The 72,089-nt window shown below is 32.3% G+C and overlaps 1 protein-coding gene across 5 annotated transcripts; it reads right to left on the reverse strand.

Moving 5' to 3' along the window:
* Window positions 1-9,849: 9,849 nt before the first annotated feature.
* On the reverse strand, window positions 9,850-37,396 carry LOC139482044 (aminopeptidase N-like). Of its 5 annotated transcripts, XM_071265687.1 has the most exons (24): window positions 37,304-37,395; window positions 34,328-34,352; window positions 33,714-33,814; window positions 33,155-33,208; window positions 29,980-30,643; window positions 29,510-29,665; window positions 28,475-28,592; window positions 26,909-27,029; window positions 25,623-25,774; window positions 25,010-25,123; window positions 23,150-23,284; window positions 22,220-22,285; window positions 21,635-21,700; window positions 20,651-20,856; window positions 20,207-20,307; window positions 19,241-19,371; window positions 18,475-18,530; window positions 17,575-17,722; window positions 15,474-15,550; window positions 14,639-14,752; window positions 14,330-14,497; window positions 12,567-12,704; window positions 10,605-10,674; window positions 9,850-10,069 (listed from the first exon to the last, which is right to left on the reverse strand). In XM_071265687.1, the coding sequence occupies exons 3-24, from the start codon at window positions 33,763-33,765 to the stop codon at window positions 9,926-9,928; spliced, it is 3,051 nt and encodes a 1,016-aa protein (XP_071121788.1). In that variant the 5' UTR covers window positions 33,766-33,814; window positions 34,328-34,352; window positions 37,304-37,395; the 3' UTR covers window positions 9,850-9,925. The 5 variants fall into 5 exon arrangements, with proteins under 5 accessions (XP_071121788.1, XP_071121791.1, XP_071121790.1 ...); XM_071265690.1 differs by lacking the exon at window positions 33,155-33,208 and having other exon boundaries at window positions 37,304-37,396; XM_071265689.1 differs by lacking the exon at window positions 34,328-34,352 and having other exon boundaries at window positions 37,304-37,389.
* Window positions 37,397-72,089: the final 34,693 nt, after the last annotated feature.

Genomic DNA, 72,089 nt, shown 5'->3' on the forward strand with positions numbered 1-72,089 from the left:
ATCCTTGTAATTTCATATTTGGCAATCTGATGTCTGATAGATATAGGATTATTTCATGCAGTGCTAGAATTTATTTCCCAATAACAAGTTTATAAATGTAGTTATTGGTTAAAACAATTACAATAGGGACCAAATCAAGTACTCCTTTTAAGGTTCGCTCGACTTAGTGACTCAACACGAGGTATTTTGGAATTTACAGGTAACTTTGAACTTTTTGTACAGAATTAACACTAGTACATCATAGTCTTGAAAAGCAAGTGAGTATGGCGTATCTCTATTATTCATTATATCTCTTGTTTTGAGTACAATTGAAGTTTGTACAAAAATGCTACAGAAGGGGTCATAAACCTTTATGGCTTTTAGTTTAAATAAAGGCAACAGTAGTATACCGCTGTTCAAAACTCATAAATCCATGGAGAAAAAACAAAATCGGGGTAACAAACTAAAACCGAGGGAAACGCATTAAATATAAGAGAACAACGACACAACACTAAAATGTAAAACACACAGAAACGGACCCAGCATCAGACAAAATCCCTTCTAAGCTTCTTGATTTTGCAAGTTGAAATTTAAGAATACATTTTACTGGTGGACGTTTCGTCCCCGAGGGTATCACCAGCCCTGTAGTCAACACTTCGGTGTTGACATGAATATCAATAATTTGGTCATTTTTATAAATTTCCTGTTTTAAACTTTGACTTTTTTCGTAAAAATTAAGAATTTCCTGTCCCCGTCAGAGTACTTATGGAAATTATGTGTAAGTTTAAACCGAGGTATAATATTAGTTGTTCTTACGATCTCAAAACCACGATATAGACAACGCTCTGGTTAGCTTATTTATTTTTCATTTTTTGTTATCTATCATACGATTTGTTCTCAACGTTAAGGATAATATACCCGTGTGTTGATTGAAAGCTGTTAACATCTTGAATTATTAATCTTTTTTTATAGAAAATCCAGTCTTTATTAATGTACTCTCATATTTGGCAATTTGATGACTGATAAATATTCAATTCAATTCAATATTTTATTGGAATGAGCACAATAGAAGCGTGATCCAAATACAGACAATTATCAATTATGATATTAACACAACATATAAATGAAATAAAGATGCATGTAACAACAAGTCATAAGACCGTTCTATGTACTGTGGATTCATTTTTATTCGTGGTATACCAATTTTCGTGGGTTTCGTGGGTCAGAGCGAACCACGAATTTAAGAATTCAACGAATAATAATCCCGATAAATGTATATGAATTCGGATGTTTATTTCCGCTTATGTTATGTAGTGCTGGTATAGTGTTGACTAGCGATAAACATTGTAACACATCACGTGTCTTTTATTGAAAGAAAATACAAGTATTTTAATTAAATCAAAAAATAATATATCGAATATCAGTAATAATTTCCCTTTTTAAAATTGATTAAAACTGTTCATGGAAAATAACTGCAAGTTGTTAATTACCGTGTCATAGTTTGGTTTACTAGTGATTAAAAATCAATAGGATTAAGTACAGGGATATTGCCCGTAGGTAATATTGTCTATGACAGGAACATTTATTTTGATACCTTTTACTTATATGACTTTTTATTATATCGTGATTAGGGAAATTAGCTTTAAATCATAAAGATTTGAATGCCTTATAGAATTTCGACAAGAATTTATAAATTGTAAAACAAACAAATAATAAGTTGTCTTTGTCTATTATTGTAATAGAAGTTTACGATGAACACTTTAACCTAGAATGACCAAGGGAGAATTTTGACCTTTCAAAATTTGTTCAGTTAGTTCCTTCTTTTTTGTTTGTTTTATTATTGATCAAACCAAGAAGGTTATATGATCTCCTAAATCAAAAGAAATCCACGAATTACGTATCTGATTTTTTTTTTGTAGTCAACGATCAACGAATTTACGTTTACTACGAAACGCCTTTTTTCTCTATCCACGAAAATTGATACCCATGAAAATAAATGAATCCACAGTATGTCATTACATTATAAACTGATATTGATACCATAAACTTATCCATCAGTATTATTCTAGATTTTCATAAATTTACTTAAAACACACAATATAAGATATATATATGTATATGCACGAACTACTGTAAAAGATTACCTGATGAATCGGTATGGGGGTCTCTCAAATCAAGAGCTTCTTCAATATACATACACATCTAGGATTATTGCATGCAGTGCTAGCATTTATTTCCTTAAAAACAAATTTATTAATGTAGTTATTGGTTAAAAGAATAAAAATATGGACCAAATCGAGTACACCTTAAAGGCTTTTTGGGTGCGCTCGACTTTAGTGACTCAACACGAGGTATTTTGGAATTTACAGGTTGGTTAGAAGTTTTTGTAAGAAATAAATAGTAGCACATCATAGAAAACCAAGTGAGTAATCTATGATTGAAATTTTATAATAAAAATCTCTGTTTTAAAGGCTGTGGATTTTCTATAAACATCTTGGTTTATTTGCCACAAAGTACCCTTTTCTATTAAATTAAATTAAATAGTTAATAATAATGCTCTGCATCAAGTTTCCCCTTGGTATGTACAAAATAGCCATACTTTTGAAAATGAAAAATCTTGCTTCAACAGTACAGATAATAAACAATTTGTCCTCTTAGATTACAAAAAAAAACGATCCAAAGCAAATCATCCTGCCCTCCCCGTCTCCAAGAATATCAAATTGTTGTCCCTTTACCCCTATTTTCGAAATTTGCCATGACTGCCATGTTGGTTGGTAGGCGGGATAATCGGACAAATATTAAACTAGATAGAGACCTTAATGATAATTGTGGCCAAGTTTAAGTGATTTGGCAAATTAGTTTCAGAGGATATATTTTTTGTTAAAGTTAACGACGACGACGGATTACGACACACGCCAAGATACGGACTCCGAGATACGAGAAAAGCTTACTTGATATATCAACAAGCCTTACAAATTTACATAGATAGTAGTACCGTAGAATATGTTCAAAGTTTTCTTCAGTGGCACATATATGAAACATATTCAAAATGACCACATGTAAAAAAAAAATACAGGTCTTATTTTGATATAAAAGAAAGGCTTATTAAATTATGCCAGAAAACTATGGTATTACTAAGGGGTTTAACAATTTTGTAAAGCCATGTCAGGAGTTAACCGTCAATAGATAAAACAAAATGTAGGTAGCGTTGGATTGTTCCTTATAAGATTTATTTCTAACCTTACTACACGTTGCTTCGTGTTTATAAATCCAGCCCAGCTACACGATTTATACTTTATACGGAAGTCTTATTTCTTTATTTTTTTTTAATTTACAACACCTTTACACATACATTTTTTGAAGAGACGGCTTTTTACTAGTCTATGTTTGCTATCTTTATGTTTAAATTTTAATCCAAGGTTAAACTGGTAAATTTTTTAGGGATTTATATCGGTATCCGATATCTTACGTGTCTACTTTAAAATGAAATGGTATGCGATATATTTTATATTTCCAAAGACATACATCTCGATCATTGAAGGTTAGGTTATTAGTTTAAAAGATAAACTTAGCAAGACTTAACCAAGACAGTTTGTGAACGGAAGAAGTAACAATAACTTTTTGAGCGAACAAAAAAAAAAAAAAAACGTTTTGCGAGTTGACTTAAAAGTTGTACATGCCAAAAGTTGTAAAGTTAGCAATAAAGGAAAAGAGCTGTTCCTTTACGATTAGAGCCAAAATTCCAAACACATTATATAAATCAAAATTATTATAGTTATTTTAGTTATTTTGTGTTGATTTTTTTAATTAGAAACATGTGTTTCTTGTGAAACAAGTATATCAATGTGATGTTGTAAACAAAACTCTTAAAAGTGAATTGCTAATGATAGTCTAACAAACCATTTACATTTAAAGTTGGTACATTAAAACTATTTTATCTGTCGTAATCATAGAACGGTAACAAAAAGTATGAAGAAATTACTACAGACATAATATATACTAATCAATCTATATAATAAATAAAGATATAAACACACGACAAATGTGTCATTAAAATATTAACTAATAAAACGGGTAGTAATTAAATTCGATTTAAATTTTTATGTAATTTTAAGGCAGGTGAGCATTAAATATGAACATGTCAAATAAAAAGCAAACATATTTTAACCAACATATAACTTATTAAATATCAACTGGAAAAAAGTATACTTGGCTCATGCATACCCAATTGTCAGATTCTCTGATTCCTGGAGATTTGTTAGGTCTAGGGGTTAACTTGTAATATTTAATAAAACCTGAGAATGATAAAGTTGTAGTTGTTCTTCAGTTGCAGTTCTTTGTCATGCTTAAGTTCGAAACAAAAATGAGAAACGGATTATTTTGCTTCAGTCAAAGATATGGGTTTGTTGTTGAGATCATTCTTTATTTCAATCATTCCGGTTTTATTATTATTTCCTAAGACAATGATATCAGGACTTGAAGTCATAAAATTGTATAATAAGTCCACACTGTTCAATTTTGATAGATATATTTTGCTAACTCATGTAATGAATGTATACCAAAATTGTAACTCTTTCCTGGCCCAGTCAAAAACGTGTTGTTTAATTTCAAGAACATGTACAGTAAAGGAGAGAAGATAATAGTTTGACAACGGGTAATTTTGAAATTCTTTTAACAATTCGGCCAGATTTTGTTGAGTTTAAACGTTTTTTGCGCTGTTCTGACCAATTTGTGGATATGTTTCAGACCATACATGTATGAGTATTTGGACCGTATACGTATACTCGTATGGTCCGACCATACGCGTACGGTCCGACCATACGTGTACGGTCCACTACGAGCTGACCATACATGCTATATGATTATATGGGTTAAATTGAAACAAGCATTTATCACAATCTTTATTTGTAGTTTTACAAATTGTTATTGATAATATATTACAATTAGATAGATACAATGAATAAACTAACAATTGAAATTAAGTAGATAAAATAAACAAACTAACAATTGAAATTAAGTATTTGCTTAATTGTATATCTGAATCCTATTTTAGTACACAACGTGACACCTTAGCCGTATTTGGCACAACTTTTTGTAATTGTGGATCCTCAATGCTCTTCAACTTTGTACTTTTTTGGCTTTATAAATATTTTGATATGAGCGTCACTGATGAGTTTTATGTAGACGAAACGCGCGTCTGGCGTACTAAATTATAATCCTGGTATCTTTGATAACGATTTACACCACTGGGTCGATGCCACTGCTGGTGGACGTTTCGTCCCCGAGGGTATCACCAGCCCAGTAGTCAACACTTCGGTGTTGACATGAAAATCAATAATGAGGTCATTTTTATAAATTTCCTGTTCACAAAATTTTTAATTTTTCGAAAAAACTAAGGATTTTCTTATCCCAGGCATAGATTACTTTACCCGTATTTGGTACAACTTTTTGGAATTTTGGAATCTCAATGCTCTTCAACTTTGTACTTGTTTGGCTTTATAAATATTTTGATATGAGCGTCACTTATAAGTCGTATGTAGACGAAACGAGCGTCTGGCGTACTAAATTGTAATCCTGGTACCTTAAATAACTATTGTAACGTAATATTTTTTACATCTTCATGTATGCAGTTCATGCATGTTCCTTTGCATTTGCATTTTTAGGTAAATATGCTAAATATTCTAAAACAATAGACCACTTTCGAGTTCATCCGTCACCGGCAAAAACTCGTCAATTATGCACGCCTTTATGACGTCATTTACCAGATAGAGGGGGTCGCCTGTATCCCTGCACTATTTACGTTCATCAAGCGTCTTAGTGATCGTCTTTGTGCAGGATAAACTAGAAATAATGGTTGCTCTGTAGGTACTTACTGACAATTCCCTAATGACAGCAGTGTTGATTGTCAATTTTGAAAATTCAATTTGCCGAATAATTCGTATAATATAAAATTATAGTTTTCCAACCACTCGCTCAACATTGGAAGGGAAGTGACGACGCCCCAAAACGCACAAATGACGGTGATAAAAGCGCGTATAATTGACGAGTTTTTTCCGGTGACGGATGAACTCGAAAGTGGTCTATTGACCTTATGTTTACTTCCGATATCTTCAATTTCAGTGATCATAATTCAATTAGTGTATTTATACTGGTCGACATGCTTAATACGAGAGATTAACAGATTTAATAAGCGTGATTTAAAAAAAAAGTTAAAATATAAAGTGTTTGTTTCAATAACAATTGACTTTTTTATATTAATTTGATAGTTAAGTTATGTTGATCTGCTATATGCATTTGTATCGAATAAACTTGATCAACTTTTTAGTATTAGTGTACGCGTACGGTCCGACCGGATGAACTCGAAAGTGGTCTATTGACCTTATGTTTACTTCCGATATCTTCAATTTCAGTGATCATAATTCAATTAGTGTATTTATACTGGTCGACATGCTTAATACGAGAGATTAACAGATTTAATAAGCGTGATTTAAAAAAAAAAGTTAAAATATAAAGTGTTTGTTTCAATAACAATTGACTTTTTTTATATTAATTTGATAGTTAAGTTATGTTGATCTGCTATATGCATTTGTATCGAATAAACTTGATCAACTTTTTAGTATTAGTGTACGCGTACGGTCCGACCGTTTGAGTATTTTGAAAAAGTACGCCGTACGGTCCAAATACTCCTACAGTCTGGAATAGATATACTTTGAGATGTTGTTTAAAAAACTCAAATTTTATGTATTTCATCTATTTCTGTCGTAAAAAATTTCTCCTTGATGGTTTCTAGTTGTTGAGGTCACTCTTTGCCTGAATAAAATTGAGAATGGAAAGGGGGAATGTGTCAAAGAGACAACAACCCGACCATAAGATAGCAAATTTACCTGACCATATCGGGAAATAGGTATTTAGTCGGATCTTAACACGTACTTGTGATTTGTTTAAAACCGGTTTTGATAAAAATAATCGAAGAGAACTCCCCATTGACTTGATAAATGGACCCATCCCCAAAACGAAGAATTTAGTGATCAAACACATGTAGTTAATGAAAACATGATTCAGATAACGCGAAACATGTGGAAAGTACACGAGAAAGCAAGGAAAAATATGGTGAATGCTAGCGAATATCAGAAAAAAACAATATGACATTAAGAGCTATCATACCAGATAGGGAATGTAGTGTGGTTGTATCCCCTACTCGGGTCAATAACATAAGCCAAAAACGTCTATGAAAATGGGATGGCCCATACTTTATAGCAACTGTTCTGTCTGATGTAACTTACACAATTCAGAAAAATTCATTTTCAAGGTCACAGGTTGTTCATTACGACTGTTTAAAGCAATGTTACGGAGAAGTAAAAAATCTGGGTTATATAAAACAAAACGCAAAGTTCTAAAGACGAAAATTTTAATGATCAAAATAATAAATAGCCTTGAAGACACGAGAAGCTCAATTTAATTTCAAATTATTTACAATCTAATAACAAAAAATGCCCTTTTAAGTTCTACTTTAATAACTATTTTTTTATAATTATATCATATTATATTGATAATTATAAAGTATACCAATATTTGTGTACATATAAACTTGGTTTAATGAATACTGATACTTAGATGTGAACTGCACCATATGCTTTGTACAGAAATCTATTTATTTGACAATATGAAGATAACTTTTGAAGTAATCATTGATTGGTATAGAAAAGCTATAAAGGTAAGGAGTTGCGTATGTGCCCTAGTTTTGCCTAACTGGAGTGCAAAGGGGATGTGTAAAAAAATGTCCTATGTGTCTTAACATACAACAGGTTTAATGATTTGATATTTCCTTAACTTTTTCAGGTGTACCTGAAATAAAGATAAAATGATATTAAAATGAAATAACCAAAACGAAACAAGCAAGCAAGATTAGATTCTCCTGGTCAAAAGTTTATATTGTAGGTGTATGGATTTCCTATACTAATTATGTTTACATGCAGGTACTGTGGTGCAGAATATTTATCGAGGGAAAAACTATTGAGGCATGTGAGAAACAAGCACCCCGAAATTATAGTGGAATGGAATTATAGTTCTTAAATAATGAAGAACATTAGAAGATGAGGCATTATGAACAAATAAAAACAGCAGAGAAGAGAAGTAAAGAGAACACTAGTAAATTAAGAACGAATCCAACTTTTATTTGCCTTGTATCGCCGATGAAGAGGCACCAAAATTTGATACAACTCCAGAGAAGTCCACAGTGAAGTGTTCGATGAATAAAATCCACTGTACCAATTATTTTGGGATTTGATGAAGAGATAATTCCCCCGATATCATATGAGATGCTGGCATTGTTTGGATCGCCTGTGAAACCTATTTCCCCTTTGCATATCACCTCTAAAAAAAGGAACATTGAAGTATCAAAAACTAGTCAGAAAACTAAAAGTATGGCAGAAGAAAAAAGTGTTTCGGAGGAAAAGAATCAATCATCAGAGGATGCCGTCAGGGTTTTGTGCACAAGGGAAAAGGCTAAGAGAAGTGATATAATTTCACTGTAGGATATGTGGTGTTAAAAAGGTTTAAAAGGCCATTCTGCTTGATGGCACCATTTATCAGCTTCAACGTGAAGGAAAAGTATCAGACCATCTTCACCAACAATAGAGGAAAAGGAAGAGACAATCTATGTGGCAGAGCCGGTAAAAGGCAATTATGTTAAAACAACAGTGGTGTTAATGGAGGGGAGTGATTCGGAAGAGGACATCACTGTGGAAGAGCAAATTCAAGAGAAGAAAACAGTAGAGAAGGGGGCACAAATTGAGACATCCACAAAAGACATGTTCAACCCAGAGTGGAGAAATTCAGGTTTTATTTGACCTGATGTAACTCGATTATAGACGTTGGAGGAGTGGTGGATTTTAATTAGAGGTGATGAGCAGAGAAAGTCATGTTGTCATGTTATATTTCAGATTATTGAATGGACATTCGAAAATTATTATTGTTGTAATGATATTTTATAATGTACATATGTATCATATTTTTATCATGTTTTTATTATCATGGTTGATCATGTCCTGTCCGGGACAGACAGTCTTTTAGAAAAGGGCGCTGCTCTCTCCTTTTCTATCTGCACTGTTCTTAACAGGTCATGCTTAGTATTAGTCACCAAATTTTCTTTTATTAATAATATTCAAAAACTCATAGTTATATGCACAAAAAATGTTTAAAACGGATAACTTTCAAGTAATTCTGAACGTCAAATGCAAGGTTTAGCTAGCGTTAGAACAAGGTAAAATCCATTATTTTTTACCGCACGTGACTGATGTTACAGAAAGAATTTAGAACACGTTGCTTAGTAAATTACCTTATAGCAGTATATCTTGTTGGTTATGCCCTGCCTCATTGCTAAAAGTTGACTTCATATTTTCTAGCTTTCAAAAGCCTTTTAGGGTAATTCACTTTGAGCAGATTTTACAAAGTAAGGGTTGCAGATACATAAAGACAAGTAAAAAAATTAATTGTAGAGAAAAAAAATACACAAGAACATACAGTGGCTAAGAATAATATCGACAAAATAGAATCAACGGTCTGAAAAAAAAGACCTGCACAGACAACTGAGTACTAAGTGACAACATAAGAATGATTGTTCGTGTTCCAGACCTGTAATGAGATCCTGCTCCAACAGTTGAACCCATAAGGAGAAACTTGAAGTGAGAAATGTTTAGAAAGATTTTTTTTTTTATCTTTTTCAACCGTTTATACTTTAATTTCCAACTGTCAACTTTCCATTTCTCAACAAGAAAATCCCATCCACCTAATAAGTTGATATTTTTTACACCTCTCAATTTCATGTTACAGTCGAACACTTTTGTTTTTCATTTAGGAACAGTATAAAACTTCTTTTTATTTTTATTTTATTCAAACATATTGACAGCGTAATTATTTTGAAAAGACAAGTGTGTGGTTTATCCAACTAAGGTAGATTTTTTAACCAATCCTTTATAACCTGGAAGTTACTATTCATCCACTTGATATTAGCTCGTGTTGTCTCAATTGCTCTATCGAATGCTGCTGTTGAAGCGCCTAAATTTTGCTGACTATCCTTAAAAGCTTGAATCTGTCAAAAGATCAATATGTGAATGTTATTAGAAAACAAGAGGGCTAAATAAATAAGGGGAAGACATAATGACAAAGATATAAAAAATAAAGGTAGAATAGAAAACAGAATTTGAATATCAAAGCCACATTAGTTATATAAACATGTTTTTAAAGATATTTATTGACCTACCGTATGTTTATTCTAAATCAATATCAATTTTTAATAATTTCAATATCCTATCTGATCCTACTCCCCAATACCACTGCTTATTTTCTAGAAGCATCAAAAGATCGTGTTAATGTTTCTTGATTGACTAGGCATAGAAATAAATCAGGATATTAAGATTCACGTTTGCGGTTACAAGAGGACTGGATTGTGAATCACATATGCGGTCCTCTACGATAAATGTTCGTTATCGGTCAATTTAATCTTTTTGTCATATGTTGGAACGTTGCTTCAGTAAGCCTACATAGTAGGTAAAAATGTCTAAGGGGAAACGCCTGGCCTGAAATATCATATCTAATATTTTGTTTCTCTTGCTTTATCGTCTTACCGACTGTATATCAGCTTCAGTATTAAACTTGGCTGTAACATCAGCTATCAGGTAGTTCACTGACACAAAACTGAAACGAAACAATTGAACATTTGAATATACCAAAGTGTAGAGCGGAGCTGCACACTGATTTGATGATGCCACTGTTAAAGAGTTAAAGATGTTCAGAATTATCCTCATTCCAAGTCGGCCATTTACGAATAGACAATTGTCAAAATACGCATTTTAGAAAAAGGGCAATTGTCACAAAAAGCACTTCAGAAAAAGTGCTACTATCAAAATACACATTTCATAAATAGTGTCATCGTCAAATACGCACTTTAGAAAAAGTTTGATTTTTAAAATACGTACATCAGAAAAGGTGCAGTTTTCAAATTGTATTAAGTACAAAAGACAAGGCAGCGTGAAATGTAATGAGCAGAACGAAATTACATAGAAGATTGATAAAATTATAGCTGTATCCACGAAATAAAGATTAAATCGTGGTAATGTATCGGAATTTTCTCATAGTTATGTAAGTAAGTGATTGTATTTGATTTGTGTAATATTGGCTTAATTCAAACAAAAAACCTTGAAAAAAATTAGAAGATCAAAATGCCACCCAAACTCCCGAAAACATTACATAACTAGACGGAATTAACAACCTCTGGAGTTATTGTCAAATAATTCAAATCTTATTCGGAAATTTCAACCAATTATATTTACATAAACTTAGGTTTACTGTGCGTACTGTTTCTTTCCCAATCACTATTTTTTAAATAAAATGTCGCATGTCAAGAGTTAATTCGAAATAGTTCTTGATTATGGAATATACCAAAATATGGAATTATAAAAATGAAAATGTGTACGTTATAACGCACAATTTTGCATCATCCCACAAAGGTTTGTGTTATTTTGCAACATTTTAATCAAATGACGTTAGTCATATAAAACAAGTTAGTCAGGCGTTAATAGTATCCGTACAAGTTAGTCAGGCGTTAATAGTATCCGTACAAGTTAGTCAGGCGTTAATAGTATCCGTACAAGTTAGTCAGGCGTTAATAGTATCCGTACAAGTTAGTCAGGCGTTAATAGTATCCGTACAAGTTAGTCAGGCGTTAATAGTATCCGTACAAGCATTTACATCTGCATTTCAGTATTCAGAATAAAAAAAGATAATAATAATTTACTAAGATCAGGATAAAAATAATAGGCTAATATACAAACAAAATTTAGAAAACTCCTATGAAAATGTACATAATGATACAAAAAAAAAAAATTTACAAGATAATAGTTAACTCCAACTTTTAAAATAAAATTAAACAACTATAACTTTGAACCTTACCTACTTTCTCAAAGTTTTGAACATAGACAACTAATTTGTAAATTTCGAATTATTGACCACTGTTTATTAATAGAAACTGGTAGATACAGGACAATTCCAAAGATTTAAGACTATGTAAACACTGTGATGTGCTAGATGATGAGTTTCATTTCCTTTTTATATGTAAAATAAATAAACAATTAAGAAAAAAAAAAATGAAAATAAACATAATAACTTAAATGATATAGATAAATTATAATCACTCCTGAAATAAAACAGGAAACTAATAAATTAGGCTCCTTTTAAAAGAAAAGGTCACTAAGACTCAGGGCAGGAAGTCCTTCATATTATTTGAATCGTTTATGTCTATAAATGTACATTGATTTAAGCAGAAAACAAGGATTATAGTACAACGTGTCTGCATTGTTTATTTTCATTGTTTATATGTAAACTGTATATCATGTTTAATGTCTTAGGCTATTGGCCAATATGGGTGTACAGCGCTTTCAATAAAGTATTATTATATTAACAGAAACAGCTTACTACAATTACAATGACCTTGTATATGTATCTGTTAAATTAAATGAAACACCAGAATTTATGTTATAAACAGAACTTCACAGAAGCGATTCAATAATCAAGAGAATACTTTTACTTACCGGGTTATTAAAACATCCCAATTTGATGTTATAAGATTCCACACTAGAGGGTTACCAATTGGATTCCTTGAAACATAACGCAGGATTCTTTCACCATCCTGCTTGCGAACAGCGTCCGTTAAGATCCTTTGCAGAAAACTGGTGTAAAGTAAAAATATGTGTTAAATGTATTTTCATTGCTCACATATTGTACGATTCAGATGTTTTTCATATACAAAAACCAAATCGGAACACCTGATTTGAGGTTGTCCACTAACGCTATGTTGTTGTTGGTTTTTTTTTCTGAGGTATTGTCTATATTATTTTATCATAATGTGATGTATTAATTGCACATGTTGTTCGAAAATTGGAATAACCATGTGTACACGACCCTAAAACCAGAGCTCCTCCCCTTGAAAAAAATACCCAATGCGACCTACGGCCTGGAATATCTACCACACACAAGAGTTTGAATGGGGTTTAAAGACTAGAATGAAGGAATAATCCTACACACAAAAATACAAGAAATTAGGAAGAGAGAAAAAAGCACTGGTAAAATATAAATAATACAAAAAGACATGTACAGTTAATTAAAAACAATAAAAAATAGATTAAAATGTCGAGAAAAAACAGAAATATATAAATGAAGGAACCCCGTCCAGACACTTCAGCAAGTACGTGATCGAACTCACTGCTAACTAGCAGATAGGTTAGTTCATTAGCAATGACTAACACATGACTGGATCATGTTTACCTAATGGCAACCCCATCCAGACCCGTCAGCGAGCATGTGATCTTACTATCTGCTTATTAGTAGGAAACATGTTTAAGAAATGATAACAGTCATTATAATAACATCCGCAAGTTTAAGCTACTTGACTTTTATTTGAATTGATGTATAAGAAACACCAAACAAAAGATTTCGAGTGTGACTGTATGCAACGTGAGCTCGAAAATTGCATATTTTATTAAAAATCTAGACCTATTATTTTCTAGTATTTTCAAATTACATATGGAAAAAGAAACTCTATCTACCACCATATGTTATGTAAACGAAATGCGTGTCTGGTGTACTAAATTGTTACCCTGGTACCTTTGATAACTATTTGTAATAAAACTATCCTGTCCAAGAGATGTACAACAAGATTAGTTCATGAAATGTGATTTGCACGTTTTCAAAGAATAGCACATTTAATCTACAAACCATTACAATTATTCATCCCGCCACATTATGTACTATGTACGTATACACCTGTCCCAAGTCTGGAGCCTGTAATTCAGTGATTGTCGTTGGTTTTTATGTTAAATATTTGTATTTTGTTGATCTTTTGTATATCAATAAGGCCGTTATTTTTCTCGTTTGAAATGTTTTTAATTGTAATGTCGGGTCCTTTCATTAATATTGTCGATTATGCACTTTGAACTATGCTCATTGTTAAAGGTCATATTGTGTCCTTTAGTTGTTAATTTCTGTGTGATTTGGTCTGTTGTGGAGAGTTGTCTAATTGGCAATCAAACCACATCTTTTTTATATTCAAAAAATGTATTGATCAAGGATTTGTAAACGTTTAGATTATAGATATCATAGATATATTATATATTGAGTACATACAATACATTGCAGTCAAGAATTTGATAAAACATTTGATTCTTCTTCCGACTTGACGTTTACCTGTTTACAATTGTGATAATTCTAGAATACTAGTACGAGCAATCATATAGAAAGAGCAGCCTTTCTGATTCAATACTAAATGTTGTGTATCAGCTAAAGCAAACCCACAAACCTGTTTAGAATGGTGACATTTCTAGTATAAGCACAGGAATATAGAAAGAGCAGTCTTTCAGATCCACTATTAGATGTTGTGTATCCTCTATAAGCATACACCCACTCCGTCACACCTCCATACTGTACTGCTGTATAGTATACGATTGATCTGAACTCAGCATCAATCCTGGAAAACAAAATATGTTATCAAAGGAAAAAAAATACATGCTGGCTCTTGTTAACGCGTGTCTTTTTCTTGAAATTATTGCACTCAATTTTGCAAGGAATTATTTTCATTCAGTGAACTTAAACGTTACTTTATACTTACGGATTTGTGTTCCCGGGACTGGTCATCAGATTTTGGAACGAGTTAATGGAGAAGTTTATACAATTTTGATCTCCATATCTGCATGCCTCCCTTAAAACCAATTCTCTAAGTAATCTTCAATATATACAAAGTTGCTTCCACTAGTTATGTAATAAACTTTTGCGTTCAAATATACCAAACAATGATTTGAAGAAACTTTTGTTTTATCTCAGTAAAATACTTAGCCTATTTAATAGAAATAATGTGTTAGTTTTAAATATATATAATATATAGATAAAAAGAAGAGGTGGTATTATATTAGACAGCTCTGCATCAGACACAAATTTAAAGAAACATTTACATTGAGAGCTTACCGTACGGACTTTAACAATAAGCAAAACACACACCACATTGTCGTCTATGAAATATTTTTTTTGAAAATACGCAAGTTCACAATATACCCTCATTAAAAAATTACTATGTAACTCAAACAGTATTTTGGAAGATTGAAATATGTTGTATATATACGTTAATGATAGATTTAAGTATAGGGATGACTTTCTATTCAAGTAATTTTGTTTTGAAAAAAAATGTTAAGGGACTTGGATTTTTCCCCCCATTTTCAAGTGTAAGAATAAATGCTTAAGAGGTGTCTTGTCACCGTTTAGTATTTTGTCGCTACAGTGACTAAGTTGTTATGATGAATCACCAACAAATATATCAAGCATACCAATCTCGCTTCATTAGCAACTCGAGCATCATGGAAAATGCTGAAGATCCATTGATTGTTGAATACGCATCTGGTGCAGACATGATGGTACTGTTTATGTTATTGACTTTATATGGTATTGCTTACATTTCTAAACGTCCAGATCCAGTATTACTGTAACCAAGCTTTATCAATGGAGAGGAAAATGTTTTACTCAAGAATGCCTAAAACAAAGCAAAAAAGATACAGTATGACATGCATTCATTATTTTTTCAGTTACAGTAGAATCCTTATTGTGCGTGGAATAACTAGGATATTTGATTTTGTGGGCATACACAAAAAGATGAATTTCAAAGCTATGTACACTTTTCTTTTTTACCCAGAATTTGATAATACCACTTAATCAGATATCTAAATAAAACTGAATGAACTACATTCGGATCAACGAAAATATATTAAATCACTGTTAAACGAAAGTCATAACAAGATAAAAACATAAATCCTGATTTAGTAGTTTGATATCAAAGTCATTTCCCTTTGAAGTTGTCATATTAAACAACACAAATGGAACAACTGACACAATCATTTATGACGTCATATGATAAACAGGATCTTCAGCTGCTGGTGGGGTGGTGTTGCCTTGTCTCTTATTTACTATGGTTTGTTTTGTATACTGAATGGTTGTGTGTTTTAAGGACGTCTTTCGTTTCAAGTTTCATCCCTTTGGTTTATGTCGCCTATCTTTTGAAACGCCTATTCCATTATAAAATTATATTATATACTTTTAGTACATTTTTTTCCCGTTCATCTTAAACACATGTCGGGATTAACCGTCAGGAACATTCTAGCCTTAACATTAAAAAAACCAGGAATGTAAAAAGGTAGTGAAGTTAAGATCTATCTTACAAAAAATGAACACTAAACGCGGATCCAAATTTCTCAACGGTCAATTTTAGTTGAGGACGAAGTTGAAGATGATTGACATATTTTGACACGTTGATGGTACAAATTAGTTTGAATAATGTTCATTTATTTTCATTTTATAATAATCTCCTTTGTCACGAATGACCACAAAATGGTTGAAATCACTAAAGACATTCTCTTTCCATAAGCTTTCGACTGTTAGATGATCGAGCAAAATCCAAAAGTCAACATTTAAAATATTCTTTATTTACATAATAAACAGTCACTGCTCACACGTATTAGCGAATTTCCTAATTATTTTTTTTCAAAATACATAAATAAGTATATGTCATTGAGGGAAGATAATTTTTATGAATACAAATAATGCATATATTTGCTAGAATTGGATATAAGATTTGGTATAAACATGATAAAGTGTTGTGTTAATATCTAGAACCTAAATGACACGTAAGTCCCACGTGAGGACCACAACATACGATGACAAGACCTGCCATTTGTGATAGGGAAGTGTTAACCCTCATACGCATCAAATTGAAATATTAAAATCATAGTACGTAACAAAATATTCCTATGCAGTCATATAAGACATTTTTTTAACACTAGTCTGTGCTTTATCATTTGTCCTGATTAGAAGAGCAATTTACCAGATAATAAAAGTGTCAATACTATAGTGTTATTAAATGTATGCGCAGAACTATATTTTTAAAGAACTTATTGTGTAAAAAGGGTCTTTTTGTGCGAGAAGCCGCACCACAAAGGTCTTTTCAGAGTATTATCAATTTCTTTAAAAAAAACTAATCTCATTCCAAACATTACTTCGACAACATCCTCTAATTAAACAACAACTAAAGATGTTATAGATAATGTGATTTAATCAGCAAATTTTTTATTACTTATTCAAATAAATATTGATAAGACAGGTTTTTTTTTTATCAACGATGACCAATGTTTGTACATGATAAACCGCCAAAAACAGATGAACGTTAGGTGACTATAAACCGACTGTAAGAGGGCTTTTAAGCCAGTCAAGGTCGATAAAAATCACTAACATCAAGCGAAGTTAATATCCCGTCTACAAAAAAAAATACCAGGATGATTGTCCAGTAATTACACGTTGGACAACTAAAAATTAAGAACATTAGGTTCATTATGTTCAAAGAAACAATCTTGAATACATTAACCAAGGTTTAATTGAAATATTAACAAACATGCGATATATAAACTTACAACCAAACAAAAAAATCAACATATTCATGTATATATTTGTAAGAAAATGATATCTTTTAAAACAAACATAAAAAACAAGAAATGAAAAAAAGCTTACCACTAAGTCATCATATATGTCTGTTCTTTCTAGCATGTTCCGTACGTACGTAATTTCCGTAAGGGCAGCATAAAAAGGGAAATAACTATCTTCCATTGATAAGTATTCAAGAGTTTGGAGAGCTATTTTCTTGCTAAGGTCACCCGATCTTGAAAGAAAATTATTTTGTAAAGAATCATATAACCATCTTTGAGATAAAAAAAAAGAAGACTTTAAATGATTTTTGTTTCTAATCGAGGTATTAAACTTGTTATACCTTTTTTGCGGTTAATGGGTGTTTTGCTGCACTGGCTTATCCTGGCTCGCGATTATATAATATCGGCAGCTTCTTAGTTATAGTATATCACCAATAGGTTTCGGTAATCTGTTTTTATTGATATGCTTATTGCTCTTTGTAGTCAGTATTATTTAAGGATACACTACTGGTTGAGTTTTCCTCCTGGAGAATATAACCAGCCGCGTAAGTAAGAAATCATCAAGAAATATCATTGATACAGTCATTTATTTATTTCCAAACAATTAACCGACTCTCTATTCAAAACTCATTGGATACGCTTGATTTGGTAACTCTATCATATTAAAAATTTAGAAAATATGCATATGTTTCCTTAAATTCAATATCTATTTAACCTGTCATGATGATTCCCAGTTTTTCGCATGTAAAAGATGATGTAGTAGGATCTACTCTCCACCTTTGACTTCATTCCTGTGATAATGATGAATATTCCATAGCTGAGTTGTGCAGCTAACAGACGTGATTAAAATCCATTTTTGATTTGTTGTTATATGAATCTTAATCTATATGTAGCCCACACCAGTAAGTGTGCTACTGTTACATGTACTTACTTTGTCAGACTCCATGCATCATTAATTATCTGAACTCTATTTACATGTACTTACTTTGCCAGACTCCATGCATCATTAATTATTTGAGCTCTATTTACAGGATGTATAACCTATAACATTAAAACATACCAGTTTTCATAGGAAGACATGTTGTCCTGCTGTCTCAGAATAAAATCGACAAACGTATAGAAGTATATTTTTTGGTATTGTCAACCGCCATCACTCGAATCAAAACGTAAAAAAGCAATTGATATTAAACAATCTGTTTAATAGACAGTCGTATTAAATTTAATAAAAAAAAATGATCTTTTGATGCAAAACATTAGAACCTATGCTCCTACTTCCGGTTAAAAAAAAACGAAATTAAAAACAAACAGCGATCTGCATGTGCCACATATAAAACGTTTAAATTCTTGTTAGATTACTCTGTAAGTTGAATATGTTGAAACTAAAACATAATTAACAAAAAGTTTTCTAATGAAATCTCCTGGTTCAGAAACGTTCGTTTCATTCTTGTTACACACATGGACACTAGTACATCACACAACCAGTATTGTCATTGTGAATCCTCTATCAAATTTTAATTCAATCAAATATCTACGTTTTCCAAAACTCACAATGAAAATAAATATGAGAAATGTATAGCATTCGGAGTGTGTCTGGATTGATTTCATCAGAAACAATCATATCTAAAAAGCAGGGAAATAAAAAGATGTAAAGCTACCTGCATATAGCGCTATATACTTGTATAAACCGAATGAAGCTCACGGGAAATCAAAGTATTCTCAATAAACTTAAGTTATAAATAAAGATTATGTACCGTATGATCCGTCTTTAGCTGATCTATTAGTTTGACCCAATTGTCTTCTGGGTAATTTACTCTATAGAATCCATATTGTCTTATATTTCCTATATACCAGCTATTTCCACATTTAACTCTTGGTAGGAAAACTGATAGTAAAAGTAGTTGATGTATCAAATATCACTTTGTAACACCACTCCCACAACATACCGACGAAACCACTTTTATATTTTATATGAAACATATATATGGTATAAAAAAAAGATAGAATCCTATCTACTCTCCTTTGAAGATATATGGTAGAGCGTATGGATCAATCCATATCATATGCCGTATCTCCCTCGACCTATTTCATCCTCGGGCTAATATTGGTATCTCGGGATGATACGGCATGTGATACGGATTATACCATGTTTTATTCTCTATGTAATAGAACAAAATTAAATTACCACGACAAGTTCATATACTTATGATGAACAGAAGCAACTATATGATCATGATTGTCTTTATATATCTATGAATTTAATTGTGAACGAATTACTAGTATTCTATTGTATTTTGGTTTAAACTGTCCTTAATATCGTATGCAATTTGTTGAAACAAAACTTTGACATTTTGAAATACTAAGGCATTTCTACCTCAGGAATAGATAACCTTGGCTGTAAAACTTTAAGAATGTTGGTCCTCTATGCTCTTCAACTTCGTACTTTATTTGGCCTTTGTATCATTGTTTGATTCAAGCGTCACTGATGAGTCTTTTGTAGACGAAAAGCGCGTTTGACGAAAATATATTTTTGTTATGCTGGTATCTATGATGAGTTATTAAATACACATAACATTTTAGGACACCATCTATGGTACGTCCATGTATAAATGACAAGACTATTTAGTTTTTATTATTTTAAACTTAAGCTCAGTTAAGCACAACAACTTCTGACTAAAAATAAAGCAAAACAAAAATTGTTCTTTAGATAGTAAACGTACCGTCTGCCCCATCTTTTCTCAACCAGATTATGTCAGCCTTGTTCTGGTTAAAATCTTTAATATTTTGGGTTGTAAATGTAAAAGGTATTTCCCATTTATACCTTGAAAAGACATATGTCGATTAAAGATGATCATTTGATACTCAATGTTTTAACCATCTAGCAGAAATGGATAAATGGAGTGTTATCATAATCAATAACACCTGATATAAAATGCTCAAACCCAATGTAGGAGCAATATAATTAAAGATCCGATCTTATGTAAAACACTGAATATAAACGATATGTAAATATGCTAAACTAATGAGCGACCAGATTAACGGTAGATCTGTTATTTTTACCATTGGAAATAAGATACTGTGTAGGACAAAACATTGTTGTTGTTCAGCTTTATCCTTCATAGACTTTGTTGCACGTCCAAATAATTGATATAGATGACACTTACCCGAACGGTGAGGCATATTGTCCAGGATCAGTAGCAGTTTTATCCAGAAGGTACCTGGACTGACTCAGTCTCATGCCATATCCTTTTCTTTCCATGAAAACTGTTGGATAATTCATTTGCAACGTCCAAGTTTCCATTATTCCTTTAACATCAAGTGGCTCATATTCCTTGTATCTTTGATAACTGTTTCCATCAATTATACTTTGCTAAATTGGGAGGAAAAACATTAACGCTCTAAAATGTCTTAATCGACGTTAGATTATGATTCAAAGAACAAGCTATTAGCTAATCTGAATCTGTAAATTCTGCAGATTGATCAAATTGGTCTATCCAATAGGTACAAATTGTGCTTCGTACGATATCAATAACATTATTAAACACTAAAGGATTATAACTTGTTTAAAATTGAACCTTTTGTTATCATAACATGACTTTAATGACAAGTGACAATTTGAAGCAAAATATAAGGAAGTAAACGACTATTGATATTTTGGATAATAAATAATAGTTAAATGTTTAAAAGGTAAGCATGGTAAGTGTTCAAACGATTTTATGAAACCACGTGAACAACATGTAGATGATCCAGTAAGTTAATGATGCTCTATGTCAGGTTTAAGCATTTTCCCTACGGTACAGGTTCAAATGTGTTGCTCCATACCACCATTTTTCTCATTTACATAATTATATCTTCAATAGCTCATAAAAAGTTAATTACCACTTTTTAATCCTGTTCAATATTTCTATTTTTTTCGGTTTGTTACCAAAATAACAATAATGCATATATAAGGTAAAAGTCAAGTCAGCATTATTCCGCACTTTAAAAAAACCTAAATATGTCGAAAAAGCAGCTCCATGGACCCTATCAATATTTTCAGCGTATATTGTTCCTTTACAAATGTTCTCACGACTAATAAAAAATCAATTTGAAATTCTATATTTTCTTGTTTTACCAAAGTCTATCCTTAAATACAATGTAGCACTTACTGTTCTTAAAGCCGCCCAAAGATCGTCATGGGCCATTACACCGTATTCTCTCTCTCTAATCAATCGCTGCAAAAGTAAAAGCATGTGATATACAGACTGCGTTCAATTATGAAATAAGGAGTTGGGGTATCTTTGTTTTCATTTCATTGCAAATGACTGACATTAGCAAATATAATACCGACAAAACATATTTTTGAGAGTTTTCTTTTGTATGTTTTTCTGTTTAATTATTCTATTCCCTTTTACACTCCATAGCCAAAAGTGTTGATAGGTTCATATTATCTTATAATTTTGTCGTATCTAACTTTATGTACAACTCGATAGATGTTCCTCTAAGTGATTTGCTTTTGTAACGTATTATTGTCATTAAACTTTCTAATTTAATTTTTCCCCCAATAAATTATAATATGAGAATGAAAATGAGGTTTTATTTTCAATTTCTTAAGCGGCTTTAAACATAGTTAAAAATTAAATGCAATTTAATTATTAATAAATGAGGCTTTTCGGATTTTTTTAAAGCGCGTTCAGATTAATAGGATCGTTTCATACTTAAATATGTTTACTAGAGATCTTGCTATGTCTTACCTGTAGACCTTTTTGGAATGTTGCGTCTCCCAAAATGAATTGCAACATTCTTAAAATAGATCCACCCTACAAATAAATCAAACATTCAGTAAACATGATTCGTCTGACACACAGAGTTTTGAAATGTGTTTCTTTTTAGTCTATACATGTAGTTTGCAGATTATTATATACCACTGAGACACAACATTATTTCTATATAAATACAAATTATAATGCAAAGAGTTACTACTACATGTACTAATATAAATAATAACTATTTTGTATCGATTACACTGATTGGATAACTACCAGTTGAAACTTCATTAAAGTACATGTCTGGAATTGAAGAACACCGACATGTTATATTCCTGAATTTATCGAGAAACAATGTCTCTAATTCGAAGGAATATACTCATTTGTAATCTTAGTCTACTTCATTTTCAATTTAAAGTCATGTGGGGGTGGTGTTTGTAAAATGAATTTTCACATTTTATCTTTTTTTGTAATTTTTTTAGGATTATTTTTCGTAACTAATCATATTACGATGTTTTTTTCAACTCGTTTACTAATGCGAATCTCTATGTTGGCAAGCTAGTAATAATTGAAGATGTCAAACATACAATTTGGCTGTCAAAGTTCAAATCTATTAAGGTGAAGGATTGCTACTACGAACCATGCTCATGACAGATCAAGACTATAGTATTAATTGTCGGAAAACAATGCTGAGTTAGGCCTGGGTTTATGACTTATACCATAGCATACGTTTAAGACCTTTATATTCAAACCACATGGTGAAGAATTGTTTTTGATTTAACATGATTAATAGATAGTTACATGTATTTAATTACAAAGACTATTGCACACCTGGTGACCTGTGCCTGTTTCTGCTGTCATGTGTGTTATTGTCTCTAGAACACATTTCGCATTTCAATTCTTCATTTTCATACGTACCTTCCGGAAGGAAATGGAGTCAAATTTTTCATCTAGTTCATCTGGATTAGAAACAGGGACGTGTACCGGATGTGAGGATATTAGACCATCAAATGCTAAAGCCCTCTGTACATTCTTTATCACAAAATCATCAAGCTACAAATGAATACAGAGAAATAGGATTCGTAAACATTTCTGAATATTTAACATAACAGTGAATATAACTTTTACAAATTGTAAATAGCATAGTTTCAACAAATGCACATGAAATTCTTATTTAAAACTTTGGATATGTATTTGTCGGTAAAAATGCGTTTTATCATCAATTATTCTGGTTTCAAGAAACTAACTATAGTGTATGACTGGTTCTTCAAACTAGACAATTTAATCTACATTTAATCTCACCGAGTTTTAAAGAGTTGCAATACTCTGTTAATTACTATTTTACTAGGCAACGACAATGACGTCATTGATTTGTTTATGATATTAACTTCAGTCCAAACTAAATATACTCTTTTGGATTAATTTTTTTTTAATCGAGCAGCTGTTACTCAATGAGAAGGAGTAAACAAAATCAATAATTCGTTTAATATAACAGAATGAAAATATTGTACATCAGACAAACGTTCTACCTAAAAAAAAAGACTCATCAATGATGGTCGAATACAAAAAGTTGAAAAGGTAAAACAGAGTATCACGACGAAGAGCACTGAAGATCTTAAATACAGAAAAATTACGATACGATATGTTAAAGTTTTCAAGTATGATTATAAGTGGAAATTATTTCCTCAGGTATCATACCATTTTTCATATTTGATGTTGAATTTGTATTAATGATATGTTATTCACATTATGGTGTCCAAATAGAGTTTATGAATAGTGAATTAAGGGGGGGGGGGTGGATACATAATATAGTAAAAAGAATAAAATTTTGAAAAAACGGTGAAATATATTTCAAATACTGTAAATTTATAAATGATTGCATGCATTTATTGTTGCATTTATTACTTAAAGGCGATTTTAATTTTTGCGATATTGAGAAACATCCTGTTTAAATCATATTAAATAATTAAAACATCGCAATAATTTCCTAACTTACAGTAAGAAGTTTTGATATGGCAAATACAATAACTTTCCACCATAAACCAAATGACCTAGAAATTAAGGCCAAATTGGTTGGTTTTTTTTCTTGACGTTTACTCTTATATATTATGTACAGATGTGGACTTGCTGTTGAAATAATACAATGATATTCGTTGTATAAACCCATTTCAAGTTGTGTTAACTGATAATAAGAAAATACTTGTTATCAAAGGTACCTGGATTATAATTTAATACGACAGACGCGCGTATCGTCTTCGTAAGACTCATCAGTGACGCTCAGATCAAAATAGTTATAAAGCCCAACAAGTACAAAGTTAAAGAGCATACATGTTTATTGTTTAAATTTTGACCTCTCAGTGTCAGTCGGGCTTGCTTTTATATACTCAATAAATCAGTTAGATATTCAGATGTAGTAGCTGTTAAACCAATAATTCATTTGTTTTTCCATAAAATGAGCTTTTCTGTTGTATTTTTCTAGAACAACTTTTTTCGCAACAATTTACTAAATTTTTGTTCTTATTAAGTGTACAACAACACCAAAACAAAGAAAGTAGTTGTAAAATGGCCTTACTTGGAATGATCATTTCAAAAATCTTGAACAAAAATACTTATTTTGTAGAAAAGTTAGTTACAATTCAATAATCTTTAGTTTCATCAAAATTAATTAAAAAGAAAAAAATGCTATATGTATATAAATATATATGAACTTTAACTCGTAATACGCATGACAGTAAGAACCGATATCATTCTAATATTGCATTGAAATTAAATATTTACCGGCAACCAGCTTGGTACTACGGAATTCATTGCAACAAAGGCCATATAGTTGGCAAATCCTTCAATGAGCCATAAATCGTCCCACCATGACTGTGACACTAAGTTCCCAAACCACTACAAAATAAATGTTAAGTTATAAATGAACGAAATAATATTAGATCGTTCAATCAATGAGTGTTTATATGCTTTTTGAAATGACTATCTTTATAGATGCAAGTTTGCAAAATAAATATTCATACGATTAAACCTGAAGTTGTAAAATGTTTATATATCAGATACCGTTATGTAGGTCATTGTTCAAGCATTTCTTTAAATCTTTAAAGAAACATATAGAGGAGTCAAGGATTTTAGGAAAAACATAATTTCTCTACTTTTTTTTTATCATTACATTTATTTATAGTTTTTTTTATAACATTTGTGTTCTTTATATCATGTATACGGGTAATAAAGCGTTTGATATAAATATGTAAAAAAAAACAATAATGTTAACCAATACTTGATAAGTGATAACTTAATCTTCAATGATGCACCACGATGTGATCTAAATGAGATAACGACTGAGATAAAAGATGAGTTAATCATGTCTTTAAGAAAAGGTGTATTTTCTACTTACCACGTGTGCCAACTCACGCGATAAAATCATTGTAACATACTCTTTAAAACCTTCTGCTGTTTCTTGAGGAGTAAACGACATAGCCTCCTCTCTCTGGATTATCAGTCCCCAATTTTCCATTGAACCTTTAAAATCTGGGACACCTATTATATCTTGAAAAGTATAAAGAATACACTGCAAAATATACTGCAAATAAAATGAAACATGCCCGACACGTGCCAATCTACCGAATCCTGTCGTTTGAGAAAAATCATTTTCGCAAACCAAAATAACGTGCGCAAAACACAATCACAACAAATACAAACCAGAAAAACAACATCTTATGTTTGATGAACCTAATGTGTGTTACAGTTTCTTCCGAGGAAGAAATAAAAGAAATTAGCAGTATCCTTAAACTTTACGGTCCGCTATAAAGATGATGGTCCGCTCACTAAATATATCAAAATTTGGTGACTATATTGAATGCTTTTTTTCCATCGGACTTTAGACAAAATGTAAAATAATAATTATATGGAACTTCGAGAAAAACCCTAATCAAATGTCAAAATAAAGAGCGCAGACAAAACAAACGAATGGATAACAATTGTTAATATATTCTTTACTTGGTTCATGCATTTTCGTAAGTTGACAATGAGGGACTAAATCTAGTTTCACTTGTATGACAGTGCATCAAATTCTGTTATATTGACAACGATGTGTGAACAATATTATTGTTTTTTTACGCTGGTCTTTTATATCAAACAAAGTGTTCGGGTCTATTTGTATACAGTAATATGTTCGTTTGCATTTACATCTTACCTTGTTTAGAAAGCGGAAATTGACTTTACCTCGAATCTTTTCTAGGAAGCGGTAATTGACAAGTATGCATCGACCCTTCCTCTTGATTAGAAAGTGGAAATTAACTCTTATTCACATACCTTTCATTATGTTTTGGAAGAGGCAATCGATACGTAAAGTTTAAGGTGGAACCTTGTATCGGAAGCAAATATTGATTTTTATACATATGCCTCTCACTTTATTTCTGAAGCGGAAATAAATTCGTGTACATGTACCTCACACCATATTTCGGAGGCGGAAATGGATTCGTATACATGTACCTCTCACCTTATTTCGGAAACGGAAATAGATTCGTGTACATGTACCTCTCACCTTATTTCGGAAACGGAAATAGATTCGTGTACATGTACCTCTCACCTTATTTCGGCAACGGAAATAGATTCGTATACATGTACCTCACATCGTGTTTCGGAAGCGTTCATTGATTAATATATATATACTTTTCTCACCTTGTTTGGGAAGCATAAATGGATAATTGAAATATTCCTCATAGAAATTCTGAACTCTGCCACCAAGGTCTAAAACGTATCCTGTTTGGTCGATTGCTTCAGGACGAGTCCAAATTCTGAACTGATGTAAAAGTATACTTGTTAAGCATATTTTTAACATGTTTAATGATGTGCCATTTTTTTCCTTTTGTGGTTTGTTTACATGCTCCTCAACTTTGTACTTGTTTTGGCTTTTGAAATTTCTTGATCTGAGCGTGACTGGTGAGTCTTATGAAGACGAAACGCGCGTCTGGTCTATTACATTATAAGCCTGGTACCTTTAGATAGCTATTTTTGTTTGTTGATCTGTTCTGTATATTCTCCCATTGATTTGTATTGTAGTCCTGTCATCTAATGTTATCATTTAAATGTTATATTTAACATTGCCATTAAAGCAGGAGGTTTTGGTAACCACAAAATCAGGTTTAACCCACAATTTTTTTCTTAAAATGTTCTGTACCAAGTCATGAAACAAGCCATTGTTATATCATAGTTTGTTTCTGTGTGTGTTGCATTTTAGTGGTTCTGTTGTGTCGTTGTTCTCCTCTGATATTTGTCCCCTCACTTCTCAGTGTTATACTACTGTTGACTTTATTAATGTTCATATTGAAGTTATAACATCTTTCTGTTATATCAACGATTTTTTTTTTAGATAATTGGTTATTTGTAAAATACAATACGTTAGAATATGATTTTTGTGGGGCTTTACACATTTGGTAAAATTTTATTAAACCAGATTTCAAATAAAGTCATCAATACTATCGGTCAGTTTGGTTCACTTGCGTCAAAATAATCAATTTCATATCGTTCATGTATAAAAGAGGAGCAAAAGATACCAGACGGACATTCAGATTCATCCTCGATGAAATCCAAATTCGTGCATATTCTATGGTGACTGTTATTTGAGATTGGATACGCATTTGTTTACCAAAGTCGTTTGATATTGCAAAAGAAAGAATGTCAGCATTCAACTGTGGAACCATGACCAATCAATGTCATACACAACCTGAATAACATTGTCACATTTCAAACTTCAATCCTTTAATGGAAGTTGAATACTACCTTAATAAAACCAGGATATCACCAGTCCAGTGCACATTTCAACTGTATTTACTTGAATCACTATTGATATTTTGTGTGGTTACAATTATTTTTAAAGCGTGATGCCATTTAACTTAAAATCAAAATTTACTGTTTACAAAACTTTTAATAACTCGAAATACTAAGGACTGTTTGCCCCAGGAATACATTACTCTAGCTTTTATCTGCAATATCAGAATTTCGGTTCCTCGATGCTCTTTAAGTTTGACTTTTGAATTTTGTTATATTCAAGCTCAACTGATGAGTCTTTTGTAGACGGAACGCTTGTCTTGCGTACAAAATCACGGTATCTGTGGTTAGTTTATTCATCATCACAGTTATCTGGATTTACGCAAATATTAATCATTATTCATGCAAGTGAACAGCAGAATTGAATGATAATTAGGTTGCATTATAGGAGTGTTGACACATTACAGAAATACTTACTAATACATTGCTTGAAATTAAGACTTCTCTAGATATGAAATCACAAACAACAAAGGCTAATAAATGAGTTGACATCATCGGAGTTGCTGCATAGTAGTCAGCAACCCATTGGTTGGATCTGGAACAAAATAAACAGAGCGGTATTACTTTTTTTTAAATCGTTTGAGAAAAAATATATGGAACTATTTCAGTTCAGAGCATAAATTTTTATAATGCCACAAAAAACACACTTTGGGTGTTTACTGTTGTTTTGGTTCATAATGTCCAAGCTCATTGTATAAACCAATTTTTACGTAGATGATAAGTCTTAATATGAACTGTCAGAATGAAACTGTATGATTTATTGTTAATTCTTTAAGGATAAAAATGTTTCAGATCAAATTCGTTTAACTAGTGTAAGCAAATACATTCAACGATTGCCTTTATGAATTATGAGTTTTGCACCATAAAATCAGTCACTAAAAAAAATGAAATGACTAATGGCCTTCCACCACATTAAAGGAGACGGGGAGGGGGAGACTTGTGAATGAAAAAATAATTTCAATTTTCCTGAGGATGCAAATGATTTTTTTTATCTTAAAATATGGTGGAAAGAAACTAAGTGAGGGTTTAAAGTCGGAAACAAAGAGGTGGACGATACATTGAACTAAGGTTCATTCAAAGTGATAACGATCATATTACGTCAAAATTTGCAAATGGCAAAACAACAACTACAAGTCAATGCAAACACAATAAAGACTGAGAAAAACGAAGCCATAAAACAACTGTAATCTATCTATCTATCGTATCACGTGGTATATACATGTGTGAATCGACATTGTACCAGGCGGATTTAGGTGAGTCAGACCCCCCCCCCCCCCCCCCACACACACACACACACAATTTGTAGAAAATCATTAAAGACCTGGAACCCTACTTATATAACTTTCTGAACTCGACACTGATTATCTATTTTCGAAGGTCACATATCTTTGATTGTCTATTGTGACCATATATCGTGTTTTTTTAACGAAATATCAAAGGAAAATGTCTTACAAGTCTCTGGATTTTATTTTTTTCATGTTTGACAATGAAATAAATTGATTTTTCCTGATGAGAGTTACACTGAACTTCGCCTTAACTGCAGGTTCGTCAAAACACGGGAATACTTCTCTTGCATGTGATGGCGCCATATGTGTCTGGACAACATAACTGAAAATACATAATAAAAACAGTAAATTATTAATATTGAAAATACTTAAACAAACCTTTCATTTTATTACTTGTAGTTCGATATTGTACTACGAAAAATTAATTAACGATCCTGATAACGATAAGCATGGCTATTGTAGGGTCAAAAATATTGTTCTCATAGTGGCGATTGTTGTGCAATAATATTAGCCAAATATAATTTAATCAAAAGTGTCATATATTTTAAATGTTATAACCAACCGTCTGGGTTTTATCGATCTTCGACTTTTATTTTGCATTCAATACTGTTAAAACAATATATTATTTCTACTTACATTGTGTCATTTCTACGTTGGTATGCGGTTTGAAAAAGTCCCGTATGTTCAGAAATTATAGGTCCACGGAACTCAATAAAAACAGAATACTTCGACCCGCTCACTAATTGTGTAATTGTTCTCAAAATCAGGAACTGCTTGATTGTATCAAATTCTATTGTAGGAATAATTGTACTTTGTCCAGGTGTCATTGGACGTATCATAACAGAACTTGTCGTAATGTTGAGCTTATCGCTGTGTAGAACTATTTCGTTTGTTGACCGCTTGCATTCCATATCAATTCTAACTTTCCCAATAAAATAGAAGTCTTGTGCATTTGTTTCATACATAAAAGGTTGTAGTTCCAGATCATATAGGAATGGATATAGATTGAGCGGTAAACGAATATTTTCCCCACCACCAGGCGGCGTTCCAGGAACGGGCGTGGTATATCTTTCTTGTCTATATTCGCCATATTGGGTTGTTTTATGCGTGCTATATCTCCCTTTTCTATAGCTTCCATATTGGAAAGTTTTATGCTTGATATATCTCCCTTCTGTATAGCGGCCATATCGGGTTGTTTTATGCGTGATATATTTCCCTTGTCTGTAGCTGCCATATTGGGTTGTTTTAGGCATGTGTTTTCTCCCTTGTCTATAACTGCCGTATTGGGTTGTTTTACTATCTGCAAATAATCATATGCTACAAATGTATTTGATATCATATGTATATTTATTAAATAGTTGACATTGATTGTACATTCGTTACGTTGATAGCATATTTAAAGTGTTATCTTGACGTTAAAAAAAATGGTGATGTGGCCTTTCGTAGGGATAATTTTAATGGTTTAAACCATTCTGGGGACACATTTATTGACGAAATCACGAGTTGAGTTGATTTATTCAAAGATTACAACGGTTACAAAAATATTTGACGTTATCCCAAAATCGTTCTCCTTCCGCTAAATGTGACCTACTGACTCATTACCGGGTTATAAGGTTATAGAAACTACAGTCTTGAAATCTTATGTAGCTAACCAAGCAAGATTTACGGTGTTGACGTTAATATCCATTATGTGGTCATTTTCATAAGTTTCCTGTTTACAAAACTTTCAATTTCTCGAAAAAACTAAGGATTTTCTTATCCCAGGCATAGATGACCTTTGCCGTATTTGGCACAACTTTTTGGAATTTTGGATCCTCAATGCTCTTCAACTTCGTATTTGTTTGGCTTATAAATATTTTGATATGAGCGTCACTAATGAGTCTTATATCGACGAAACGCGCGTCTGGCGTACTAAATTATATTCCTTGTACCTTTGATAACTACTAACGATAAATGCTGTCTTCTTCTGCAGAATGCTCGTTAACAATATCATTTTCAGGCACATACATACCACATGCGTCTAAGATAAGTACTTCAATGTAAGGATGTAAAATTTAATTTTTTATTTTGAAGTTTGAATCTCGACAATTGAAATATATAATAAAAATACACATAAACATGATTAAAGTGCAATTATGAGTTTGGTGTTAAAGTTTATCGATTCATCTCCATTTTTTGTTTAAAGTGTGGACCAAGTTTAAGTATTAACATTGAAAAATATAAGTTAAAACTAACTTCAATTTTTCGAAACACATATTGAAACTATTTATTGTGTTTTCAAGGTATGATAAAATTTCCGAATATAACATGCATAAGGAACTCATTTTATATTTCTTATTTGCATATGCATGGTTGACCAATTATTCTAAACTAAGGCTTTAGAGATCCAGTACAACATCAAATATCTTATCCTGACGTTCACATTGTAACAATTTCATATTACAATGTTCCTCTTTCAAAGAAAATTCCATACTATTTGAAAGCTCATTCTTATTTGTTTCAAACAAAAACTGAAGCATAGTTTGCCTAACTCAAAGAAATCATTCTCATATAAAGTAGAATGGAACATTTTCTAAAGTCTTCAATTTATTTTCATATGGTTTGAATAAAACCAAAGAAGGGGTGGACGGAACACAATCAAAAACATATATTAACGTACAGCCAAAACATATCAGAGTTACGAATTGAGAAACAAACATTCCCAAAAGAAAGCCAACAACCAAATCTATTAAATACACCCTATCACTATATATCGGCCAACATTTGACATCTTAAAGGTTCCCGTAATAAAATGATGACACAATAAAGGTAAAGGGGTTGTTGTATGACGTCGATAGTGCAAGTACGCAGATTCAAAGGTCAATGTCAATATCAAAATGACAATAATGTCTATTGCAACCAACTACAAAAATAGACAATCTCCAAGCTCGGTACAGTCGTCTAATTAATAATTAAGTCAAGCTCGGTACAGTCGTCTAATTAATAATTAAGTCTGTGAACATGTTAACATCTGCATAAGAGTTTTTGGTTAATCTCATGATTGTATCGGTATAAAGTTTAAAAAATTGTACCAATTAAAAGGGCCCCAGGAAAATACTTCTGAAATATTAATAGAGCGTTCATTATTTCTAACATAAATGTGAAATAATTTGCTATAATTTTTGATTGTGATTAAAGTAATAGATATGGTATCTTCAAAAATTTGAAAATCCTCAGCATTCAATAAAACTTATAAATGCATACATCTCATTAAGCATAACAACTTTTTTTTCTTGATGCGATCTAGAAAAGCATAGCATAACATTCATTTTTTCAAACATAGTTGTCAAGTTTGACTTGAACTCATCTTGGATCACAGTGAGGCAAGGTTTATTAGTAATTGGATCTGATAACTAGAAGGGATGTTAGAGATCGAATGTACATTACAATCAACAGTGATAAACGTCTAAGTCACATAATTTACATTATGATGATTATACAACAACATGGATGAATTTTTGCAAGTTTAAGGAAATACATGAAGTTGCTATATACATGATAATGTGTTTTTGTAGAGCTATGTCTTTCTCAGTTTTACAGTTATTTGTATGCATCGTGTTTTTTATACTATTGTTTGTCTTTCCGTCAACGCTTGTTTTGTCAGTGTAATTTATAATTTGAGTACCAGTAGTTTTCCTCTTCCAAAGTTGACAGAGGAGGACAATGATCCCATTTTTACTTTTGAAAATGTCGACAAAGTATGCATCGAAGTTAGTAAAATAAGTACAATTTATGTAATTTTACTACTTTCCTGGACATAAGTGTGTCTTACCTATTTTCCGGTTATGATGTCGTCTGTGTCGATTATATCGACGCCCATGGACGTCTTGAAAAGAGAAATATATTCAGAAAAAAATAAATTACGATGATTTCATGTTGTTTATTTTGTTAATTGTCAGATAAATTGCGCACTCTCGAATTTGGAAAATTATCCATGGCTACCTGTTTAACAGCAAACTTTTTGTTTTTCATATGATTTATGTTTTCAATCATACAGAAAAGCTTAGTTTTCCATCTCTTGCTAATGGAATAGAATTTTCAAGTCGAAGCGGTGGTTTTCTTCGTAATTTTATATTTCTCCACCAATAAAATAGAAGGGCTACAATCGAATAGCTAAGTGGGTGAACACGCAAAAATAACAATAATTGCAGCAACGTGTAATATCAAATTAAGACCTTGTTGGATCATTGCAACGTAAAATATCAAATAAATACCTTGTTGGATCATTGCAACGTGAAATATCAAATAAATACCTTGTTGGATCATTGCAACGTGAAATATCAAATAAATACCTTGTTGGATCATTGCAACGTGAAATATCAAATAAATACCTTGTAGGGTCAATGCCATTAATATAAGCAAAAGTAGAATTTTCACCATCATAAAATGTTAACCAATTGTTGCCTTGGTGTCCAGAAGTCTCCAGTAACGGCTGAAATCAACAGTATTTTTAAAAGAATTTTATTGAATTATAAAGGAGTCGTTTTGGCAATGTTTGGTATCTAAATTCAAAAATGAATTATATCATTGATATATCAGCAAATAATCTTAACATATTCATGAATTGTACTAAGTATAAGTCTGGTAGATATTAATATTACATTTGAAATTTACATTTTGTATTATATAAGTATAAAATTACATTCCAACGATCGATCAACCTTTTTGGATTTCAAGAACACTTTTTTTTTTTATTCAAATTAAACATGTTAAAGTTATCAAAGGTACCAGGCTTATTATTTGACGTTTCGGCTATATAAGACTCATCAGTGACGCTCAGATCAAAAAGTTAGAAAGCCAGGCAGTTAAAAGGTTGAACAGCATTGAGGACCCAAAATTATAAAAAGTTGTGCCAAATACGATTAAGATGATCTAAGCCTGCGATAGGGAAATCCTTAGTATTTCGAATAATGCATACTTTTGCAATTAACTGTAAAATACATACCAACACAATAACAACTCACTGTTCACTGAAAACAAATGAATGATGAAAACATACAGCTGGCATCTAAACTTTTTAACTTTTTCCGGCTATTGATTGTCTTTTGAAACTTTACATGCTTTAGCAACACATTTCTTCCTCGTACACTAATGATGTAACTTTTTTATTTAAATTATGCTGTTTTACATGTCGCTTTGGAAATTTACATGTTTATAATCAGAAAAATATATTGATTTGTAATCATCTTACACATGTTTGTACTTTTGTCAAACATTGTTATTAAATATGCACATAATTTACTTTTTTTTTTAATCGTTGAATTGTTGTGTAAATAAAGGTCATTTGACAACTTCTGTAAGTATAGAGAATAAATGTGCATTGTCGATAAAAGATTGCAGTGTTTTACAAATACAATATATTTTCTGTTACAGACTGATTTTTTTTAAATGTATGCTTCATAAGAAACCAAACTTTAATTGGCTGGAAACAATCGATAGGCATTCCAAAATTATGTTGTATGTCTTGACAACACGTGCTTTCCGTGACATTATTACACCAATGCAAACGGAAAAAAACATGTGATATAAATGGTTATTTTATTAATGCAAAATGTGTTTCGGTCAACGAAAAACCGTCCTTATGCAATTCCAAAAAGTATGCATTACATTCTTAATGGATAAAGGCATCAGTAGTATACCGCTGTTCAAAAGTCATTAATTGAGAAAAGAAATCCGGGCTACAAACTTAAACTGAGGGACCACATCAAATATGAGAAGAAAACAACGAAACAACAGAAACAATGAGGTGCAATAAAAAAAGACGACAATGCAACACATACTTTAACGAATTATAAGATAACAATTGCCATTTTCCTGACTAGGTACAGGACATTCTAAGAAACAATGGTGGGTTGAACAGGATAGATCGTACTAAGGAATCAAACAAAAACAACGAATGGATGAAAAAAAAAACGCGATTGAAAATATGACGAACAGAAAAAAGAGTCCAAATCACACTACACCTGGAACTAAGGAACATAACCTTAAATCAGAGGTACAGTCATGTGTTCTGAATTGGAAGTTGCTCGCCTTGTGGTCATTATTGTGTTTGGTATAGAACTTATGTTAAATTCGTCGAAGACATATTTTAAAATAGTGGTGCTAAAAAGTAAAGAGACATTCAAACTCATACGAATAAAATAAATTGCAAACACATGACAAAATGAAAAGAGTGCTTCAAACAATCAACTATATACAAATCACAATATTCAAAACGTAAAATAGAGCAACACGTATGCTTTCAAGGTTTTACCAGTTGCTCCACATGTAGTACGCGACGTGTTGCATATGCAAGAATAACATAGTGAGCGAAAAAAATAGGCTTTCTGCAAATGTTCCGGTGAATATAGATTATACTTCACCATCTCAGTTTATGTTTCTCTAAAATCATTACTTTTCTTGAAAATAACTACATAATCCAAATTCGAAGAGTACCAGTTAGTACAACATCACTTTTAAGTTGCAATAAACAGTAGAATCAGAAAATATTTTACTTGAAGATAATTCTAATATGACGTGCTTCTTTCGCTTTGTGAACAATCACATGCTCTTAATCCAATAGAGTGTGTTTGCACATGCGAATATTGACTTCTTCAGAAGGAATGAATTTTATCAAATTATCATGCACTAAATATATTTCCATAACTTTAAAACACTTTCAAACTCTTAAATGGTGCATATTATGTTACTAATTCATGTATTATGACTGTAATGTGTTGCATTCCGAAATTGACATATTTTACCTACATACGACAACTGTTCATGCTGACTGTCAAAACGTCTCCCTCTAAAAAATCACATTGCTAATCGTTTGCTTCTTTACAAACAAAAAAGGGAGGTTCACTTATACTTATCGGACATAGAAATTACCTTAATTGTCCTATTTAGAATCGAAATGATTGATGCAATTTTTTCTTAAACAATCATTTTTTTAAATTACGCGTCTAAACGTTAATAGTATAAATCATTTAAATTAACTATTAATCATCTTATTTTAGAAAGTATTTCAATTCTAAATAAACCAAATAATCTTAAATGAACTACTCATCAAACTACAAAATTGACGTCGTTTATATCTTTTTCAGACTTTTAAACTTGGGATAAATTCAGTGTATTATTGTTGCGATCTATGTTTTGACCTCTAAATTGTGGCTATATAATTGGATAGCTGTCTCATTAGCGTAATCCAAAACATCTTCTTTAGTGAATCTAAAATACAGACCACTTAAAGATATGAAAATAAAAGAACTTGAATACTTAGTTGGATTTTTCAAATCATATTTGTCATATATGGAGCATCTGAGATATCCCAACATTTTTTGCGAGGTTGGTGTTGCTCAATCTGTAGTTTTCTATTGTGTTTTTTGTAAACTGTTGTTTACACGGTGGCATATTTCTTTTTGATGTCATGGTTTTCGACAAATGAGTTTAAATATCCCTTTAGTATCGTTCGTCAATCTCTGGTCGATTGCAATGTTCAAATTGCATCTCCTGATCATGACCTTTAGATTGTTTTTTTTTATTATTTAATTAACATGTGATCCATTTGAAATACGTTCCTCACTGGTAAAAATAATATTATGTAATGAAATTGGCTTGCTTGCATTTAAATTTTCTAATGTGACGTCTAATGACCACAATGTAAAATAGTACCAGCATTATTCGGCGTTTCCGCAACGGGCTTATCGCGTTTTGACAGGTTGACACACAATAAGCCACATAGACGATAAGAAGTGATCATCTTCGTGCTCCAAGTATAAATCGGTCTATGTGATAAAATTTGAAGGTAAGATAAAATAAACGTTAATGCAAATTGCATGAAATAAATGCAATAAATGTACTTTGTTGTATTTTGTTTGTGAATCTTGCGTTTTTTCACGGTTTCTTACGCTCGTATACATTAACTTTGTACAAAACATACCTTCTTGTTTCTTTTCAAACAAAGAAATGATCAAGACCAAACTAACCTACGCATTTGAATAATAATGAATAGGCTGAAAAACAAGAAATGTCAATGAACATGATGTAATGTTGACAAGGCTGATGCGTTATTAAAACTTGCATGTAGATATATTAATAGTAAATCGATAAAAATTATATGAAAATATAGTCAGGTACATTTGTAAGAACTAAGCTTCGTGTATCAGTGTAACAATAATTGCGATATAAGTATAGTTATATGCATTGATATATTTTCGGACACAATGGGAATATATATTTCTAATACTAAGTATAGGTAAAAGAAATATTAATAATAGGACAAAAAACAAAAAAAGTTAACACGTTATTAAGATGAAAAACAATGTCAGAACGCAGAATCTATATAAGACCATCATATATTATTTGTGCAGTAGATAATGAATATTTATCAACAAGATCTTGGTACATTTCGATGATCTTTTTTACGAATATAACGAGACGTTCTTTGACATACCCCTGGTTCATGAACTTTCTGCTGACACTGGTGACGTTTTACACATTCTGAGTAGGAGCTGCAAATTGTTGAAAATCGAATAAGTTGGGAAATGTATATCCCATATGCAGGTGAAGTTGGTATATTGCTACTAAGGTGGGGGAAATTGATAATTTCAAAATTAGATTTGTCATGGTTTCTTGTACCTAGATGACTGTGTATGTTATATTCGACTTAGTTATAAGTCTAAAATGAGAAAGAGGAAGCCGTGTCTGTTGTTTCATTAAATTCTAGTTCTGGGGTAAATATCAAAGGAACGCAATCAGAAAAGTCTTGTTAATGGAAAGAACATCATCTGAAAGTGAAATTAAATAATCTGGCTTCTTGGATCTCATTGTTTTTGACAATTGTCTGAAGGAACTCCGATTCATATGAAAATAATAAGAGGTCGGCAAGAAGAGGCTTACAGTTGGGTTTCATAGGAATGCCGACATTTTGTTGAAAAACTCCACATTGTCGACAAAAAAATCCTGCATACTGATCACTTGTTCCTCTTTTTTGCATGTTTTACCCTTCTGTTTACTGTTAACAAAATATGGCTGATGATATCCCAAAGTAATACATTTATAGCGTATGCTACCATGTTTGTGTGGAAAGGCATTATGGATTATTTCTTTCAGTCAATTTTTTCAATTTCACATGAGGAATGGTGGTATGCAGGGTTGAAAAATCAAAAGTTTTGATAGAACTAATGACAGAAAAAAAAACTACATTTAAAATTGTCTAGAAGTTCTTTAGAATTTTTAAGAACCCACATATGGTTAATACCACTACGCGAGTAAACAATATCATAGTATTTCTGAGAAAAAAAACACTTTAAAAAATAAATTTTATAATTTTCAAGATTATTTTAAAACTTGTTCAAATCGATATCAGGTAAATTTTACCTGTACAGGTGTGACATATTATTCTGCGAATCGTGCAATGCAGTACTGTTTAGTCATCATCTTGAATTATTTATCATATTAATATTTGATTTTGTCTGTTGTATGTGTTCGAATCTGTTCAGATGTGCGTGTGTGTGTGTTGTAAAAAGCGGGTCATACGTGTGTAATTTTATAGGACCATAACCTGTCTGCCTTAACTTTTTTGGCGAAGATGAGATGTAACTTTTCTCCGAAACCAGTTGGTTGTACCATTTTTAAGCAGTCTTGATAATGATGGTGTTCTCGGTACTGTGTTTGATGTGTTCCATGACAAACTGCAATTTTTAATGACACAAGTCTATCTACTAGTATACTGTCGGTGCTCAGGAAAGATACACTTGTAGTGACATAGATGAAATATATCAACTTCTACTAAGGGGTCATATTTTCCTGCGTACAACATGTGTTAATCTTTTGTTAGTCTTATTAAATACATTTTCTCTCATAAGTCATGTGCCTGTCTCAATTTGTTTTCCTATTGATCATGTTTATGGGGTTTTTCCACCATTGAATGAATTAACAAGTCGATGCATTTGCAGTGACAATTACTCGCAATTGATTAACCAATACAGTAGAATAGATTGGACTCAGTGGTTTTGTGAACATGGCACAATTCAAAAAAAAGTATGAGTCAATTTTTATTTTAGAAACTAAAGTAACATCATTGGAAATATTGCAAATAAGACAAAATCAGAAATTTCAAGTGTGATTGAAATGGAACTGCAGCCAACGAGGACACACAGAAATGAACAATAGATGGAAAAAGATAAAAAAAAAAACAACATGATTTTCTAGGAACTATAAAATTTTCAATGTGATATGTTAATCTTGTGCGTCTCAGTAATTTGAAGTATCATGTGAAAATACCTGCTTGGAATATTTAAATATTTTTATTTCATATTAATTTATAACATTTTTTTTTTCTATTTATGTATTTGATAACTGTTTATGCAAACAGTTTATTTTGTTCCTTGAGAACTATAGTATTTTTTCTCAATTACCTGTGAAAGGTGGCCTTTTTTTCTTTTCTTGACAATATTTATTGTGGATGTTCTTCCTTGTTTGTTTGTTTTCTCATTTTAGTAGTAAAAATGCCATTTTGTTCACATAAAGTTATGCAATACAACAGTTGAAGTTTAGTAATATGAATGTTTCCCTTGTTTCATTATGTAATACAAAAAACAGCTAGTACTTTGATGTAATTTATGTATTATTGTCATTTTGTTTATTTTCTTTGGTTACATCTTCTGACATCAGACTCGGACTTCTCTTGAACTGAGTTTTAATGTGAGTAGTGTTATGCGTTTACTTTTCTGCATTGGCTAGAGGTATAGGAGGAGGGTTGAGATCTCACAAACATGTTTAACCCCGCCGCCTTTTTGCGCTTGTCCCAAGTCAGGAGCCTCTGGTTTTTGTTAGTCTTGTATTATTTTAACTTTTAGTTTTTTGTGTACAATTTGGAGTTTAGTATGGCGTTCAGTATCACTGAACTAGTATATATGTGTTTAGGGGCCAGCTGAAGGACGCCTCCGGGTGCGGAAATTTCTCGTTGCATTGAAGACATGTTGATGACCTTCTGTTGTTGTCTCTTTGGCACATTCCCCATTTCCATTCTCTATTTTATTATAAATAAGCCCAATGAAAAAAAAAATATATGTTTGTTGAATAATTTATTATTAAAGTACGTGCGTAAAGTGTGACACATATTGCATTGCTATTTTTTTTTATTCTCTCTTGTACAACGTTTCTTAATGTAATATCTGCGTTCCATACATTAATCGTCCATTTTGCCTCTCATTGGCTAATTTGACCCAATGTCTTTCATATTGGACAAGATGGCAGAAAGCAACATAAAATGTCCGTGAATTTTTATGTATCAAATGTTGTTTCTTGACATGATCATTGTTATTTAAACATCAAGTTTGCTCCTTCCGGTCCAAGAATATATACTATTCTGTCTTTGTCTTCATGTTTCAGGTGTACACTAGCTTGAATCGTTTAAACAAGATATAAAAACTTACAACTGTCGGTGTTATGATGCCAATCAAACCTTTTCACAACGTGGCTTTTTATTTAAACGAGGGTATACGTCATGCAAGTAACATGCCCGTTCCCCGTTGAGTAGCAACTGACCATTATATATGAGTAACAGTCATTGAAATTATGGGTTATCCCCAACCTGTTAAAGCTGATTGCTGCTTTTACATCATAATCTTTCTTTAAAAAAAAACCGGCACAAATGTATTAACGCAAACTTATCATTTCTTAAAACTAAACAAGTTATAGTGTACCTTTTACACAATTGCATGCCCGCCTTTGCTGTCTACATTTCGCGTCTGTAACAAAACTTAATACAAAAGGACTTGCTAACCTTGAAAATTATGATTGTGACAATAATCTAGAGTAAAATGACAATTTCTAATATAAATTCTATCAGAATGTTTTATAATTAAAATTTAGACATTAAAATGACATACTTTAAAAACAATAAATTTAAAGCTGCGATAGAGCCTTTGCAATTGTATAAAGTTTGTCAAAAAAATGCTAATTTCCGAACTCTCTGTTCCTGCTTGCAAATATAGAAAATGCACTTAAAAAAATATAATTGTATAATATTCAAGATTACTTTTTAAACCTGTACAACCTGTTTTAATCAATATCGGTAAATGTTACCTGTACAGGTGTAACAGATGACTTCAGTTTTATTATTCGAGTCGTGCAATGAAGTACTGGTTATGTCTACTGAAATATGTATTATGTTGATATATAATGTTATTTGTTGTATGTGTTGTAATCGATTCAGTTCTGTGTGTTGTGTATAAAGCGGTCTCTTTTCTCATACAAAAAGACATGTTTATTCTTATATCTCCTATTATTTTATGGTTGCCGTTTTTCCTTTCTTCACAATCTCTATTGTGGACGTTCTTCCAGGTTAGTTTGTTGTCTCCTTGTAACAATAAAAGTGCAAATTTGTTCTCATAAAATTTTGAAATACAACATAATTGAAGTTTAGTAACATGTTTTTCCCCTTGTTTCAATGTGTGAGTGTAAATTCACATTGCGATAAGACGTGTCACGGTACTTGTCTATCCCAAATTCATGTATTTGGTTTTGATGTTATATATATATGTTATATTAGTTATTCTTGTGGGATTTTGTCTAGGTGTGTTACATTTTAGTGTTATGTCGTTGTTCTCCTCTTATATTTAATGCTTTTCCCTCGGTTTTAGTTTGTTACCCCGATTTAGTTTTTTGTCAATGGATTTATGAGTTTTGAACAGCGGTATACTCAGTGTATGTAAAGTGCGGATCCTTAAATATCATTTTCACTGTATATGCCAGAAATTTTTGATGTAGAATGATAAAAAAACAGACGACTTTTTTTTTTATTTTTGAAGAAAATGAAGAAAATTAGTGAAAAAGTATAAGTTAAGAAACACATAATACTAATAAAACAAAGTAAGAGATGCGAACGGGTTTTTTCGCGCCTAAATCCAAATAGCTGTGAAATATATACAAAAAATAGGTGAATATTTAGGACATTTCACGAACAAATCGTGCAGGTGTTTTATAACTAACAGGTAAGATGTTGCAGAAAAAATATTCATTTCAACACAATTATTAAAGTTGTATAACGTAGAATAGGATTTGTCATTCAGTTTCTTCATATTGAACTGAATTCCACTATGATGCTTTCTTCATGCGAGTCATGTTTACTGTCGAATAATGATACTATTCTTTCATTTTCACTGTATAGCGATTCATTAGTATTGTATATGCGGGATACTATTCTTTCATTTTCACTGTATAGCGATTCATTAGTATTGTATATGCGGCGCATTTTCACTGTATGATATATTTATTTTTTATCTATTACGGCGTATTTTTTTAAGCATGTAAAGCAAGACTTTAGTTAGCGTGCTTGCTTCGGTTTTTTTTTGTACAATCATTATGATAACACCCAATTTAATTCAAATATAATAATTATATAAATACAGGTTAAACTATGCCGATACATATTGTTTAAAGATGTCAATCTTATTTACAAAGTTTGTATAAACAATTATACAAACTAAGCAATCAAGTCAACCAAAGTTTTGCTTTACATGCATTAGGAAATTAGCTGTAAAGCCTTAATTTAGCCGACTTGCTCAAACAATAGATAAAGTAAGAGACGGATTTGATAAAATTTAACTTACGGAGGAAAGTTTGGTTTTAATACACTCTAAATAAATTCAATAGAAATAACATTTATTTCAAATGTATTCCATTTTTAAAATTTCTAATGAATCGTATAGGGATCTTTATCCTTGTTTTTTTTTATCCATTTCCATATCCTTGTTTTTTTATCCATTTCCATGACACTTCACCACTAATTACGTACATCTTGATAAAGATTGAATCGTTGGTTTTCCCGTTTAAAAGGTTTTACACTGGGGCCCTTTATAACTTGCTGTTCGGTGTGAGCCAAGACTCCATGTTGAAGACCGTATTTTGACGTATAAAGGTATACTTTTATAAATTGTGACTCGTTTTGAGAGTTGTTTCATTGTCTTGTCAAATTTGACATCTTATCTATCTGTGGCTCAACCCGAAACGAGACGGGATAAAAAGGGATAAAAAACACACTTTTTTAATATATTTATAATGGGCTTAATATGAGTCAGAAAAGAGTAGAATAGTGGGTCGCGTTGGGGTATAAGCGTGACGCGGAATTGCCGATTTTTTTGTAAGCGTGCCACGTGATAGTCAAATGATTGTGTCGTGAAAACGAAAAATAAAGTATAGCGAGACACGGAAAATTTTAAAAAATGAGAACTGCATAGTATAAGCGGGATACGGGAATCTGATAAAGCAGTAAGCGGGATCAGGGATCAGACCCCCTCCCCCCCCCCTAATGAGACCCCAGAATAAGATATGTTTTTTTATCTTCATCCTATTGTTACAGTCATGCCTTCAATAACAAATGTACCCCATGCATGCATTTTTATAGACAAAAGACCTTATGGATATTTGGGGTTCTTTGACATGCTGAATCTAACATTGTATCCAGTTTCGGGATTTTTACCAAGTTACCGAAATAGCCCACATAGAGGTCCAAAGGGTCTAAGATCATCAAACATGAATTGTAGCATGCATGTTGTGTACAATTACCCAAATGTGCATTGTTTGACCTCTGTGGTAGTATCCACTTGCGGATCTAGAAATTTGTATAAGTAGGGGTCCAATGACTACCTAAGAGGGGGCCCGCTCCAGTGATTCCATATAAAAGTAACCAAATGTTTTCCCAAAAAGGGGGCAACCCCCTGTCCCCCTAAATCCTCCTCTGGTATCGAGCTGTTCATTACGGATAAATTTTTTTGTATCAAGGGTGCTCTACTTCACGTACCAATGCAAACAAAAAAGTTCGCCCACACCTTACATTTCATGTTTTAATGACTGGATAATTTATGTCACATACCGTTTCACCATATACAGTTAAAATCATGCAAGCAACAATCGAGTCAAGAACATTTTTTCTACCAAAACTCTCTTTTTCAGAATATGGAAATTGAAGCAGTTGAGGGTACAACTGGGAAAAGTTAATCTTTTATAAGCTTTTCTGTCACCATTGCGTTTCAAGATGCATATTTCTCTGTTCGCAAACTTGTGTATTTATTGCGTGGAAGATAACGCCCTCAAATGTACTCGTCTCTATTTTACACAGACTGCACTTTAACTCCGCAATATCAATCTTTGACTTAAAAAAAATACAGAAATATCTTTTAATTTTTTTTTTAAATCAAGGAAAAACGTAATTTGAAGAATACAATATGACATTTTGAGAAGCGTTTTTGTTACAAGTTTGAAAAGCTATATATTTGATAAAGAATGAATGAGGAGTTTGTATTTCAATTTGAAAATACATTTATCATAAATTCTAAAGTCATCAACTAAGTTTTTTCATTTGTTTCAAGTGCATTTATCACATAATTCAACAATAAAAATTCCTCGCATCTTCGAAAATTCCACATCAGAAATGACTGCACTAACAGTGATAATTCATCGCATCTATAGTTAAAATGGATCGCTTTCAAAAATCGATATGCTATATCATGTTGCTTTTGTAACACTTATTTGAACTTTAATGCTATGTTTGTACATAATAAAGACATATCACAATGAAAATATGTAAAAACTTTCCTTCAAATCAATTAATTTGGTATTTTCAAAACGTAAACAAATACAGTTTTCCCATGATCCTTTATTCTACAATAGACATACCCGCATATGACAGTGAAAATGAACTAGCTGGATAGCACTTTATATACACTGATACTACTGTTGCCTTTATTTATTCATCTATGTAACACAGAATACAACTACTCTTATAAATTAATTAGAAGAATGAGAAAAAAATATGTTTATTGAATAATTATTTAAAGTACGTGCGGAAAGTGTCCATAATATTTCAGTGATACTGTTTTTATCATATCTCCTTGTACAAAGTGACTTCGTGTTATATTTGCCAGTCGTCCAATTTGCCTCTCATCGGTTAGTTTGACCATTTACCATTCATATTTGACAAGATGGCAGAAAGCAACATAAAAATGTCGGTTATTTTTTATGTATCAAATATTGTTTCGTGACATTATAATTGTTATTTAAGCATCAAGTTTACACTTTCCGGTCCAAGCCTACATACTACTCTGTCTTTGACTTCATGTTTCAGGTAAACACTAGCTTCAATCGTTTAATCAAGACATCAAAAACTTACAACTGTCGGTGTCATGATGCCAATTATCTTTCAACGACGTGGATTTAAATGAAAATGAGGGTATACGTCATATGATGATTCTTCCGTTTCCCTAAGGAGTAACAAATGACGATATGGGTAACAGTCCATGAAAATGTGGGTTATCCCCAACCTGTTAAAGCTGATTGCTGCTATAACGCCATAATCTTTGTCAGACTCCTGATATATAAAGCAAATGATTTTTGTTTCGATAATCGATACAATAATTGTATATTTATCAATCAAAAGTTAACCTCATCTAATAATGCTTTTGTTGAAGTCTAAATCCATACATTTATAAGAACCTGGTGGTTTTATTTTTATTTCATTCAGTGATTCTAGTTTCTTTTTCTGATTGCTCTGGTGTTTTGACAATAGCTGGGCACAGGCACACCAGGCTGAGCATATTATCAGCAAGTTTTTCGGGTGTACACCCAAAACAGGTGAGCACTTCACGCATAGTTTTATTGTTTCTATTCAATTTAGAGTTAATGGATACACGGTCGTATCTTTTTTCTTTTTACAGAATAGTTAAAGGTAGTACTGCAAAGGTAACATTTGATATACATTCTGATTTCAATTACTAACTACATTATCATATTAAACTGAATTTTAATGTGCGTATTGTTATGCGTTCTCTTTTCTACATTGGCTAGAGGTATAGGGGGAGGGTTGAGATCTCACAAACATGTTTAACCCCGCCGCATTTTTGCGCCTGTCCCAAGTCAGGAGCCTCTGGCCTTTGTTAGTCTTGTATTATTTTAATTTTAGTTTCTTGTGTACAATTTGGAAATTAGTATGGCGTTCATTATCACTGAACAAGTATATATTTGTTTAGGGGCCAGCTGAAGGACGCCTCCGGGTGCGGGAATTTTTCGCTACATTGAAGACCTGTTGGTGACCTTCTGCTGTTGTTTTTTTCTATGGTCGGGTTGTTGTCTCTTTGGCACATTCCCCATTTCCATTCTCAATTTTATACAGTGTGATTTATAATTATAATTAACGGTTTATTGTAACATGTGTGCTTTTTAAAATAAAATAAAAACATAAGATAGGGTAACATGGGTAAGTTGGTCATACTTTGAGCAGTCTTTCATTATATATAAGTATTCAATTTTGTGGCCCAGATAAAAGTCCCAGATGTTTTTAATTTTATTTCATTCAGTGATTCTAGTTTCTTTTTCTGATTGATCTGGTGTTTTGACAATAGCTGGGCACAGGCACACCAGGCTGAGCATATTATCAGCAAGTTTTTCGGGTGTACACCCAAAACAGGTGAGCACTTCACGCATAGTTTTATTGTTTCAATTCAATTTAGAGTTAATGGATACACGGTCGTATCTTTTTTCTTTTTACAGAATAGTTAAAGGTAGTACTGCAAAGGTAACATTGATATATATTCTTATTTCAATTACTAACTACACTATCATATTATAATGTTCTCAAAATTCAATGTACTCTTCATAGTCTAAAGGCCAATCTTTTATTGACATATTCACACTTGAACCATCTTTCACAAATTTAGACTCGTGTGAAGATTTTATTCCGCCACATCCGTTTATATTTATTATTTGTTCTTTAAAATTAAAACTGCTGTCCAGGCAACGGGTGAAGGTGTTGATGCTTCTCTAATTCTTGAATGAAGTTCTTGAAGCGTTGGTGCATTCTCTTCGCATAACTTAGTGCTGACTCTGTTGAATAGTTGATCCACATCATCATATGTGTTTCCTACCATCAAAACAGAAATTTAATCTACAACAAAAGTTTTATCAGTTTAAAAATTGCAGTTGTACTTTCTCAGATAAAAAAGATACTCGCAAAATAAACTACTGCCGTTGAAAAACCCACCAGGACGTTTCACGTAACATTCTGTGATCCGGGGTTTCATTATCTCATTGTCAATACACCCCTTCTCGTTCACATTGATGGCGATGCCGTTTTTGGAAGTTCTCTTTTGGTATGGTCTAATTCCTTTTAAAGATGGGTATTGGTGGTAAGAGGAATCCAGAGGCAGTACACGATAGTACACATTTGAAGCTAGATTTTTCTTGGCCGGTGGTGTTAGTGCTTATGGTTTGTTTACCATTTTCTCTGCTGCATTTATTAGCATGTCAAATGTTAGTACGACTTCGTCCATGTTAATGACTGAGTATGGACAAATGTTTTTATTCTGTAATTTTGTCTATACAGTACTGTCTAAAGTTGACAAGTTGATCCTTTTAGTTGGCAGAAGCAACCGCCTTAAGACAAGTATGGGAAGTACTAACGCCAATAAGTGATGCTCTCTGTTAGAATGTGTGTGTAACATTTTAACGTTGTGTTTCCGTTGTGTCGTTTGTTTTCTCATATATTTGAGTGTGAATTCACATTACTATAAGACGTGTCAAGGTACTTTTCTATCCCAAATGCATGTATTTGGTTTTGATGTTATATTTGTTATTCTCATCGGATTTTGTTAAATGCTTAGTCCGTTTCTGTGTATGTTACAATTTAATGTTGTGTCGTTGTTCTACTCTTATATTTAATGCGTTTCCTTCAGTTTTAGTTTGTTGCCCCAATTTTGTTTTTTTGTCCATAGATTTACGAGTTTTGAACAGCGGTATACTACTGTTGCCTTTTTTTTAGAAGATCTAGCTCTTAACCTGGTCTTCTAAGGCAAACCACCTTGTCTTTTGACCCCTGGTACGCTAAGATTTCTGTTTCAGACTTAGTTGATTATACCCCCGCTTTAAAAAAAAAAGGGGGGGATGGTATACTGTTTTACCTCCGTTAGTCCATCCGTCACATTTTTCTCAGGAACTATACTTCACGGATTTTTGAAATTTGGTTTCAGAGTTTATATATGTCAGCTCTAATGTGTGATGCATTTTCAGATTTATCACTCAACAACTTCCTGTTTATCGAACACTTGTATCATTTTACACCTGATAGCCAAGTTAAAAATTTTCGTCACATTTTTCTCAGGAACTATACTATAAGGATTTCTAAAATTTGGTTTCAGGCTTGATATAAGTCCGCTACATCGTGTGATGCGTTTACAGATTCATCACTCGGCAACTTCCTGTTTACCCAACACTTGCATATTTTTACACTATTAATATTATCCACTTGCGGCGGAGGTATCATCAGTGAGCAGAAGCTCGCAGTTTCTCTTGTTTTTCTATGAGCGTTTCGTGGACTCATTGATTGTACAGTTGCGAGCTGCAGCTCGGTTGCCGTTTTCTGTAGCATATTTCATGTATTTAACGGCCTCTTGCTTGAAGGCGACAGTGTAACTCTTTCTTGGTGGCATTATAGAAACTATATTTTAATTATGAAAACTGGACTCTTTATTACAAATCTAGGCTCGCGTTGAAAACTTACGCATTATATAAAATAATGTTCATTTGAACAATTGAGATCATCCAATTATTTTCTCTTAAAAGAATTAGATATTGCGAATCATTTAAAAATACCCTTCAATCAATAAAAATCTGTTTTACTATGTTGCAAATGAATATAATTTAACAATTTTTATTTGTAATAAAAACATTTTTTTTTATATACAACGTGACGAATAAAAAAGATAAGACATAAATAACAAAATCATGTTTAATATAACATGTCTTAAAAATATATCACACTATGTTTTACCATTATAACTAATAGTTTTCACTGGTATCAGGATTTTAGTTTAATATGCCAGACGCGCGTTTTCGTGTACATTCGAATCATCAGTGACGCTCAGAACAAAAACAAATAAAAAGCCAAACAAGTTCAAAGTTGAAGAGCATTGAGGACTCGAAAATTTCCAAGTCCTTGATCTCCTTTACAAAAGTCTGAATGATGGTTTTGTTCTAGTTTCTAATGTTTTTCCATTTCTCAGGTTCATCAATATTTTCTGGTTATTTGTTATTTATATCAATAATCTGTGCGTAAGATTGTTTTTCTGCATCAACATAGTCTGATTTGTCGGACGGAATATCAAACACTGGACATATTTTTTTTTTACAAATGAGTTTACTTAAAATTGTAACATCATATTTTATCAAACTAATATAGGTCTATAAAACTTTACATCAAAATGTTTTGATGGATCTTTACATATAAGAGTTACTAAGTATATAAATGATTTTTTGAGAATCTGACAAAGTATTCTCGTCAAAAATATTTTCATACAATTTTAATAACATAGGTGCAAATATATCAATGAATTTCAAGTAATACTCTTTACATAACCCATCGGGTCCTGGAGATTTATTATTCTCCATACCCTTTAAAGATTCTATTATTTCATCAATATTTATACATTGTTCACAAATATCTTTATCATCGGCCTCTAATTGAGGAAAATCAGTTAAGAAAAAATCCATAATGTTTTCATCTATCTCTTCTTCCATATTAAATAAATTAGAATAAAACTTTTCAAATTGTAAAACAATATCATCTATTTTATTATAAATATTATCTACATATCTAATTTCTGTTCTATTTTTCTTTTTACCCTTTTTTGCTTCTTTTTGGAAAAAAATATTTACCCGGAACTTCCGAAGTATCTAAAAATGTTGCCTTACTTCGATATTTGGCTACCTTTAAAATTGTCTAAATGCAAATGTTTAATTTGAACTTTCAACTCTGTAATCTGTTCAAAATATTGCCCAGGTGACAATTTTTCTGCACCACATAGTCTATAATACTGTCTTTCAAACTCTTTAATAGCATTGTATTTAACTTTATTTTTTCTTTTTACCATAACTAATACAAACCTCTTTAATTGTCTCTTTAAAATAATCCCACATTTCAATACATATATCTAGTTCATTAGTGAATTCAATGAACCATTCTCTAAAACTATCCCAAAAAACTTTATCAATCAGTATGGATGCATTCAATTTCCAATAACCGTCACCTTTTTTCACCTCTGTACTATTGATAAAACTAGACACAATACAATCATGGTAAGAAAAAGAAAAAGTTAAATTAAAAGACTGTTTAATATAAGGCTTTAAAGCCCGTGAAAAGTAAAATCTATCTAATCGACATGATATATTTTTACTATACCAGGTAACATTAAATTTCGTAGAATTTAAATGTCTATATACATCTACAAGTTCAAAATCTGTGACGATCTGACTAATTTTATCTGACCGGATAGAACCACGTTCTAAATTACCACCTTTCTTATCTATTTTAGGATTCATTACACAATTACAATAACCTACCATAATCTTACAATTCTGTGTTAAAATAAAAGGATATATATCATCCAAAAACACTTTTCTCTCACCTTCATTATTAGGTGCATAAATATTTAACAATCTATATAGTAAATCCTCAATTTTAATATCAATATATTGAAAACGACCATCTAAATCTCTATGGTATTTTACAATAGAAAAATTTAACGAGAAAGATATAAAAATAGCTGTTCCTCTACATCTGCTGTAGAGCGCTGTTGCACTTGATGTTGTTCCGATAGGGTTGGACAGGTGGTCCGCTGGTGACCAAAACCTCCACACTTGAGGCACCGTGCTCTCCTTCCCATAACTGTTACAAGTACTGGTCTATTAAATATATTCGTCTGGTACGGGATATCTGCATATTGGTCTTCTGTACATACCATGTCTCCTCCAATGGCTCCACTTTCCAACCTGAGATCTCCATAGTCCTGCTGTTCATGATGCAAATGAAAAACAGAAAAACTGTCTTACGACGTTTATGTTCATGTGCATCGGGAACCAATGCACTCTGAACTTTACCACCCGTCTGTCAATTCTTTGAAACCTAGCTGACATTCCATCTTGTCCCTCAATGTTTCTACCATGTCCTAGCGTGTTGACTGGTTCCTCCGTCTTGAACTTGTCAACTTGATGTATCATTTCATCTAATTGGTCTCCTAGTACTTTTTCTAATTCTTGTCTTGCCTGTAAGAATTGAAAATTGTATTGTAAGAAAAGTAATAAGATACCAGTCCGCACTTGTAAATGGCCTGTAGCTGCTTAACGTCTACCATTCCATCTAAAGCGGTTATCACTTGGTCCCTGGTTTTAACCCTCTTCTCACCACTTCGCCCGTAGGGTCCGTCTCATTTCATCTCTGTTGTACTAGTCTGCCATCTCTACTGGACAGTGGGTAATAGAGCCCCTAGGCGGCTACCCTCACAGTTCGCTTCTAAATCTCTATGATATTTTACAATAGAAAAATTTAACGAGAAAGATATAAAAATAGCTGTTCCTCTACTTCGATTAGAGCCAAAATTCAAAAAACATCTATAAAAATCAATAGATAGATCTTGACCTGAATATCAATTTTACCCATGTCAGATTTTCTCTAAAAGCTTTGGTTTTTGAGTTATAAGCCAAAAACTACAATTTACCCCTATGTTCTATTTTAAGCCATGGCGGCCATCTTGTATGGTTGGCTGGGTCACCAGACACATTTTTGTCGAGCCTTTCGACTTTAGTCGAAAAAGCGAGACCAAGCGATCCTACATTCCGTCGGCGGCGGCGGCGTCCACAAATATTCACTCTGTGGTTAAAGTTTTTGAAATTTTAATAACTTTCTTAAACCATACTGGATTTCTACCAAACTTGGACAGAAGCTTGTTTATGATCACAAGATAGTATCCAGTAGTAAATTTTGTAAGAATAAAATTCCATTTTTTCCGTATTTTACTTATAAATGGACTTTGTTTTTTCTGCAGGGAAACATAACATTCACTCTGTGGTTAAAGTTTTTAGAATTTTAATAACTTTCTTAAACTATCCTGGGTTTGTACCAAACTTGGACAGAAGCTTGTTCATGATCATAAGATAGTATCCAAAAGTAAATTTTGTCAAAGAAAAAAATATTTTTTTCCGTATTTTACTTTTAAATGGACTTAGTTTTTCTGTGGGGAAACATAACATTCACTCTGTGGTTAAAGTTTTAAAATTTTTATAACTTTCTTAAACTATCCTGGGTTTGTACCAAACTTGAACAGAAGCTTATTTATGTTAATAAGATAGTATTTAGAAGTAAATTTTGTAAAACAAAATAATTCATTTTTTCCGTATTTTACTTTTGAATGGACTTAGATTTTCTTCAAGTTAACATTACATACAGTCTGCAGTTAAAGTTTTTAAAACATTTATTAGATTCATTAACTATCCTAGATATTTACCAAACTTGGACAGAAGGTTCTTAAAATCATAAGATAGTATCAAGAGGAATATTTTTATTGATTTTTTTCCTCATTGTTGTTGAGACTGCGATTTACAGCAAAAATAGGCCAGACACTGGGTTCCGCGGAACCCTTACAAATTTTTTAAACTATATACCCCAATGATGATTGTGGCTAAGATTCATTAAATTTGGCCCTGTAGTTTCAGGAAAAGATTTTTGTAAAGGTTAACGTCGACGGACGTCAGATGAGCTAAAAAGTGTTGTTAAAATGTTATAAGATAAAACATTGCGAACACGAGTCATCTTATTTTATCAGTCAAACAAAAGTCTTCCTAAATCATGGGTTTTACATCCATATACCAAATGTCATGGAAACAATCTTTATGGTTTTCAAAAAAAAAATGATTAGTAAGAACACTGGTTCTGTCAAATGATATCATAACGTTATGACTAAACCTGTACCTAATTTTCAAAAAGGCTCAAGGCAGTGATGAATTTACAATTACTCAGCCAAGCCTTATCAAAACGGGTACCTTAAATCAAATCCAGTCCTGCGATACATTTGAAAATCAGGACCTTTGAAAAGAATCGCCATATCTAGTTTTACAAGTAGAAATCGGCACCATAAAATTTTAGGTTCTAAACTTAGTTTTAGTCTAATGCATATGTACGCTTATAGAAGCTGAATTTGTTAAGCCTTGAAAACCAGATAATCACTTTGGGGTTGAAGCAGAATTTTGCTGATTGTGTTGGCAGTCAAACAGAAAAAAACCAGGGCTTTCCCTTGAAACTGAAGTAGTAGGCTAAATTAAAACTAAAGGGGGTCTGTCACATGTGCTTGGCAAAGCCAGGTGCCCATACAGCTTGGTGCTTTATGGCAGGGGTCTGGCATTAATAGGGCAAAATCCTGCATTCTCGCAATCTCCTGACTTCTAATTTCATCTTTCAAATGACCATTTTATATGTATAAAATTCAAGTAAAAAAAAATAATTTTGTGTAATGGTCAGTTCTTTATTTGCTTTACATTATGCTCAAAATTCATTTGCATATAACTATGTACATTTGTAGACAAATTATTCCCCCTTTTTTCTCGAAAGACTGTTACATGTATTTAAATCATACAATTATTCCTCAAGCATTGACAGAAAATTGAAATATCATCTGATTTTATTTTTTGTTTGGTAAACTGTTCAATAAGAATGATACATAAATTAAATGGAAATGTTATTTATTTGTGAACGAGTCAACAATGTTCTTCTTTTGTTTTTGACCTTTATTCTCTGAAAATCACATGGGCTTTGAAAAATGAACTTCAAAAGCTGGTACTGTTTTCCAGATTCTGAACAACATATTATTTGACTTATATATTATTCCATAACATACTATTGTCATCTTATCTGATTGTCTTCACTTTCTTAAAAGTCAAAAACAACGAGTTAATGACCATCTAAACATCTCTTTTGTTATCGTTCAATGATAATCAGAATGTCTCTCTTGTTATTCTTGAAAAAACGATGCATTTCGACTTTAAATAGATGACCAAACAATGACCTGAATTCACATGAACTATTTCTAGCCCAAGGTAAACTGAATTTGTATCCTTGTTTTTCTTGACAGCGACTTTGCAACAAAATGTATCTCAACTGCCTGTAATCATTTAAAAAAGATATTTGTTTTCTTTTTGAATTGATATTTTTGTCACTGAAGTAGTGAACGGCTGAACAATTTCATTACTGAATTTTTTTTCATGGGATTCCCTGGTCCATATTCGAATGTTTTTTTATTTCTATAATTTTGGTTAATCATGAATAAATCATACAAATTAGAAATGAACTAGCACAAGGTCATGGTTTTCTTCAATGACTAAATCCATTGGTGTAGACTTGTACTGATTGATATTTTAGTCCTAGATGCATATTTCTATTAGTTGTTATTGTCTTTGAAATAGCTATCAGCAACTACTTACAGCTTGTACTCTTAAGGTCTCTGTACATGGCAGTGTCGTTTTTGTTGTGAGGATTTATTATTAGTATCCTTCCAATTCTTCTTTATTGTTGAAGATATTCACATTTTTAGATAATATTCCAAAATTTAAAATTTGTCAACTTAAAACACAACTTTAATGGGATTTTTTTTATCTTGAACTAGTGTACATTGATACAGCTTTCATATTAAGGGGCACAATTCTAAAAAAGTAAAAGTGTTGTTAAAATTTTATAAGATAAAACAGTGCGAACACGAGTCATCTTATTTTATCAGTCAAACAAAAGTCTTCCTAAATCATGGGTTTTACATCCATATACCAAATGTCATGGAAACAATCTTTGTGGTTTTCAAAAAAAAAATGATTAGTAAGAACACTAGTTCTGTCAAATGATATCATAACGTTATGACTAAACCTGTACCTAATTTTCAAAAAGGCTCAAGGCAGTGATAAATATACAATTACTCAGCCAAGCCTTATCAGAACGGGTACCTTAAATCAAATCCAGGATTGCGATACATTTGAAAATCAGGACATTTGAAAAGAATCGCCATATCTAGTTTTACAAGTAGAAATCGGCACCATAAAATTTTAGGTTCTAAACTTAGTTTTAGTCCAATGCATATGCACGCTTATAGAAGCTGAATTTGTTAAGCCTTGAAAACCAGATAATCACTTTGGGGTTGAAGCAGAATTTTGCTGATTGTGTTGGCAGTCAAACAGAAAAAACCCAGGGCTTTCCCTTGAAACTGAAGTAGTAGGCTAAATTAAAACTAAAGGGGGTCTGTCACATGGGCTTGGCAAAGCCAGGTGCCCATACAGCTTGGTGCTTTATGGCAGGGGTCTGGCATTAATAGGGCAAAATCCTGCATTCTCGCAATCTCCTGACTTCTAATTTCATCTTTCAAATGACCATTTTATATGTATAAAATTCAAGTAAAAAAAAATAATTTTGTGTAATGGTCAGTTCTTTATTTGCTTTACATTATGCTCAAAATTCATTTGCATATAACTATGTACATTTGTAGACAAATTATTCCCCCTTTTTTCTCGAAAGACTGTTACATGTATTTAAGCCATACAATTATTCCTCAAGCATTGACAGAAAATTGAAGTATCATCTGATTTTCTTTTTTGTTTGGTAAACTGTTCAATAAGAATGATACATAAATTAAATGGAAATGTTATTTATTTGTGGACGAGTCAACAATGTTCTTCTTTTGTTTTTGACCTTGATTCTCTGAAAACCACATGGGCTTTGAAAAATGAACTTCAAAAGCTGGTACTGTTTTCCAGATTCTGAACAACATATTATTTGACTTATATATTATTCCATAACATACTATTGTCATCTTATCTGATTGTCTTCACTTTCTTAAAAGTCAAAACCAACGAGTTAATGACCATCAAAACATCTCTTTTGTTATCGTTCAATGATAATCAGAATTTCTCTCTTGTTATTCTTGAAAAGAAACGATGCATTTCGACTTTAAATAGATGACCAAACAATGACCTGAATTCACATGAACTATTTCTAGCCCAAGGTAAACTGAATTTGTATCCTTGTTTTTCGTGACAGCGACTTTGCAAGAAAATGTATCTCAACTGCCTGTAATCATTTAAAAAAGATATTTGTTTTCTTTTTGAATTTATATTTTTGTCAGTGAAGTAGTGAACGGCTGAACACTTTCACTACTGAATTTTTTTTCATGGGATTCCCTGGTCCATATTCGAATGTTTTTTTATTTCTATAATTTTGGTTAATCATGAATAAATCATACAAATTAGAAATGAACTAGCACAAGGTCATGGTTTTCTTCAATGACTAAATCCATTGGTGTAGACTTGTACTGATTGATATTTTAGTCCTAGATGCATATTTCTATTAGTTGTTATTGTCTTTGAAATAGCTATCAGCAACTACTTACAGCTTGTACTCTTAAGGTCTCTGTACAAAGCAGTGTCGTTTTTGTTGTGAGGATTTATTATTAGTATCCTTCCAATTCTTCTTTATTGTTGAAGATATTCACATTTTTAGATAATATTCCAAAATTTAAAATTTGTCAACTTAAAACACAACTTTAATGGGTTTTTTTTTATCTTGAACTCGTGTACATTGATACAGCTTTCATATTAAGGTGCACAATTCTAAAAAAGTAAAAGTGTTGTTAAAATGTTATAAGATAAAACAGTGCGAACACGAGTCATCTTATTTTATCAGTCAAACAAAAGTCTTCCTAAATCATGGGTTTTACATCCATATACCAAATGTCATGGAAACAATCTTTGTGGTTTTCAAAAAAAAAAGATTAGTAAGAACACTAGTTCCGTCAAATGATATCATAACGTTATGACTAAACCTGTACCTAATTTTCAAAAAGGCTCAAGGCAGTGATGAATTTACAATTAGTCAGCCAAGCCTTATCAGAACGGGTACCTTAAATCAAATCCAGTCCTGCGATACATTTGAATTTCAGGACATTTGAAAAGAATCGCCATATCTAGTTTTACAAGTAGAAATCGGCACCATAAAATTTTAGGTTCTAAACTTAGTTTTAGTCCAATGCATATGTACGCTTATAGAAGCTGAATTTGTTAAGCCTTGAAAACCAGATAATCACTTTGGGGTTGAAGCAGAATTTTGCTGATTGTGTTGGCAGTCAAACAGAAAAACACCAGGGCTTTCCCTTGAAACTGAAGTAGTAGGCTAAATTAAAACTAAAGGGGGTCTGTCACATGTGCTTGGCAAAGCCAGGTGCCCATACAGCTTGGTGCTTTATGGCAGGGGTCTGGCATTAAAAGGGCAAAATCCTGCATTCTCGCAATCTCCTGACTTCTAATTTCATCTTTCAAATGACCATTTTATATGTATAAAATTCAAGTAAAAAAAATTAAGTTTGTGTAATGGTCAGTTCTTTATTTGCTTTACATTATGCTCAAAATTCATTTGCATATAACTATGTACATTTGTAGACAAATTATTCCCCCTTTTTTCTCGAAAGACTGTTACATGTATTTAAATCATACAATTACATGTATTCCTCAAGCATTGACAGAAAATTGAAATATCATCTGATTTTCTTTTTTGTTTGGTAAACTGTTCAATAAGAATGATACATAAATTAAATGGAAATGTTATTTATTTGTGGACGAGTCAACAATGTTCTTTTTTTGTTTTTGACCTTGATTCTCTGAAAACCCCATATAAAGAACTGTTCAACATTTTTGAAAAAGACTATGAACGAAAATCGTATTATTTATCTTCTCTTGATGATAGATTGATTGGCAAATGAACCAGCATTATCTAATGGTTATCACAGAGAGGGACAGGCGAGCGATTTTTAATTGAAGCTTTTTCAGCGTTAAAACAATTTTCCACTATAAACGAATGTTACTTTATACATATATAAGGACTTAGGTAGCTAAATCTACAAATTTTATTAGGTATTATGATTTTTATTGCAATAGATTAATATGCTAAATGTAGGTCAACATAACCTTGTGTATCCTGTTTTTATTTTTAAATTCTATCAAATAAAAAATTATCTTTACCAATTTCATTGAAATAACATTTAAATTCAATATTTTAAAATTTCCAAAATATAATCAAGCATAAGGCTTAGTATGCCCCTTTTACATTTTCTGCAGGTACATAGAAATGGTACTGTATATAGGTTAATAAATTATGCATTAACTCATTCCTTGCTGAGTAAATTGTATTAAATTACCAGCAACAACACAAATGTGTTCAAAAGGAGCACATTGTTCAAATGAAAATTATATACTATATAGTAGGTACAGTTTGATTAGAATACAGATTCTGTATCCATGCTTTGCTTATAACAGGATATGACAGTCTATTGTGGACTTGACGTTAACTTTTAGCCAGTGAAAAAAGTTGTTACATAAAAATTGCATTAGAATTTGCTGCTTAGACTCTCATTATTATGTCACCCTATAGACAATGTCGGGTGACATATTGCTTTTCCTCTGTTTCTTTTTCTGTATTATTATTATTATGTCACCCGATCGACAATGTTGGGCGACATTTTGCTTTTCCTCTGTTTCTTTTTCCTTATTATTATTATGTCACCCGATCGACAATGTCGGGTGACATATTGCTATTCCTCTGTTTCTTTTTGCCTATTATTATTTTTCTTCCGCCGGCTTTCTCGGAACCAAAGGAACCAATCTAAATGATCGTTCACTATAACAAGGAACCCTGACTTTCAAGTTGCAGTGCAACTTTGGAACTAAAAAAAGGCTGTCGTTACCATGGAAACAGAACAAATGTGAAAAAATCCAGTTTTTGGTTTTAATAAATTATTTGGATATGCTTAAATTTAGAATCATTATATCTTGATACAATGCAGGTGCCCACTATATACTGGTTTTTGAGGATTTTGGCAATCATTGGAGCTACTATGGTGCCATGTTAACTACACCAAATATTTCAAAAATATCAAAATGCTCCAAATTTAACAAAACTTGACAGTAACGATGATCAAGATTGGTAGATGTGGAATTTGGCAGATCAAAATGGTCCAAATAGTTATCAAAAGTACCAGGATTATACATTTTTACGCCAGACGCGCGTTTCGTCTACATAAGACTCATCAGTGACGCTCAGATCAAAATAGTTAAAAAGCCAAATAAATACAAAGTTGAAGAGCATTGAGGATCCAAAATTCCAAAAAGTTGTGCCAAATATGGCTAAGGTAATCTACTCCTGGGGTAAGAAAATCCTTAGTTTTTTCGAGAAATTCAAAGTTTTGTAAACAGAAAATTTATAAAAATGACCATATAATTGATATTCATGTCAACACCGAAGTGCTGACTACTGGGCTGGTGATACCCTCGGGGACGAAACGTCCACCAGCAGTGGCATCGACCCAGTGGTGTAAATAGGTATCAAAAGTACCAGGATTATAATTTTTTACGCCAGACGCGCGTTTCGTCTACATAAGACTCATCAGTGACGCTCAGATCAAAATAGTTAAAAAGCCAAATAAATACAAAGTTGAAGAGCATTGAGGATCCAAAATTCCAAAAAGTTGTGCCAAATATGGCTAAGGTAATCTACTCCTGGGGTAAGAAAATCCTTAGTTTTTTCGAGAAATTCAAAGTTTTGTAAACAGAAAATTTATAAAAATGACCATATAATTGATATTCATGTCAACACCGAAGTGCTGACTACTGGGCTGGTGATACCCTCGGGGACGAAACGTCCACCAGCAGTGGCATCGACCCAGTTGTGTAAATAGGTATCAAAAGTACCAGGATTATAATTTTTTACGCCAGACGCGCGTTTCGTCTACATAAGACTCATCAGTGACGCTCAGATCAAAATAGTTAAAAAGCCAAATAAATACAAAGTTGAAGAGCATTGAGGATCCAAAATTCCAAAAAGTTGTGCCAAATATGGCTAAGGTAATCTACTCCTGGGGTAAGAAAATCCTTAGTTTTTTCGAGAAATTCAAAGTTTTGTAAACAGAAAATTTATAAAAATGACCATATAATTGATATTCATGTCAACACCGAAGTGCTGACTACTGGGCTGGTGATACCCTCGGGGACGAAACGTCCACCAGCAGTGGCATCGACCCAGTGGTGTAAATAGGTATCAAAAGTACCAGGATTATAATTTTTTACGCCAGACGCGCGTTTCGTCTACATAAGACTCATCAGTGACGCTCAGATCAAAATAGTTAAAAAGCCAAATAAATACAAAGTTGAAGAGCATTGAGGATCCAAAATTCCAAAAAGTTGTGCCAAATATGGCTAAGGTAATCTACTCCTGGGGTAAGAAAATCCTTAGTTTTTTCGAAAAATTCAAAGTTTTGTAAACAGAAAAACCTAAAAGTGGCATTTACCTTCTTAAAATGGTAGGTCAAATTGATTGAAACTTTCATGGTATGGTCCCTCCCATATGTACCAATGTGGTATATGCCATTAAATTTTAGGAATGGTCTCTATTGCCATAGGAACCATCACAAATGTAAAAAATGTCAAAAATTTCAAAATGCTCCAACATTGATGAAACTTTATATGATTGTAGACAGGCAAGTCTGGATAAGCCTTTTAAGATGGAATTTCCAAAATGGCCACAGTTGCCATGGAAACTGCAAAAATGTAAAATATTTTCAAATTTGCTCCAAATTTAATGAAACTTACTCTTATTGTCAACTGGCATGTAAAGGTGAGGCTTTTGACTTTGGAATTTTCAAAATGGCTGCTGTTGCCATGGAAACAGAAGAAATATGAAACTCTTAACAAAGCTCTTAATGTATTGAAAATTTACAGAAAGATATATCGCAATTCATAGATCTGCATTGACTGTAAAATTCTTTTGAAATGGCTGCCATTTAGTGGCAATGGGGGATTAGGGTGACATCCGCAATTGATTGCAATGGCAATTCTAGTTGATAATTTCAATTGCTTCCATAGAGTTTAAGGAAGTACACCACTAATTAATGGCACCAGTGCTTTCTATGTTAAATTCCTCAATTTCGAGTGGTCACAGCTCTTTTATCTTTAAGTTCAAATAAAGTGACAATCATTGCATGTCAAAGCAACACTTTCTTGGGTCCTGTACTGAAAAAAATCAACATACTTTACATGGCAGATAAGAAAGAACTGGTTCCCGGAACTTGGGAGGTACCAAAACAGGTACTTCTGATCTGACAAAAAGGCAAAATGTTACGCCTCCTTTTAAAATTTCATGCCATTTTTTTATTATTCAAATTTATCTGTCAAAAATTGTTCTACAATGATCACCAGTCATGCAGCTTTGATTTGATACCAAAATTAATAAAATATTCTAAATATTTTGAAAGTTATGTCCATACGTAGGAACTATTTTGTGTTAAATATGTACTACTTTCTGGTATGTGCTTTCTGGCCGGGCCCGAATTAGTGTTGTTACACCTATAACAGAACCAAACTTGCTATATTGACTTGAGCATTACTTTATTTCATTCTATGATATATTTCAAGCAATAAAAAACACATAGAGCTTTAGTCCAAGTACTATTTCATTAATTTTAAGCTCAAATTTGACTGGTAGTAACATATGGGTTATTCAAAGACAAGAGGCTGCCAACGACAGCAAACCAGTTTATTAGCATTTATTTGTGTCCTAGCAATATCACAAGAACCATTACTGATGATTGGTGAAAGTGAAAATTGTCAATATCAAATTTGACCTTTATTTTGTCATCAGTATCAACATATTAAAATTTGAAAAGCTTAGATTGAATGGTTTGTGAGTAAATGCAACAACGTGAATGGAAACACCATTTTACGATCTTTCAAGAACCATAACTCCTGAATGGTAAAAGTCAAAATCGTCATTATTGAACTTGACCTCTATTTTGTCATCAGTAACAACATATTAAAATTTGAAAAGCTTTGGTGGAATGGTTCATGAGAAAATGCATGGACACGACTGGAAACACCATTTTTCAATCTTTCAAGAACCATACATTTTGTAACTCCTGAACGGTAAAAGTCAAAATCGTCATTATTGAACTTGACCTCCATTTTGTCACCAGTAACAACATATTAAAATTTGGGAAGCTTCGGTAGCACAGTTCATGCGTAAATGCACGGACACGACTGGAAACGCCATTTTTCAATCTTTCAAGAACCATAACTCCTGAACGGTAAAAGTCAAAATCGTCATTATTGAACTTGACCTCCATTTTGTCACCAGTACCAACATATTAAAATTTGGGAAGCTTTGGTAGAACAGTTCATGTGTAAATGCACGGACACGACTGGAAACGCCATTTTTCAATCTTTCAAGAACCATAACTCCTGAACGGTAAAAGTCAAAATCGTCATTATTGAACTTGACCTCCATTTTGTCACCAGTAACAACATATTAAAATTTGGGAAGCTTTGGTAGAACTGTTCATGCGTAAATGCACGGACACGACTGGAAATGCCATTTTTCAATCTTTCAAGAACCATAACTCCTGAACGGTAAAAGTCAAAATAGCCATTATTGAACTTGACCTTCATTTAGTTGTCAGTAACAACATATTAAAATTTTAAAAGCTTTGGTTGAACGGTTCTTGAGTTAATGCACGGACAACATTTTATTGCCGCCCGCCCGCCCGACCGACCGCCTGCCCTGCCGCCCGCCGAGCATCCCCAATTTAATAACCGACATTTTTGTCACAAAAATCCGGTTGAAAACTGCATATGTATATTACCATTGGGCAATATACTTTTTTTATTCTCAATATCATTGTTTTATTTATTAATTTCTATTAGGAAAGCTATGTCTTTACTAACAGTCATACTATTATCAGAGGTTCTTCATTAAATAAAAATATATTAGCCCAAACTTAAGACATAAATGAGAAATTATCCCCCCTTTTTTCTTGAAATTGGAAAAAGGCTTTTTTTTTGTATGAACCATAATTATGTGGTAAAACATAGATTAATAAGAGCAATTTATATATCCCTCAGCTAGATAACTTGCTAAACTGGTTCAAAATTGTATGTTCAGTGAGATTTTAGAATTCTTATATGAGTATATACCATTTGCCTAGATTGTAAAAGGCTACCATAAGAAAAACAAAAAAACTTAAAAATCATAAGATTACTTTGACCAAGAGCTATTCTGTTCCATATACAAGTCATAAAATACATGTTTTATTAATTTCAATCAGAAAAAAATGCAAAACTAAGAACTTGGAGCCAAGTCTTAACTGCATGCATGTTGTATGACCATAAAAGGCTAACATACTTGAGTATGCCAATTTAAGAGCTTAAATTTCCCATTAGCAGGATGGTTGACGTGCTTCAGTCAATAATCATGATAATACATTTTTGATACAAAAACACGCAATTTACACTTTTAATACTTAAATTTAATAAAATTATGATCGCAGCAAACTTAGAATATCCTTCACGTATGCCGAACATATCAGGGTTTTCAACTTACATGTGTTGTGAACAAAAACCTGCACTGGAAAATAACATTGAGTCAGGGGTAATCCGTAATATATGTGTAATTCAGGTCTCAGAAAGGGTATATACTGTGACATTCCCGGCTTAGGGCTTATATCCACTTCGCCTTTGGCTCAGGGAATATAAACTCTAAGCCGGGAATATCACAGTATATACCCTGTCTAAGACCTGAATAACATATTATTACAACTGTCACATAAACTTTACACTAACCAAGAAAACTAAACATTGATCAATGAACCATAAAAATGAGGTCAAGGTCAAATGAACCATGCCAGACAGACATATACAGCTAACAATTCTTCCATACAACAAATATAGTTGACCTATTGCTTATAAATTAAAGGGGAACTAGCTGTCAAATTCATAGTCACTGATTTTAATCAAATTCACATATATTTGATTTATTAACATTTATTCAAACTATTAAAAGTCTCAAATAAACAATGAACAGGGCAGTTGCCTGAAAATAAAGAGCATTGGCACTGTCAAACTAGTTTAAACCCCATTTGAAATGTTTGGTACTTGTCATTTTGGGGCCTTTTTTTTTAGCAGAATCTACAATATGGCCATACAGTAACTTATAGTTGGAATGCATACATATATGTCATTTTTTGTTGTTTCTATGTACGTTCCCTTACCATTGCACTTCAGTGTTTCTGTTGTTCTGTTGTTTTCCTCTGATAGTTGATGTATTTCCCTTGGTTTTAGTTTGTCACCCAGATTTGTTTATTTTTCTCTCAATCAATTTATGTGGTATACTACTGTTGTCTATTCATTTTGGTCTCTTGTGGAGACATTTTATAAAGGGAACAAGTAGCAAATGCAAAGAGTGGAATAATCAACATGGAGATACAAAAACCATGTATTCAAGTATACCTGGATTATTGCTACATAATAATAGTAGGTTCACAATCAGAAAAAAAGAAGTCTCCTTTGTTGTAATTTTTTATAGTTCCCAACTGACCTCACCAACAACCCCAGGCTAAGGTCAAGATATGAGCCAGTCTTCCTATATCGGATGCTCCTTACAACTAGCTGTTTCTTTTTTATATATATATACATGTAGGAATTACAGAGGGAATCAATAATGTCAACAAACTTTGAACAGCGGTATACTACTGTTGCCTTTATTTGAATTATCTTTATATAAATGAAAACCAAAAATAAAAAAAATAAAAAAGTAATTTTGAATTTTGAAAAAAGAAATCCCTAAATTGAGGAATGTGAGGTAAAAGTACAAATGCAAGTTCCTTGGTTATCCCCAACAAGCCTCTGAATCAAGTCTACTTCATATGTAAAGATGAACGATAGGGTGGATATCTAAAACCAGCAACATACTTCGACCAATGGCAATCATACCACATCTGATGTTTATATGTAAATGGGATTTGTATATGAAATATTAGGTCATTGCTCCATTGTTAAAGACCCTGTATCAATCTCTTGACATTTGGTCTTGATGAAAAGTTTGTCTTATTAGCAATCATATCACATCTCCATATTTGCATTGTTGAAATATTAGGTCATTGCTCCATTGTTTAAGACCCTGCATTAATCTCTGTCATTTGGTCGTGATGAAGAGTTTGTCTTTTTGGCAATCATATTACATCTCCATACTTGAATTGTTGAAATATTAGGTCATTGCTCTATTGTTAAAGACCCTGCATCAATCTCTGTCATTTGGTCATTTGGTCGTGATGAAGAGTTTAATAAATGTCTTATTGGCAATCATATCACATCTCCATATTTGTTACGTGTTGAAACATTAGGTCATTGCTCCATTGTCAAAGACCCTGCATCAATCTCTGTCATTTGGTCTTGATGAAGAGTTTAATAAATGTCTTATTGGCAATCATATCACATCTCCATATTTGTCACGTGTTGAAATATAAGGTCATTTTTCCAGTGTTAAAGACCCTGCATCAATCTCTGTCATTTGGTCTTAATGAAGACTGTCTTATTGGCAATCATATCACATCTCCATATTTGTTACAGACCCCAGCTGCATCAATCTGTGACATTTGGTCTTCAGATGAAGAGTTTGTCTTACTGGCAATCATATCATATGTAATTTAAGACCCTGCCTTTGACTCAGGTGGGGCGGGGAATAAAGGATTATTGAGACTGCTACAAGGGGGAGGGAGGGGGAAACCAAGACTAGAAGAGGAGCATACTGTGAACCAACTTATCTTTCAGACAATTAATTAACGAGACTTCAAGCGAAAAGAAATAAGCCGAATATAAATCACAAATATTTCAAAATAGAATGAAGTAATCCGAAAAATAAGATAGTCACGAAACACATCCATGCAAAATATGTGAAAAAAAACAGCAATATGGGATTCTTTTTCTTCTCTTTTTTCATTTGTGATTTCTGAGCCTTTTATAGATGACTGTGTGGTATCTGCTTTGCTCATTGTGGAAGGCTGTACAGTGACATGTAGCTGTAAATTTTTGTGTCATTTAGTCTCTTGTGGAGAGTTGTTTCATTGGCAATTACAATACATTTTTTTTATTTCTGCTTTGCTCATTGTTGAAAGCCGTACAGTGACCTATAGCTGTTAATTTCTATGTTATTTAGTCTCTTGTGGAGAGTTGTTTCATTGGCAATCATAACACATCTTTTTCTGCTTTGCTCATTGTTGAAGGCCATACAGTGACCTGTAGCTGTCAATTTCTATGTTATTTAGTCTCTTATGGAGAGTTGTTTCATTGGCAATCATAACACATCTTTTTCTGCTTTGCTCATTGTTGAAGGCCGTACAGTGACCTATAGCTGTTAATTTCTATGTTATTTAGTCTCTTGTGGAGAGTTGTTTCATTGGCAATCATAACATATCTTTTTCTGCTTTGCTCATTGTTGAAGGCGGTACAGTGACCTATAGCTGTTAATTTCTATGTTATTTAGTCTCTTGTGGAGAGTTGTTTCATTGGCAATCATAACACATCTTTTTCTGCTTTGCTCATTGTTGAAGGCCATACAGTGACCTATAGCTGTTAGTTTCTGTATCGTTTAGTCTCTTGTGGAGTGTAAAGTCGCATTGGCAATCAAACTACATCTTCTTTTTTAGTATATACACAGGAAAAAATCCTATGTGAAATATGATAGAAAGGGTGATACACGAAGAAAAAAAAACGCTGCGAAAATTGATAGAAATGGCGCAACACGAATAAAATGTCCATAAAATAAGTTGGTTTACAGTAATTAGTTCCTATAGAAATGTCAACTGTGTTTCAAAAATATGACATTAAATTGATTTGCCATTTATCTGTTCCCCATCAAATTGAAATTTGAATATCATCATAATGGTCAATCGAAATTGAAGAAAAGAAATGAAATAAAAAAATTGTAAACATGAATAGGTCTAAAGAACATTTTTCAAATTTTACATTTCATCTCCCCCCCCCCCCCCCCCCCAAAAAAAAATCCTTATTTAACTGTCTCATTCTGAATTTTAGGTATTAGGTATTTATCTGAAGTTATAATAATATGTTAGACTAATAATGGCATTTTGTCTTAAGAAAGTCATTTACTAACGACAGTCAGTCTCAACCCAATAAATTATATTCTGCACACATACTTAATGAATAAAAAGCAACCATATCCCTCCATCTGGTTAGTACCCCAAACCCTTACTAGAATTGCATACACCAATCTCTCTCTCCCTTGTGCCACTCTATCATGCCACTTAAATACCTAACAACCTATTTAGGAAGTATCATGTTAGTAAACCCCCCAGGTTAGTGTTGATACTTCATAGAATGAAAAGATTTATAAATGAAGTACTAGACATGGAGGGACATAAGTATAATTTTTAAAGAAATTAAAATATTTCATAAACTTAAATGAATGGATGTTACAATTTTCAGTGTAGCTAACTGATTAGTGAAATAACCTTCATTGAGATTGCCAGAGACTAAAACTTTGTTTAGCCAATTGACATGATCATTAAAAAGCCAAAAGAGATATCATTATCTCATACTTAATAAACTGTAAATTTACAGGAAAATAACAATTTAAATTTCTAAAAGCATTGCTGCAGACCTTAATACTGATTCAGAATAAGAAAAGTTAAATAATTAAATAATGAAAAATGTTGAAGAGGGAGAAGTTTGATAAATCTGAAAAAAAAAGGAAAAAACAGTAAACATGGTAAAAAGTTTTATTAAGAAAACTATTAAAAATTTTTAAAAAGAACTAAAATAAAAAATGTTGACATTGCTATGGGAACCCTGCCCCTTTTAAGGCAGACTTCATACAGGCACTAATCAAGGATAAAAAAAATCAAGCATTATCCCTTAATTTCACATTCCACAATGTAGGTGATCTCTTAAAAGGTAACTAAAAAAAGTTGATCCCAACTAACCCACTGAACCAGAAGAAGGATACAACAGATATGGCGCTGTACTTCATTCTTGCCGTCGCCTAGAAGCCATCAGCAAGGACCAGCTGAGAGCTATAATTTGACAAAAGAGACTTCAATTTCCCCATTGTGAACTTTCCATGTGTAGCAGCAACCCAATTATACCTGTAAATGAATTTCATGTCTCCTTGCTAATCATTCCACTCTTTGCATCTCATGCATGTAGCTATGATTCCTTTAAAAACAGTTGCTGCTTAAAAAGATACTTCCGAAACAAGGATTGTTAATGGTCAAGTTGAAGGAAAGTCATTCTTTACATGATTTATTGTTAACAAAAATTCTAAATGTGAAAAAAATAATCATATATAGTCAAACCTGCCTTAAGGTCATCACTTGTTTAAGTCAACTATCTCTATAAATGGTCTCTTGGATACCATATCAAGTATAGTCAAACCTGCCTCAAGGTCATCACTTGTTTAAGTCAACTATCTCTATAAATGGTCTCTTGGATACCATATTAAGTATAGTCAAACCTGCCTTAAGGTCATCACTTGTTTAAGTCAACTATCTCTATAAATGGTCTCTTGGATACCATATCAAGTATAGTCAAACCTGCCTTAAGGTCATCACTTGTTTAAGTCAACTATCTCTAATGGTCTCTTGGATACCATATCAAGTATAGTCAAACCTGCCTTAAGGTTATCACTTGTTTAAGTCAACTATCTCTAATGGTCTCTTGGATACCATATCAAGTATAGTCAAACCTGCCTTAAGGTCATCACTTGTTTAACACTTTCACTACTGAATTTATTTTTTCCGCGGGTTTCTGTGGTCAAGGCAAATTTGCACGCTCAGATTCCCCAGCCTGAATTAATTTCGTGTCCGGTGCTTCAAGAAAAGTTGCAAATTGAAAAACGTGCTCCAACTCGAGAACGCAGTCTCAGATCGCCTAAACAACTGATACAGAATTTCTAAAGGTTGCTCTGTAAAAGATTTTCCTAGTAAATTAAAATTAAAACAAAGAATAATGTCTTTACAATGCTTGAAAGATCGGTTTTTGTTACCTTGTTAGCTCAATGTTGCCAAAATGTCGACATTCGAATGTACTTGTTTACGTTAAAAATATGTTTAAACGGATAATATTCAGCAAATCATTATTACCGAGTCTTCTTAATTATCTTATCCCTCGTTTTTGTCATTTAAACATCGTCTATAGCAAAATCGAAGCTTTTTATCTCTCATAAATTGACCGTTTGACTTTTCGTTTCCGACCGCCATTTGTATTGATGAAAAGACAACTCTGTCAATCGACGAACGACTACTCTTTTCAAAGTGATAGATCATCCTTTACGATCATATACGGATACCACGGATACGTTGTTGATATTGTAAACACTGGTATTAAAGAGTGTTATTAAACAAACAAGATATGCTTGTTGTTTCATTTTCCCTGGTAAACATTACAATACTTTATAAAAAAAAAAAAAAATCTGCTAAAAAAAAATATTTTTGGTTTAATCAGACATATACGTCTCTAGTTCAATTAGTCCATGCTGCCTATTTTAGAAGAATAAAAAAGCAGAATATAGTTAGACATGATTATCTTTTTATAAGTAGATAAAACAAAATAGATTAATTTATTTACCAGGGTCAACCATTATAATATATACAAGTACTTTTGTAGTTGGTGTTTTTTTTCAAAGGTTTGGTGTTTTTTCAACTTCCTCTATTACCAATATGCAACAGCTTTGTTCTAGATTTTCTGATTGTGTAATTTGAAAAACCTTTAATCACTGAGTATATACAATATATTAAATTACTACTTTAATTATGATAGATACTTTAGAATAGTTATCATATATATAATAGATCATAATACATTGTAGTCATGTGATAATAATCACTTACACAACGAATTTCTTATTCTCATTACATATGTACACATATCTGTCATATGTTTCATCCTTTCTTAATAATTCAGTGCATATTTTTTTTTCCATATCAAGTCACAAAACTTTAGATTTTTTTTTTAAATTAAGCAATATCTTTCCATTAATATAATATTATTATATTATATAATCAGTATTACAATTAACTAAGAGAATTTGATAACTAAATTATGAACTTTCAACAATAAAATTTTAACAAACAACAAGAACAAATTAAATACAGCAAACTTGACTTTTCTCTTAATTGTTCCAATTTGAAGGCATGTGTGTGAACTTATGTCTAGTAATGGCCTTCCCCTACTTACCCCAGCACAAAATATATATTTATCAATCCAGCAAACAAGACAACTGAAGAAATTTTAGGTTGGATGAATGGTAAAAAATGTAGGCAGTACAAATTAAGCTATCCCAAGTAAAATGAAACATACTTTTTTGAGCCATTGCAAGGTTTTTTGATAATAACAATAATAATACATGTAGATGTATTGGTCAGCCACCCCTGTCCAAAGTGTACTGTAGTCAACAATGGCAAAGAGGTAGTTTAACCTCTTATCTTGCAAAATGGCAAACATTCATTACACATTTAACTTGACCAATATATATATTATATTCAACAAGACATTTGTTTTGATCTTTAGTGTTTCAACTAATAAAACAATTAAACAGGTTTAATATTACAGAAAGGATCAACATTTTGGTTCACATAATCAAGTTTCATTTACCATGGTTAGAGAAATGAAGGTACCATAAAATATGGGTATACCTGTCCCTAATCATTGAACAAGAAAATATTGAGGTGACCATTATTGGATCTGTTAACCAACATAACTTAGTAAATGGTATGCAAGACCAAGAAATGCTTTCATTTCTACATTTGTAATTTGTAGCTTCAAGGCATTTTTATTGTCATTTGACCTTTGCCTTTGTAGTGAATATGAAAATAGGGAGATGAGGTATGATTGCCAATAAGACAACTATCTAACAAAGTTAAAATACAGTGGATGTAAGCAATTAAAGGCAACCAATTATAGCCTTCATCAATGAGAAAAAAAAACATAATGTAAAGTCAGCTATAAAAGGCCTGCCAGACATGGGAAATATGAAACAATTCAACTAAGAAAACTAACTGTCTATATATATATAGCTACATGTACTTGATTACGAAACAATTAATCTAAAATGAAAATGACAGAAATGAACCAACAACAACCAGTGAACTACATGCTCCTGACTTGGGACAGGCACATAATGAGTGTGCCAGGGGTTAAACGTTTTTGTGAGCGCTCAACCTTTCCCCTGGGATAGTGTCATAACAGCACCTATAAAAATCAGGGGAAAGCTTAAAGTTATCAGTTTTGTTAATTTAGAATGCATTCAAGAAAAGGATTGTCCATATAAAGTTGTCTGAAATGATCTGACACCTCCTTTTCAGCACCCATGACATGACTTAGCCCAGTATTCCCACAAGGAGCAAATATATGTGTAGACCTTTTTCAACACTACTAATCTCCACCAATCACCACCATCTCCTCACCAATTAATATTAACCTCCTGCTCCCCTTTGCCTTTGGCTTTCTCATTCATATTTGACTCACTATAGCCCTCAGTATCATCTTTCCCTTGCCACCTCTTGTCCGGCATTAATTATATCAGTTTCACTGAAACTGCAAATTTTAGTTTCGTCTGACAACATTTTCCCACTGCAATACTAGCAGACGAAGTTTCACTTCCTAAACTACTTTCAATTTTGTGCATTGTTCTCCCGTACATTCAAAGCCCTATCCGCTTATTTCACCCGATACTCAATCAAAGTGTATGTGTCACTCGAGTACCAGCCTTTCAAAGCCATATCTCTGTTCCCTCGAAATCGGGAATTGTTTTTGTAGCAAAGCCAGGAACGCGAAAAAACTTACTTGTCTATAGTTCCGATTTGTGGGGGAATCAAAGGCTTTAAAAAGATCGCCATCATATGTATTTAAGATATATTTAACCATTTATTTTTATTATATAATTAAAACTACCTAAGAATTATAAAGGGCTTCATCAAAACACAGAAAACAGCTGTACTTCCACTCCTCGTTATCGAGAGAAGCCATTTTGAAACCCC

Source organism: Mytilus edulis, chromosome 7, assembly GCF_963676685.1.
Source record: "Mytilus edulis chromosome 7, xbMytEdul2.2, whole genome shotgun sequence".
Taxonomy (NCBI): domain Eukaryota; kingdom Metazoa; phylum Mollusca; class Bivalvia; order Mytilida; family Mytilidae; genus Mytilus; species Mytilus edulis.

What these genes read in the sequence shown, in the direction of transcription:
- LOC139482044 (XM_071265687.1), bottom strand. Translation starts at nt 33,765, where the DNA reads ATGATGGTGAAAATTCTACTTTTGCTTATATTAATGGCATTGACCCTA. An exon ending in ATTTATGCTTCCCAAACAAG is followed by an intron (nt 25,775 to 26,908) that starts GTGAGAAAAGTA and finishes ATACTTTTCAAG; the next exon opens with ATATAATAGGTGTCCCAGAT. An exon ending in TTTGGGCGGCTTTAAGAACA is followed by an intron (nt 20,857 to 21,634) that starts GTAAGTGCTACA and finishes CTCCCAATTTAG; the next exon opens with CAAAGTATAATTGATGGAAA.